The 72,089-nt window shown below is 32.8% G+C and overlaps 3 protein-coding genes across 3 annotated transcripts; 1 reads left to right on the forward strand and 2 right to left on the reverse strand.

Annotated features, from left to right (window-relative positions):
- Positions 1 to 9,592: 9,592 nt before the first annotated feature.
- On the reverse strand, positions 9,593 to 24,599 carry LOC134231480 (nitric oxide synthase-interacting protein-like). The gene is made up of 10 exons (XM_062713443.1): positions 24,593 to 24,599; positions 23,329 to 23,458; positions 20,545 to 20,597; positions 20,337 to 20,448; positions 19,763 to 19,856; positions 18,585 to 18,703; positions 16,771 to 16,887; positions 10,607 to 10,677; positions 10,105 to 10,210; positions 9,593 to 9,811 (listed from the first exon to the last, which is right to left on the reverse strand). Exons 2-10 carry the CDS (start codon positions 23,449 to 23,451, stop codon positions 9,740 to 9,742), a joined length of 867 nt encoding a protein of 288 aa, XP_062569427.1. The 5' UTR covers positions 23,452 to 23,458; positions 24,593 to 24,599; the 3' UTR covers positions 9,593 to 9,739.
- An 8,283-nt stretch (positions 24,600 to 32,882) lies between these two features.
- LOC134231482 (uncharacterized) lies at positions 32,883 to 35,388 on the reverse strand. The gene has a single exon (XM_062713444.1). It carries the CDS (start codon positions 35,321 to 35,323, stop codon positions 34,070 to 34,072), a length of 1,254 nt encoding a protein of 417 aa, XP_062569428.1. The 5' UTR covers positions 35,324 to 35,388; the 3' UTR covers positions 32,883 to 34,069.
- A 2,386-nt stretch (positions 35,389 to 37,774) lies between these two features.
- On the forward strand, positions 37,775 to 49,715 carry LOC134231467 (homeobox protein aristaless-like). The gene is made up of 4 exons (XM_062713427.1): positions 37,775 to 38,024; positions 42,046 to 42,248; positions 46,835 to 46,957; positions 49,454 to 49,715. The coding sequence occupies exons 1-4, from the start codon at positions 37,775 to 37,777 to the stop codon at positions 49,631 to 49,633; spliced, it is 756 nt and encodes a 251-aa protein (XP_062569411.1). The 3' UTR covers positions 49,634 to 49,715.
- The last annotated feature ends 22,374 nt before the right edge of the window (positions 49,716 to 72,089 follow it).

The raw sequence follows: 72,089 nt of genomic DNA on the forward strand, positions 1-72,089 counted from the left end.
ATTAAGTCTAAATTCCATAAAGTATTTCAAAATTTTATAGAGATTACAGGGAATATGGCACCAAAAGGGAGTTGGGGAGCGTTTGGGGAACATCTGTAACGGTCCCCGTTACAATTAGTTTGATAAGGTTTTTCTTTCATTAATTGAAACAGATTTTCCATTTCCTTGCAAAATAATCCATGAAGATATTTGACGAAATCTTTTCTTAATTTGATACATACATATTAACCCGCGATTAGGTCTCTTCACCAGGAAGAAGATATGAAATATGTACGTACATGTATATCTGTAACATATAGATAACATTTTCATACGTGATTTTGTTTCCCGGTCCAAAGAGGTCACAAAGATGGTGCGTTCTACAGTTGCTATTTTATCATTTACGCAGATAATGCTTTTCCATTATAATCGAAGATCGAAGGTATATAGTTTTTGCCCTGCCCGTCTGTCTGTTTGTCTGCTCATCATTTCTGTTTGTCTGCTTTTCCATAAAACATTTTACTTTGCCTGTTACTTTTGATTGGTTGAAGCTACATATGTACGGCCATTGTATTTCAATTCTGTTTTTCTTGTGACAAGACCTTTCTTCGGGTATGAGTATATTTGACTTCTTCACTTTGACCTTATATAATTACAGTTTGACCAGCTACTGCATATAATTTATCCAATTTTAATCCTGGCCATTCATTTTATACTCTTAGTGCTAAAGCTTTAACACTTCAAATGTTTATTTATGGTGACAAGACCTTTTCTTGGGTATAAATATTTTTCTATCTTTTAATTAGTTTTGCTGTTGAACATATTTTATGGACAACATGTCAAAGGGATTGGACACAAGTTCCAAAAACTTAGATAGATTAGTGTAAGACTAACTGTCAAAAACTTTAACCTTGGCCTTAAGGACATACGCAAGGTACCTTACCTACTGATAATTTTTCAAGATATTCTAATTTAAAATTTATAAAACCATTACTAGTACATATCCTTAGACAAAAAATCAGCATGCGTTACCAGGGGTTTTGAAAAGATATCAAATTTTGAAAATTTTTGTATTATTCAAAGGAAAATGTACACAAATTACAAAACATAAATTCCAAAGTGTTCCAGGATTTTCATATTTCACAGGTCTATACCTTGGGTGAGACCTTCGTTGGGATACCAACAGTTTTGACCGTTTGGACCTTGACCTTGACCTTGGTGTTTGACATATCATTTTAAAATTCTTACACTTTGTCATAACTTGTGAGTAGTTAGAGCTTGAACATTTTTATTTTACCCGTATATTTCTGGTGACAAGTTCTTTCCCTTGGAAGCAATGACTTTTTTTTACCCTTTGACCTTGACCATGTACTAGTAGTTTGAACTAGTTTCACTTTGACCCAGATTTTAAAAACTTTAATCTTTGCCATAAAAATTTAACGGTTGGTTCTTGGGCTTTCATATTTCACAGGCATATTTATTGATACAAGTCTTTTGTTAAATACAATTTGATTAATTGACCTTGACTTTTACTTTGATTAAAGAAACTTCAACCTTCCTCAAAAGCTGCAATAGAGGGGCATCAGTGTTTCACAAACACATCTTTGTTGTGAAAGTTATATTTCGGATGGACAATATCTAAGTAGTTTTTTTAGATCTGGTTTTCTTACAACTTGTACTCTCATAAGTACCAACTTCTTAGAAGAAGAAAACACTTGCTGTGACTTCAACTTGACATTAAGATATATCGAAGAACCATTTTCAATAAACATTAATTTATGCGTCGACTCAATACATCCCAGTGCACTTGAAACGAAAGATAGCTCTGCTCCTATTTTGTATTGTTTTATGGACTTGATATTGAAACGTTCCATGGATATCCTTCATGTTAGCTGACTTTATTATTGCTTTTGGGTTTGTAATTATATATGAAAAGAAGAAAACATTTGCTTCGACCTTCAACTGGACATTTAGATATATATATCAATGACTTATTGTTAATTACTGTGGATTATTTATTATATGCTGTGGATGTATTATTATAGCTGTAAAATAATTATATGCTGTGACACAACTGATTCATATATGGATATATGCTGAAAGGTCCATGGCACCTTATTATATGCTGTCAATTTTTCATTCAATTATATACTTTCTGGAAGTTACCATAATCATATATATGGGTGTATTTTTATATATTTACGCGGTTTATTAGAAAAACTAGCTTTTCAAATCCGGACTTCTTGTTTTTGGAGTTTACTTGCTCAAAATGGCGGCAACTGCAACAGGCTTACCGTAATAGGTTGTGAGAGTATTTACCCCGATTTTTTGAGCACATTTTTTGCTTTATTTGTGGTGCCACTTTAAAAATAGTATTTAATAATTGATCATACATTGCTAACTCTCAAGCGCTGCAACTAATTAATCCAAATTCCTTTGAATACAAATGCTGTTTGTGCATTCTGGGAAAATTTTAAAACATTACAAAACTATATACAGACTGTTTCGGATAACAATTTCGTTGTATCATTAAATAAATTTGTTTATTTATTGTGTAGTTTACACTTAAAGATTAACTGCATAATTGTAATACTTCAAATTTTCCCTTTTTTCTGACGGAAAAGCCCTGTCACCTCTCATTGTTTAAACAAAGACAAGGGAGGTTTTTTGCTAGCGATAAAAAGCTTGAAAAAGGGATATCGGGCATTCGATTAAAAACTTCACATTTCTAGCTGTCTGTGAAAACGACCATATTTTGACTGTAAAAATAACAATTTCATTGTGTCATTGACGGGTCTTTTCTTCGCGTGCTAAGTTTGTTTATTTACAGTGTAACTTATACTTTAATGTAAACTACACAAGAAAAAACTTAGGTCATATACGTAATGCAAAGATTCTAGGATACATCTGTTTGCCGTTTACACCTTCTGGATAATGCCGTTAACCTCATAAAAATCTCTTTTTTTCTTTCAAAGTTTATTGAATTGGCAAGACAAGTAAGCGATTTACTTCCACACTAATATAATTTTAATTCTAAAAATACACTTCACAAAAGATTATACCTTAACAATCAAACTATACTGGCATTAAACATTAAAGACTTCGGCAAAATAAATTAGTTAACCAGAACCTTCCTTTCGGAGCTAGCACAGCCTTTCTTTTTTTTTTAAAAATAAACTTTTTTATTACGGTTTCCTGTTGCAGTTACCGCCAATTTTAGCAAGATAACCTCCAAAAAAGAAGTCCTAAATTCGAAAAGCTAGTTTCTAATAAACCGAGAGATTATATGATAATACACCCACAGCATATAATTATGAACCTACAGCATATAATTATGAAACCACAGCATATAATAATGAACCCACAGCATATAATAATAGATCCACAGCATATAATTATGTAATGTTAACCCACAGTTTATTTATGAAACCACACTTAATAATGAAACAGCATTTAATAATGAACCCACAACATATAATAATAGATACACAGCATATAATAATGAACCCACAGCATATAATAACGAAACCACAGCATATAATAATATATCCACAGCATATAATTATAAACCCACAGCATATAATTATAGAACCACAGCATATAATAAAAGACCCACAGCATATAATTACAGATCCACAGCATATAATAATAGACCCACAGCATATAATTATGAACCTACAGCATATAATTATGAAACCACAGCATATAATAATGAACCCACAGCATATAATAATAGATCCACAGCATATAATTATGAACCCACAGCATATAATTATGAAACCACAGCATATAATAATGAAACCACAGCATATAATAATGAACCCACAACATATAATAATAGATACACAGCATATAATATTGAACCCACAGCATATAATAACGAAACCACAGCATATAATAATATATCCACAGCATATAATTAAACAACCACAGCATATAATTATAGACCCACAGCATATAATAATAGATCCACAGCATATAATTATAAACCCACAATAAATAATGGATCCACAGCATATAATTATAGAACCACAGCATATAATAAAAGAGTTTTGCATATAATTATAGACCCACAGCATATAATAATAGACCCACAGCATATAATTATAGAACCACAGCATATAATTATAAACCCACAGCATATAATAATAGACCCACAGCATATAATTATAAACCCACGGCATATAATTATAGAACCACAGCATATAATTTTTTCACAGCATATAATTAGGAAAAACCCACAGCATATAATTACAAACCCACAGCATATAATAAAGTCAGCTAACATAAGGCAGCCATGGCGTTCCATAGACTTCGATATTGAATATTGTTCGTTATCTCCATATCCTTCATACCACACAATCTGAAACAATGTTTCTTATGAAGCAGAATTTGCTCCAAAACTTATATGTGAAAAGAAGAAAGCATTTGCTTCGACCTTCAACTGGACATTTAGATATATATATCAATGACTTATTGTTAATTACTAATGGTTATTTCCATACTTATGTCGACACGATATGTCCCATAGAGCTTAAAATAAAAGATACCACAGAGGTTGACACAACTGATTCATATATTGGATATTTTACTAGAAAGAGACTCCATGGCAGCCTAACAACAAAACTTGACGATAACGTGCTGACTTCGATTTTTCTATCGTCAACTTCATTTACTTTCTGCAGAAATACACCCTTATCACCTTTATATAGGATTTAAATGTTAATCTCTTTACGCAGTGCTCTTCTTACGAAAAATTCCTATGCAAGCTATTCAAACAAGTTGATGAAAAAGGGACATCAACAGTCTCGATTAAAGTCAAAATTTCAGTACTGTGATCCAAACTGTGATTTTGACAGCAAAAACAAGCTAACATTGTAACACTAACTGTCGTTTTTCGCGTTTTAATTGTTTGGCCATAATTTACACACCGAGTTTTTTTTTCTCTCGACTTTTTTCCTTTTATCCGCTCATAACAAGGAGCTTACGGAAGGTACAACCATGTTTGAACGTTTACTCTTCTTTGGCGCCTGGTCCAAAACTTTTATGTCTTGAGAGGTCCGTGTTTGTTCTGCTTCCACTTTATACTAAGTTACATTTACTGTACGTTATCTCCATATTTTATTCTAAATGATACACTGTAGGTGATGATAGTTCATCTTTGATTAAAGTATATGGCTTTAAAATATTTTGGAAGCATATTGTATTAATAGGTTTTCTAAATAAGTGACATTTCGTCTGAAGCAGCTCAGTTTTTAACAAAACTGCACAGAAATTATAACATCCTGCGCGAAAACTGAAATTTTTTTTTAACTTTCCTTCTCAATCAATAATTATATAACAGATATCTTTCCCCCAAAAAAGACGTTCTGTTAATTTCCGCCGTTCTGATTATTACATAATCGATTTTTAAAACAGCATGCAACAAAAACGATAGAGATAAAAAATGATGCTGTCCTTCAAAAAAGTATCAGACTGTTATGTACGAACCAAAAGCATGAAGAAATATAAAAAAAAAACATAAATCAAAAATAGTGATGTAATGTTAAATACGTTTTTTTTTAAGTTAACTTTTATACGAAACTCGTCATTTTTTTTAAGTCTTAATATGCTTTACAGTGCGACTGTTTGGGCGAGCGCAGCATGCTCTATCTAGAGTTGTCGTTCCCGCTTCTCTTCCACATACACCTCTGTCAACGTTTGTTTTACAAGAATCTTGGGAAAATTGTAAATGATTAAAAGTTGTATTAATAATAGTGTTCAATTATATTTCTTATCGGAAAACATTATTTATTTCAATTTGTTACACCTGAGAAGGATTTTTTAATTAAGATTTTAATTTTTACTCCGCAAATAGTTCCCTAAAAACTTTGAAAATAAGTCGTTCTGAGGGATTATAGTTTTTAAATAAATGATGAATTATCATCTTTATCAATAATTACAATAATTATTTATCATTTAAATTTCGAATCTTTGCCGTTTAAAATTTGTACAAGAATCTTGTACAACGAGCGTTGACAGAGGTATCGTGAGCGTAGCGGAAGATATCCGATCCTCAGCCAGGAAGAATAACTCTTTAATTTACAATTTAATTCAAAAATCTCAAAATGAAGCTTGAAATTGAAATCCTTTCATGCAACAATTTTTATTTTATGCCTCTCAATGTGATTCAATGTTCTTTGAAGTTTTTAGAAAAGGCATTAAAAAGTTGATATTTGTACCTCATCAAAGGAAGTAAAAAGACATCTTTAATGACATCTAAGTTATTTGAATCTAACGTCAGTTATCAATGTTTATTAGCATGATATGAAATATGAAGTGATCTATGGTGTTTTATGTGATAGGAAACACTTCATACACTATAAATTATAAAATAATCGAAGTAAACAGGCGAAACTAAAGAATGGAATAAGTATAAAAATCATGCAATTTTCTTCGAAAGCCTGGATACCTATAATTATTTCTAAAATATATTTGTTCATCATTTTTCAACTAGACAATATGCAGAAGGTAGTTTTATTCGCATATTGTGAAAATTTATTTTAGAATTACCAATTTTCCCTATATAATATGATTAACTTTATAGATATAGTTTTGAGAAACACCGTGGGTAAATACACATTATTTTGAGAAATCTAATACATCTTTGTAAGCATTTTCAAAACTCAATGCCTGATTTTCCTAACCTGAAGATTGGACAACCTTAATCCGCCACTTCCTCACATTTAGCCTTTGATATTTTGACGTCAAAATCAGTAGGGATTTCTTTAGATCATAGGCCTTAAGATAAAACAGGAAAAATATTAACATTTAGAACTTTATATCATTCAGAACTAATTCGTACCATTTCAATAATGAACTTCTTATTTTGGCTGGAAAATCGTACGATTTACATTTGGAAATATTTTTTAAACAATACATGAATTTCTGGTTTGCCTTTTTTTACCTCGATTTCAATACGGGTTTTCTTATACCTATGAATTTTAAACATCTACACTGCCAGGAATGTTAGAGAGATCATCAGGCAATTTAAAGTTTTACAGAAAGAGAGAATGACAGACTAACTGAAAGACAGAACAGACCCAAATATCCCCCCCTTTAATCAAAATGGGAGACAACATTGGCAAAAAAACAATATTTAACATCATATGATAAATTTCAACTATTCTTGCATTGAAGTAAAATGGGAAAAAAATTAAATAAGTTGACGTTTTTTTATTGCTGGTGATATTTACAAACATAAAATGAAACAATTTACATGTATACCAAAACTTTGAATCAGACACACATTAAAAGCCATTCTCTGTAATGATTTAAAATTTTATATAGGAGCTGTGGCACGCATAGTCTCAGAAATTCTCCAAACTCTCTATGATAAAAGCCATTGATACCCTAAACTGAAATCAGGCAAAAATTGGTTGCTATGTTTTATAGTTACCATGGCAACATGTCTTAAAATTCGAAAAATGGCATTTTTAACATGTTTAGAGCCCAATAGTTAACATTTGCGGCAAAGCAAACAATTGGCAATGACTGTTTCCAAAAGTTGAAGGTCAGATGTCTCAAATGCATGATAAACATGGTTGGTAAATCAACTTTTGCATACGTTACTATGGTAACAAAGTATTCAAAAGTAAAAAAAAAATATTCATTGAATTTTAAAAAATCATACACGTAAAAATAAAAAGCAATTATAGGATGAAATGTGACCAAATAATAGAAAAAAGAGCCTTGAAACATATACCAAGAACAAAATATGATATTTTATTTTGGTTGGCAATGTTTGCCAAGGTCTTTATACCACAGAGAGCCTTCAAAGTAACACAATGTATGTTTAAATCTGATCCTATCTTTTAAAAAAAGCGCATTTCCTCATAACTAATGATCAATTTTATAAGATGTTGGTGTGGTCCAAGTTTTCGCATTTGAAAAAATTCAGATTAGATTCTTTAAATAGAGCGTTGCTATGGAAATAAGCAGAAAATATATGCTTAAAAACCTGAAAATTATTTTCTTTCCTTGGATACGTAGCCTTAAATGTAGATTCCCAAAACTTTTATGATTGATATTTATTAACAGCTAACTTGACTTTTAAGTTTGACTATCATCCAATCTCTAAGTGGATGCAAGAAGTTGGCACACAGGGTTTAATATTTATATAATGTTCACAAAATCGAACATTTTCCCTTCTTGGTTACCATAGCAGCAGTGTTGTTTTATTCATCAAATTTTATCAATATATGATATTCAACTTCAGTTCTAACAGATAAGTACTATTCAAGCTGAGTCCTTTAATTTGTTTCTTGATTAAATGGCAATGCAATTCTTAATGCAGCAAAAAATAATTCACTTTTAAGCACTGGTACTTTGTTTCCATGGTAACACTACAAAGTAGCAATTATACTGAATTTTTCTTATGGTTTTGGTGTTGCAAGGTCCTAAGGATGCATATTTGCCAGTCTTGAATTTTCATGTTTTTCCTCAAGACGGTAGCATTAACCCAATCTTAGTTACTGGTTTTGCATGGTTACACTGTGTTACCATGGCAACCATAAAAGTTATTTATAGAATAATATTGCTTATATACTTAAGGTCAGACTTTTTCATTGTTTTTCTTAAGTCGTTGATTGAGTTTGAGCATGTAACACCTACCATTAGTGAATATGGAGTGTTTTTCAGCATATTTCAGCATTTTAAATGTATTTCAAATGTACCCTTGGTTACCACTTACTTAGAGATATATTCTAAACAGTTTCTTTACAGTATAAGTGACATCAAGGTGTCATGTTTTTGTGAGAATGGTTTGTTTGCTTTTTCTAGTTTTTATTAAGCCACAATCAAGATTTAAAGTGGCTGAAAACCTCAATTTTTCAAACTTTTCCGGCTGTTGCCATAGCAACCGAGACACATAGCAACGAAATTTTGTTTGATATTTGTTTCTGGTGTCAAGTACTAAGCATGGGTGAAGTTTCATCAAAATCGGTGACCATGCGTGGCAACGAAGTTTAAGTGGTTACAGAGAATGGCTATTAAAACAATGCAACATTAAACACACACTAGAATGAAAATCCCATCTAAGATAGACAATTTTACTTGTGCAAATGAAAGAATTGAATGATTTCACCCTTATGTTTAAATTTATATATTAGCATGTAGTTTCATTTTAAACTAAAGACCCAATGGGAAACAACACTAAGTTAACCTTATTCACATTTCTCCTTCTTTTTGGCCTTGGTCCTACCAACCGGGACCAGCAATTTTCAACTGAATCAATACAAAATAGGGTTCTTGAACATCTGTTTATGTAAAGCTTTCCTGTGGAGTAACTTGAACATATTTCTCTGTTAAAATTGGATATCCTCTATTTTAGTCCCACCCTACTAAATAAAATGAATATTTCTTTTAAAAACATTCTGCATGAAACCAAATATATCAGATCTACATGTATTAAAAAAGTTGTTGCAAATGTAAAACAAATAGTACAATTATGGCATTCAATTCTGAAAATATCACAATTTACAATGAATTAAACTGAAGTGAATAAAAAATGACAGTAATAGAACCATAAAATATATCATGATTTTTACATCTAAATCAAAGAAAAGAAATACTATCAAAGAAAAACATATTACATAAAGTGTAGATGCCTGTGATATGTTTTTAGTCTGAAGATCCAAAATTAATTTGAAACAGTATTATTTCTGAACAGTTTGTTATACAGTTGGTATACTTTATAATGCCATCGCTTCCTCTAACCAAACTAAGCCATAATGGCTGCTCCATCCTTCTTGACCTCCAGCTGATGTCCTGATCCAGAAAATCCAGATGCTCCCTGAAAGAGAAATCCATGTGTGTAATAGGTATAAATCATAAATCTTCTTACTTTCACATGCATGTCTTCTGAAATCAATGTAAACTTTAATATTTTGAATTTCATGGATATTTCAAGTTCCAACCATTTCCTTCTTTTAATTAATTAATGTAGTGTAATCTAAAATATATATTTCAAATTTTCAGATATCTTAAACATTTATCTTGACCACCACCCTATCCAAGGCAATGATATTTGACTGTATCCTATATGCTTAAATGTTTATATGTCTGTAAACATAGCCTGTGCCAGACCTTGAGTGGTATGATGTCGGATTCCTTCATTGATTTGTTGTTGATTGGATCCAGCATATCTTTCTTTAGAAGCTTCTCCACGCAATCAAGGGTGACCACACTTCCCCTGTACAGTGTATAATCACGACTTACATAAAAAAAATGTATGGTGATTCAGTTTACCGTATTGTACTTTGGTAACAAAATAATAGCTCTTTGCATTGATAAAATTTGATTTCACACTAAAATATTTTATTTTCAAAACATTTATTTAGGGGAAAAAAAAACATGAAAAATTTCATAGTAATTTCTGGTAACAATCAGATAACATTAATTTTGTATTATGAATTAATGATGTAAGATAGTTATCTATACTATTAAATATATTAATATATATAATAACAAACAAATGAAGCATTTCTTCCATGCAAGTCAGCAACATGATATTGTGTCATTTTGCAAAAATAAAATGTGCTTTGTTCAAAGCATGCAGCTTTGGTAGTTTGCTGTTTACAAAACTTACGATGTTTTTAACACAGCACATGGCACAGAGTTTCCCAAGACATCGTTGGTAACTGCACAAACATATCTGGCCTAGAATAAATCAAATTAATATTAAAAAGTAATGAGTGTATCAACAAGTTATGGAAACATGATAAATATACCGTACATGTATAAATCTTAAATTTACAGTACTGTATCCATGCTCACTAAGCCACCAAGCCTTCACATTTGTCAGTGAATGTGATCAATATCAAATTGAACACACCTGGCAAAATAATTTAACAGAACTGAAATGTTTTTAACAAACATGGGTGTTTTATGTAATCCTGAAGATTGTCATTATCACTTATCATTAAGAATTTGCATAAAAAAATTATTTAACTCTAAAAACAGATTAAAAATTTTAAATTGTAATTAGAACATCAAATAGTGCATTCCTGTCCCATTAAAGTCAACAGATATTAGGAATTGATCAAATATGGGGATCTTATCACAGCACTTTCCTCTTTTTGTGTTTAAAGAAATATGTCAAACATATACAGTAATAAAAAAAAAAGTAAATTTCAATTCTGAGCTTTATTCATACATGTCTCTTAGAATGAAAAAACCATTAAATTCTTTTAGATTTCATTTAACATTTTTTTAGTATCACAGTGAGTGTTACTTAGTTCATTAAATTTTTAATGATTTATATTCAGAAATAACAATTTATTAAAAAATATTTTTTCATTTAATCCTACAAGACAATCAATAGTTTCGATTATATTTCACATTTATTGAGACAGAAATATTCAATGGGAATTACTTCGATTTTATTTTGTTGTTTTCCCCATCACTGTTTCTATCCTCATGTCATATAATAAAAAATGATGAATGAGTAAGGAAAAATCAATGTCAAATAATATATTCATTTTCTTTTTTTTAAAAAAGCAATCAAATTAAAGCTAGCCAGTAGGTTAGCTTAGAACTTCAATTAACTATTATAAGTTAGCAAACTTAGAGACATTCATTACCCTTTGATTAATCTTTTTCTTAACTTTGATGTTCAAAGTATACATCGTGTCCTTCATATATTAGGTATACATGTTATACAAAAAACCTGCAGTTTGATATTTATTTATTCCTTCCTCCTTCAATTTACTGATTGCAAGCTTAAAATATCCCAGTTTGATTAAAATTAAAATCAATTTAAGTCTTACATAAAAGGTTTTACAGTTACAATGTTCTTGTATTACACATTATATTGAACACCTACATACATGTACAAACAAATAATACTGCATTTCCCTCATTACCTAGCAAGTGCCAATGGCACTAAAATTTTAAATAAAAGCTTCGGGGGTGGAAACACTATACTTTTACAATATATTTTGGGTTATTATTTAAAGAGTTCCATATTTATATACTGTAATCTACATGTATATAGATTGTTCTTAACAAATTTAATGCTTAGGCTGGAATTAAAAATATCTTTGTTTTCCCTAACCCGACCCTAAATTCTCAAGTTGGGTCGGTAGGTAGGTAAACAATTTTATTTTCTGACAGCAGCTTTGAAAATACATTCTAAAATTTAATGGAAAATTACCTTTTATTATAAATAAGAAAAGTACAAAAGAAAGCGATTTGTGAACAAAATGCTAAGTATCGTACATATGCCGTTTAAAAGCAAAATTCATGATTAATTAATTCAGAACTGTTATTTAGTTGAACTTGTGAAAGATCTCAGGCCATTACATTTATATAAATTGAATGAAATAGACAAGATTCTCAACTACGTAAAGACCAGACATACGAGTATATTTTTTCAAACCTTCCATCAGCCTTCAGAGCAATTTTTTTTAGGGTTATGAGATTTGCAGTGGTTCTGGAGCATTTTGCTTTGGAGTTAAGATGTAAGTGGCTAATTTTAAATCGCATGTTCAAATCCCAATGAGTAACATTGAAAACGGTCCTTCAAAGGGGACCATAAAAACTTCTGTCCAGTATGTGTCGCAGAAGATGCTGGCTTAAAAAAGATCCCCCACTGCTTAATGGCAAAAAAGTGCTGAGTACGTCTAAACTTGAGCAATGGGAAAATGTTTAAATGTCGTCCTAACAAATCTCGAAGGGATTAAAAGTGAAGAAACAACCAATCTTCAAGGGCCTAATTAAAGAAAAATACACTGGACGTCACAGGAAGCTGAATCATATTTCAAAACTATTTGGAAAGAGTACTGTAAATGTAATTTATTTGGCATGTAAGATATTTGGCGGAAATTGATTTTTCAACAAGTTAGCGTAGAATCGATTTAGCGCATTTCTTTATGTTCTTTTTCATGCATTTATGTGCAAGTCATTGATAAAAATGCTATATACAATGTCATAGTCATGAAGTTTAACCACCAAATAAAGGCATGAAGAAAGGACATCTGAATTATATTTATCAAGATGAACATGCAGACATATTTACAACAACTCCCACAGTTCCATAATGGCATAAAGTAAACATAGGAACATAGATGAACTGGTTATTAGATCAAAACTCAAATAAAATGCAGTAAAATTGAATGGTGTGTTCACTAGGTGGGTCTACTCATGAGGCGGACCTTACCATGTATCACGTTCCTTAAATTCAAAGACTTTGTTTGTTGTTTAATGTCCCTTGCGAAAATATATTCACTCACATGAAGACGCCAAGACATCTCCGAAACACTCTAAATTAGTCATGGTAATTTTATTATTGAATTGTTTCAAGAGTGAAGAATTCCAATTAGCTAAAAGCATAAGATTGAGACGTCGCCATTGTTTTTTGAAGAGCTAATGCCAGGTGTAATCACATCTGGACGTCATTTTGTTTCCAACAAATGCTTGAAAATCACAGAACAATGTCGGCCGTTCTGATAAACAAGAGGCCCATGGGCCACATCGCTCACCTGAGAATATTTTGTCATATTGTTCTTTACCAGATTTCCCCATTGTAATACATATTGTGGCCCCGCCCAACCCCCTGGGGTCATGATTTGAACAATTTAGAATCTACACTACCCCAGGGTGCTTCCACATCAGTTTCAGCTTTTCTGGCCCTGTGGTTCTTGAGAAGAAGATTTTCAAAGATTTTTCCTATATCTTCCTATGTAAAACATTGATGCCCCATTGTGGCCCCGCCCTACCCCCGGGGGTCATGATTTGAACAATTTAGAATCTACACTACCCCAGGGTGCTTCCACATGAGTTTCAGCTTTTCTGGCCCTGTGGTTCTTGAGAAGAAGATTTTCAAAGATTTTTCTTAAATATTCCTATGTAAAACTTTGATTCACCATTGTGGCCCCGCCCTACCCCCGGGGGTCATGATTTGAACAATTTAAGATCTTCACTACCCCACAATGCTTCCACATGAGTTTCAGCTTTTCTGGCTCAGTGGTCCATGAAAAGAAGATTTTCAAAGATTTTTTCAATATATTTCAATGTAAAACTTTTATTCACCATTGTGGCCCCGCCCAACCCCCGGGGGTCATGATTTGAACAATTTAGAATCTACACTACCCCAGGGTGCTTCCACATCAGTTTCAGAAGATTTTCAAAGAGTTTTCATAAATATTTCTATGTAAAACTTTGGTTCCCCCTTGTGGCCCCGCCCTACCCCAGGGGGTCATGATTTGAACAATTTAGAATCTACACTACCCCAGGGTGCTTCCAATCAGTTTCAGCTTTTCTGGCCCAGTGGTTCTTGAGAAGATTTTCAAAGATTTTTCCAATATATTTCTATGTAAAACTTTGATTCCCCATTGTGGCCCCGCCCTACCTCGGGGGTCATGATTTGAACAATTTAGAATCTACACTACCCCAGGGTGCTTCCACATGAGTTTCAGCTTTTCTGGCCCAGTGGTTCTTGAGAAGAAGATTTTTAAAGATTTTTCCTATATATTTCTATGTAAAACTTTGATTCACCATTGTGGCCCCGCCCAACCCCCGGGGGTCATGATTTGAACAATTTAGAATCTACACTACCCCAGGGTGCTTCCACATGAGTTTCAGCTTTTCTGGCCCAGTGGTTTTTTGAGAAAAAGATTTCCAAAGATTTTTCCTATATATTTCTATGTAAAACTTTGATTCCCCATTGTGGCCCCGCCCTACCCCTGGGGGTTATGATTTGAACAATTTAGAATCTACACTACCCCAGGGTGCTTCCACATGAGTTTCAGCTTTTCTGGCCCAGTGGTTCTTGAGAAGAAGATTTTTAAAGATTTTTCCTATATATTTCTATGTAAAACTTTGATTCACCATTGTGGCCCTGCCCAACCCCCGGGGGTCATGATTTGAACAATTTAGAATCTACACTATCCAAGGGTGCCTCCACATAAGTTTCTGCCTTATTGGCCCAGTGGTTCTTGAGAAGAAGATTTTTTAATGACCCCACCCTATTTTTGTCTTTTCTTGATTATCTCCCCTTGTGAGGGAACTTGGCCCTTCATTTTAACAATTTAAATTCCCCTTCACTCAAGAATGCTTTGTACCAAGTTTGGTCAAAATTGGCCCAGTGGTTCTTGAGAAGAAGTCGAAAATGTGAAAAGTTTACAGACAGACAGACAGACGGACAGACGGATGGACAGACAACGGACAAAATGTGATCAGAAAAGCTCACTTGAGCCTTCGGCTCAGGTGAGCTAAAAACTGATTTTGATGAAATTATATTTTATAAAACTCAATAAAAAAAATATTTGAATCATCTTTTTTGAAAAATCTTTTCAGTCGGTGCGATTTAATTGGGTCGGTCGCGTTAGGGGAAACAAAGGTATTTTTTTTTTTTGGCCTTATTGTTTAATTAAAACACTTCTCAACTTTTCATTCAATCTCTTCACAGGTAATGTGTGATGAGACCCCCTTTCTAACTCAAACAAAATAAAAGATCTAAAGTGAGTTGGCTGTCCTGACCAACTGTTCTTTATGTACATATCTTGAATCTTTAGTTATCTTGAAGTGTTTCTGTGTCCCATCAAAATCATGATAAAGAGGTTTAACTGTATTTTCAACACATAACACATTATATCCAAAAAGTTTCCTTTCCTGTAGAAATGCTTATCTTGCTGTGGTCTAATCGTTTATGAACAGAATAAAATAGCAAATTTTAAATGAAAATTGCAGTGGTGAATTTTTTTATAATTCAAGAAATTCCAAAAAGGCCTAAACAGGCAGTTTCTGAGTATACATGTACCATGCAGAAAATTTCATATTATAAAGAATATTTATACCCCCCACTTGATAAGTGGGAGGGTATATTGTGATTGGTCTGTACATCTGTCCATCTGTTATGCTTTGTTGGTAACCATCTCTTATCTGCAACTCCTCTTATACCACTGGATGAAATTTAATGCGACTTTCACAGATTCTTTTTTAAATAGTGCCATTGTGACCTCCTATTTTACTTTTTGATCAGAAACATATTCCAGGTTTCCCATAGCAAAACAATAACACTTCCATTTTTTCTATAATATTGAAGGGTACCCATCTATTATCCACATCTCCTCCTAAACCACTGAATAAAATCACAGGTGCTTGAGGACAGGACCCCCCCCCCCCCAATATAGACCCCCTACCTGTTAGACTTTTTTCACATAAATTATATATGGATGACACATTTGTGATATAATCTATCCTATCAATTCTGAAAATTTGCTTAAATAAACATTTTATAAAAATTTCTACCCCACTCTCTATATATAAATGTTGATTTTTATATAGAGAATGTAGGGTAGATTTTATAGAACGTTTGTTTTAGGTAATTTTTCGATTTGTTGGTATAGATCTTATCACAAATATGTCAATGAAAGATTATTTATGAGAAAAAAGTCGAAAAAGCCCAGGGGTCTATATCGAAGGGGGGGTCCTGTCCTCAAGCACCTGTGAATAAAATTTAATGATTCTATCACAGAATTTTAAATACATAATGCCATTGTGACCTTCTATTTTACTTTTAGCTCAGACATTTATTTTGGGCCTCACTGAGTAACACATGCCATTATAATCATATGGGAGGGGGTATCATTTAGTGAGCTCACTGCTCACAGTCCCTCTAGTTTTATTACAGATTTTGTTTTATCTTTGCAGCCTTTTTTGAAATCTATCACCTACTGCTGAAAGATATTACATATAAGTAATGGCTATACTTCCTCATAGACAAAGCACTAAATAGAGGGAAACACTGACCTGTTTTGAAATCAAAGCTGTCTTCTCATCCCGATCTTTGATTGGAGTAAAGTGAACTGGGAAAAGGTCTTTTAATTTGATTGGTTTTCCACTCATGGGACATCTCACTTTTTCATCCTGAAATATATCAACAAAATTAATGTTACATAACCTATAAATATTTACATTTGCTGATGTCTTTCCGTATATAACAATGATAATAAAATTGAAATTCAATTTTCAATGACATGCAGTTGGTAACATGATACAATTTTCTTGCATAAGGAAAGCAAACTGAACGAGCCATTTGGAAAGTACAGATTGTGATTTCATATGACGTCGTAGATACGTTATGTTGCATGTCCATAACAAAGTCTAAATAGTGCCTATTTTTCCTTCTCACATGAATGAAAAATTATAATATAAATACTAGAAATAAAATATCATTTTTTAGAGTTTCATTAGGAATGACATGAATTCGTTACGTGATCAAATATACTATAAGGCCCTTCCCCATAACTTTTGAACGTTAGATGAGAGATAGAGACTTCATATCTTGTATGCATACTCCACTAATTAAGCTCTTTCAAATGACACCAAGATCAATGACCATGTGACCATGAATGTGACCTATACTGGTATGCTAAATATAGCTTTTTTGAACTTTCGCCTTTACTTTTGAACCACAGGAGATAGAAACTTCATATTTGGTTTCCATAGTCCACTAAATAAGTTCTTTCGAATGAAACCAAGGTCAATAACCTTGTGACCTTGACTGTGACCTATATGCTAAAAACAACTTTTTCAAACTTTGTTGCAGCCGGGCGCATTGTGTTTCACAACCACATCTTGTTCATATTTTGAACAGTACCACAAAGACACAAACCTTTATCAATCAATTTTTTTAAAGCTAAATTCAATAAATATATTAAATTAACAACAGTCACAAAACTCATGTTAAGCAAGAACATTATTTAATTCCCTAAAACTTATTGCAGGTTCATTTTAAAATTAGAAATACCTCATTAAAGGTACTTGGACACAGATTTGAAGTTAATATTTTCTCATTTTTTCTGTATAATATCACGAATTATATATTTTAATAGCATTTCACACAAAAATTAATTAAAAATCTTATTTCATTTAAAAGTTATTAAAACTTTAAATTTTTTGGCGGGTTTGATTGACACATCCTTGCACTTTTACAAATTTTAACTTTATTCTTAATCCTTACGAAAAGTGGCAATTTTGATGTGTTTTAATGAGAAATATTAAAACTTTTATCAAGAAAAATAATTTTATTCAGAGTAGAAAAGTTAGAAAGCAAAACACCTTCACAAGTATCGTCATTCCGAACTAAGAGATGCGTACAGAGTTTAGCAAATCGAGCACACTCGTGTTATGTACACAGTTTTTGTAAACAGGGCTCGAGTTCTGTTATTGTTTATATTTAGAATTCACCGGGTGCGTTCAATCGTCACAGTCTGCTTACCACAACTGCACGGACTGACAATATATTGTGTGTTTGTTTTGCTTTCGAACGTGTCTACTCTGAATTTTCTGGATTATAGTATTAATATTTTTCATTTATACAAAACGAGATTGCCACTTTTCCTAAGGATTAAGAATAAAATTAAATTTGTGAGAGTGCAAGGATATGTCAATCAAACCCGCCGAAAAATTTGAAATTTCAATATCTTTGAAACGAAATAAGAATTTTAATTAATTTTTGTGTGGAATGCTATTAAAATATATAAGTCGTAATATTATAGAGAAAATTCTAACTTCAAATCTGTGTCCAAGTACCTTTAAAGCTTAAGTACACTTGTACTTACAGGTTTGTCCATCTTTGTGGCATTTGCTGCTGGTGTCATGGAGGGAATCCAGAAACTCGGGAGAACTTTGTTTTTCCCCTCCTGCATATTGCTGACACTTGAAGTTGATGGTTTATCACCTATAAAATACATATCATCAGATAAATGACAATTTATACTGCAGATTCTTTTGGCATAGGTCCTGAGGTCCATGCTCAGCAAAGAATATGTACCCGTTCAGTAAGGTTATACAAGATGCTATTGTGAAAAGTAAGATAGCACACATCGTTCAATACCCACTGGTGATCTCATCTTTACTCATCATACATGGGCAAACCAGCTGAAATATTGCCGTAAAATATGCTAATTTGTTGTTTACAGTCATTCAATCAGAAAGTTGGAACTCTTCAATTTTGAAAAATATGTTTATTAGTTTGCTATTTATGGTAAATATTTTGATGCTCGTTAAAACGTGCGGAGTTTGATTTAGAACGATTAATTTATAAAGTCAATTCGCACAGGTCACTGACATTAATACCAGTCAGATGTTGTATCATGTATAGAGGAGTACCTCTTTCTAACTGCAAAATGCGCCAGTGATTGGATTTATTAGCAATCAGTGTGATAAATATGGAATGAGTTTTTGGCATTGCCAATCATACATACGTAACGTGAACTGTAATTCGTTGTTTGCAATCACGACTCTTTGCAACAGCCAATCAAATGACCCACCCATATTTAATTACATGCGACAATTTTTTGGCGAGTTGGCCAGTGGTGATAAGTTTAAACGAGATCACCCGTGGGTTTCCGACGATGGATAGCACATGCCCTAGAATGTTACATGTATGCATTTCTTGTGACAAGACCTTCCCCTAAGTACCATTAATTATGACATTTAACCTTGGAGTTTAACCTATTTTTTAAAAGAAAAATATCTTTGACTATACTATTTGAACAGTTGGTGCTAGAGCTTTCATATTCATATTCAAGTTCTAGCTTTCCTAGGATTCTTTTGACATCAACCTTTGAAACTGAATTTATTTGAAAAACTTTTACCTTGAAGTTTGCTGTATGCTGCGATACAGGGCATCATGTTCAAAAACACATTTTGTTGATTTAAAATACTCAATTGAAAGGGTAAATAAAGTGTACTAAAATGGGGTCAATTAAGCCCTAACTGCTCAATATTCACTTGCCTGTTTGTTTAGTGATTGGAGCTTGAGAATTTGCTGACATGAATTCCTGCTTTTGTGCTTCACTTTCAGCTTTGGCTAATTCTGCAAGTTCTTCCTGTAATATTCGATTTTTCAAATGAATGCATATATAAAACAAGATAAAATGAACTAGAACTTGATCACAGATGCAACTAGTTAAACCAAAATATTATCTTTAAAATTAATTTGGGAAGGAGTGAGAGATGTGGATCCTTCCCTTTCCTATTATTGCCCATGCATGGTCAATATAAGTTTTGTATACTGAATATTCTAATATCAAAGCCTTGAAATATACATTTCAGGTGCAGACAAATGCATATAATGTTGAAATATGATTACTCATAGTAATGGGTAATAATAGATGCAGAAAAAATTCTATTACTGACATTTTGTGTGTCGCACAAAAGTGTCATTTCAAAGGCTTCCATTAAAAAGATCCAAACTAGATTTATATCAGATTATCTCATTTTGTCGGATGTACCCAACTTTTTTCCAAAGTATTTTTTATTGGTTATGAGTTAAAATATAAATAACCAAGCTAGACAACATCTGATACCTTTTCTCTGTTTTTCTGTTTTTCATATTCTTTCTGTTTCCGAGCAATTTCCTTTTTCTTTTTCAATATGTACTCCAGAATAGATTCCTTGTCATACAAATATCCATCTTGTCTGCAATCAACAGAGAGGGAACAAAAATTAATAGCCTGAAGAACAGTTTTTTTAATTATATTTTTTACACAAAAATGTTATATAATGAAAACTTACGTGACAACTGGGTTTCTGCAGGGCTGTAATGTCAGGTTACAGCAGTCAAAATCCTGTCAAAATTCCATTTTCAATCATATATTGAAATATCACTTATGAAACACACATATCACATATATATAAATTAAATTTTCAATCATATATTAAAACATCAAGATATTGTATAGGGATGGGTATCACCAAAAATTTCATATCGCGATATATCACGATTTTTTTCCCACAATATCAAGATAATATCATGATACTTTTAAAAGCAGTTTTTACACTGATTTTAAAGGAAAAGTCATTATTTTTCTGAAAAATATGCTAGAAAAACAAAATTTTACTTTCTTAAAATTTTTATGCATACTGTAAACCAACTTATATTCGCGTGCGAGAAACGAAGTTCGCGAGAGCCTCGTCGTAAAACCGGTTTTAGTATATTTGTCTATTAAAAACAGATGCAAAAATCGAAAATTAATCGTCGCAAATAGTTTATCCCTGGTAAATCGCGAAATAAAGTCGTCGCGAATAAAAGTTGGTTTACAGTATAAAATCAATTATGTTTGGACGGTAAGATGCCGTTCTTTTCACTTTTTACAACATTTTTTATACTTTCTGTAATTGTAATTTGAAAGATTGAACAAATAAATGAATAATTTCTGGACTTTATAATATGTACCTAAAGACCGGTATTTAGGTCTCCGTATCACGATACGTATCATGCAACAAAAAATTGCGATATACCAGCCTTATACCAATAAAATCGCACATTCCTAATATTGTATATAAAAAAGTACAAATTTGTGAATCAACAATTGTGTAAAAATATAATTTTTTTAACAGCAAAACTATTCCCATTATAATGAAATCTTTATTCAACATTTTCCCATTTATACTGTGAATCAATCACTCAAGTTATTAATCTGTAATCCAGAATTTCACAAAACAAGGCTGCACAGCATTTAATCTTGAAATGTAATTGTTTTGTACATGTATACCGCAAACATTTAACAATAACAGCATTGGCTGCATGTTATTGCCTTTTCTATATTCTTTACATTCCAGATAGATTTATGTTTATTACAAAGACATTGCAAGTAGTTTTCATATATTAATTAATTAGCTTCTAGTCTGGTAGTCTGTTACACTGGTTCTTACCTTTATGAAGTCTTTGCCCGGTTTTGAATTCTTTGACCCTGTTACACTGGTTCTTACCTTAATGGAGTCTTTGCCCAGTCTTGATTTCTTTGACCCTGTTACACTGGTTCTTACCTTAACAGTCCAGTCCAATACGAAAAATCGTAATATTACTAAAATTCGTAATATAAACAATTTCTAACTCTTCTAAGAGTTACTTCCCTTTTTTCTGATACAACCTGCTTGTTATGTTTCATGAGAGATTATACGTCTCTGGTTTCATCAAATCATCGTGGATATGCATGCATTTTCTTTGTTTTGATGCATTTGATCCAAGTGCATGCAGAGTCAGAGCCTAGTGAAAGTTTCAAGTTATATGTAACATCTCCTTGTTGGAGATGACTGATTTTTAGGGTCACCGGGAAAATATAAAAGTCTTTGAACACTATGACAAGTTTTAGGATACATTGAAGTTTTATGGAAAATTGTTCCCATCCCTGAAAATTCTTATATAAGAATAATAATACAAAATTTTCACTCACCCATCACTATTGTTACTTTCTTCTTGCATTTCTTTGACGTCACTGACCAAAATGACCACGTGATACTAGTACCATTGGGGCATAATGGATTTCTGACGTCATACTTTCCTTAACATCATTCAGTTTCTTTCAATGCTTAATTTTGTCTTACACTGAAAACTCGTAATATAGTCTTACAACATGCTATATTACGAGTTTTCGTAATTTAACTATATTACGAAAAATAGTAATATAAGAATAATATTACGATACCCTGTAATACACTGGTTCGTATTTACTGCTTAATGGATTCTTTGCCCAGTCTCGATTTCTTTGACCCTGTTACACTGATTCTTACCTTAATGGAGTCTTTGCCCAGTCTCGATTTCTTTGACCCTGTTACACTGATTCTTACCTTAATGGAGTCTTTGCTTGATTTCTTTGACCCTGTTACACTGGTTCTTACCTTTATGGAGTCTTTGCCCAGTCTCAATTTCTTTGACCCTCTTACACTGGTTCTTACCTTAATGGAGTCTTTGCCCAGTCTTGATTTCTTTGATCCTGTTACAATGGTTCTCACCTTTATAGTCTTTGCCCAGTCTTGATTTCTTTGACCCTGTTATGCTGATTCTCACTTTTATGGACTCTTTGCCCAGTCTTGATTTCTTTGACCCTGTTACGCTGATTCTCACTTTTATGGACTCTTTGCCCAGTCTCGATTTCTTTGACCCAGTTACACGGTTCTTACCTTAATGGAGTCTTTGCCCAGTCTTGATTTCTTTGATCCTGTTACAATGGTTCTCACCTTTATAGAGTCTTTGCCCAGTCTTGATTTCTTTGACCCTGTTACGCTGATTCTCACTTTTATGGACTCTTTGCCCAGTCTCGATTTCTTTGACCCAGTTACACTGGTTCTTACCTTTATGGAGTCTTTGCCCAGTCTGGATTTCTTTGATCCTGTTACAATGGTTCTCACCTTTATAGTCTTTGCCCAGTCTTGATTTCTTTGACCTGTTACGCTGATTCTCACTTTTATGGACCCTTTGCCCAGTCTCGATTTCTTTGACCCTGTTACGCTGATTCTCACTTTTATGAAGTCTTTGCCCAGTCTTGATTTCTTTGATCCTGTTACACTGGTTCTTACCTTTATGGAGTCTTTTCCCAGTCTCGATTTCTTTGACCCGTATCCTGATTGGTTTGTGTCCTTCTGTCGTTCATGATATGAGTAAACTGTTCCAGCCGTGCAATTCCTGGAGTGACGAGTCATTTTCTCTCTTTTGTAAGAGATTAATTTATTAAAAAATCTTATCAGGATCAGAAATAGTTCATTTTTCAATGACATTGTATCAACAAGGGGTAGTTAATGCAAATAAATTTTTGACTTGATTTAAAAATTCTGATATATGTTATGAGATTAAAAGAAAAAAATACAGGGTCCATGTATTTCATTCATACTAGATTACATATTATTTTAAGAATATAAGCATGAGGTTTTGACAATAATTTCAATTTCAGATCTTTAAATCCATGACACAACTTGTGTTTCTTAGAGCTAGTGAGAAAAATCCATTCATACAGCTATTAAAAGCTGGAAACTCAGACTGTCTGCAGAACCTTATTAATTTTTCTAATTGCCAAGTTAAACTACAACATTTGCCATGAATATTAAATAAATGATGCTCTTATGGACAGGCAGAATAGCTAGATAGTGAACATAAATTTTTATAATTTCAAAATTAAATCACATTGTATAAGTTTCTAAACAATGTATGAATAAACAGTAAATTTTATGAATTAATGATAATGTTATTTGTGTTAATATCAATAATAAAGTTTTATCTGGTAAGTTGTTTATTTTTGTTCTATAAAACAGTGAAATGCGCGACTTTTTGTATTTGCAAAAGGTCGTCGCGCGTTTTCTCCCCCAAAAAATTTTGGCCATGTTGACAGGTATGCGACATTTAAAAAAAAAAAAAAAAGCACTGTAGAGGCATAATAACAAATGCATACGGTTACAGATTGTATGATAAGTAATGCATCGAATCCTCAAACAATTAAATTATTAAATTTTTAAAAAGTATTTTCACTCACATCTCTTCACGGGGAAATAGAATTGTCTGCTTTTCATAAAATAGAAACATATTCTAAAATAGCTAAATAAAGCTATTTTATATAGGTAAATAAAGCTATATAGCCTAATATAGGTAAATTTAGCTACATAGCTAAATATAGTGATTTTCCTGGACCTGGTGTACGCAGTTGTGAAGTCAAAAGTGTTGAAAAGCCTGAGTTGTGTTCATCAAAATTTCAAGGAAATTCAAAAGAATTTATTTATTATCGTATTTAATTAAAATAAACGATTTTTGTCCATACTATTTACATGAAATGTGAATGAATATTCAACTTACCTCGACTTAGCTTACTCTGCTTAGTTGATTATTTTGGTAAACACCTCAAATCGGAAACAGTAAGTTCGATACTAAATTTCAAAACATTCACGAATTTTCAGAATCCGAAATGTGTTTTGGTTGACCGATAGGTTATAAACATGATAAATATATTAATACAGAGACAAAAATAACAGTGTTATTTCTGTCGGTGATTATTATCAGCACCCATTCCAGTTATTAAGCTTAATGAATCGTATACTATACATGACCGTAGAGAAGCCGGGGGTAAGGGGGGGGGGGAGGGGGGGGGGCTTGCACCCTTAACTTTTGTTGCTATGCAAAACAGATACTACTTGTATATGCTCGTGTCCTCTCATTTGATTTAGTCTTAGGTCTGCGCCTTATATAACTTAGCAGCCTGCAGGAACGTAGCGTCTTTTTAATGTTGGTGTAGGGGACAGCCACTGAGAGGGGAAAAGGATATTAAGTTCAAAGGCAACAAATTTTGATTTCTGAAAATGAATTGAATTCAACATGGGAGGAAAGGCTTAAATTTCAAGTAACATTCTAAAAGTTAAAATGCTATTTGGAAAGAAAAGCAGGAACACCACACTCTCTCCTCTTTCCGATGCTACATGCCTATTTAGGTGAGGCATAAATTAATGGTGCAAATCTGTAATACAGAACATGTACATTGTGTAGACGGTTCTGCATGTTTGATATTGAAAAGAAACCAGATAATTATATACATATTTCCCTTCTAATAGCTATACTTTTATTACAAAGATTATTAAAAAAAAATGACTACACACAAAATCTGTGAAAATGGACGATTTTTCTTTTTTCTCGTTCAAACTAGATTATAAATAAATATGATTTTAACCAGTCACAGATGTAACAAAGTGAAAATCATATTTTAGAGACTTCAAGTTTAAAAACTGAATTTTCAAGTTGATATGGGATGGGGATAATTTATGCATAGATTATTTAGTTATTCAATACTGAGGAAGAACAAGAAAAATCATCTCCCTTGTCAATTTTAAGTATCGTAAGCGTTGTTTTGGGTTTTTATTTTACAGATCTCTTAATAAATCCTTTCAGATGTTCAGAAAATTACGTTGTTGCCTTGTGATTTCTAACTCTTGCATTGCTTAAAAATATTATGTGCATATTTTCATCGTGATTAAGGGGAATATGATAATCATTTAGTGAAATTATCCATTGATTTCTAATATTGCATTTGAACTGAATTCAACATGGGAGGAAAGGCTTAAATTTCAAGTAACATTCTAAAAGTTAGATTTCACCTTACTGTACTTCAGCATGACTTAATGTAAAGTTTATCCACAGGCACCTGAAGTATGGATAATACCCCCCCCCCTTTTTGTTAATGGAAAAAAAATGTAAGAGTGTATAATATCTCAAAAATATAAAATTTCCCCGTCAAACACATCTATATGTCGTTATATGCAAGCAGATTGTACTTTTTCGCACGTTTAAAGAATGACCCTATTCGGTATAATAAAAATACACGTTTATTATACCGAATAGGGTCATCCTTTAAACGTGAGAAAAAGTACGATCTGCTTGCATATAACGACATATAAATGTGTTTGACGGGGAAATATTATATTTTTGATATATTATACACTCTTACATTTTTTTCATTAACAAAAAGGGGGGGTATTATCCATACTTCAGGTGCCTGTGGTTTATCTTGTTAAAGAACTACTTAATTCATTATCACTGTAAATACAGGCCGATGTGTTAAAATGTCTTTTTTCATAGTTACATATTTTTGGTGTAAGAGAAACACATGGTTAAATTTTATTATTTTTTGAAATTTAATTCATAGCATTTATCAGAACTGTTAAAACGAAAATGTCTTAAACAAAATTCACAAAAACTGACACACATGTAATTATGAGCTTTTTCACTAAATATACAGACTATATGATAAAGAACTATTTACTTCAAGTTTTAGTATTCCAGTGTTCCCTTTAATTCTAAACATTAAATAAAAGGTAAATTAAGTTGCCTTTTGTTATATCACCACGTGGTTCCTATTTACACTGACTGTAAATGGCATCAAAGTGACCACACCCATCTCTTTCATCACCTGCATAGTGATAATCAAATATGTACTTGTTTAGTAAATATATATAGAAGAGAGGCCCATAGGCTATCATGTTTACCTGAGGAACTATGCATGGCCTGCTATTCCCAAGATTTTTTTTTTGGGGGGGGGGATCTTTTTTATTCACATTGCTATGGACTTGCCGAAACCAGTAAGGTGTACAATGGCGAAATTACGGTGTGGGGTGCTCCCCCTGCGTTTCGAGACTGGTCGCTATCGTGGAGAGCCAATTCCAGATAGAATATGTAATCTCTTTGATCTGAACGAAGTAGAGCATGAACTTCATTTTCTTTTAAATCGTAATTTATATAAAATCCGTAGACAAGACTATCTAAGAAATATTGGAATTTTAAATTTACATAATAATGATTCAAATGTTTTCTCGTTAATCTGCAAATTTTATTTATAAAGCCTATAATATAAGACAAAGAAAAATCACACGCATGCAAGTTATATATATGCTAAAAGTGACTTACAGGTCCGATGGGCCGGGTGTTCTACATATAAGATTAATTGTATAATGAATGTTAAAAATTACGTACTGTATACACATGTCACTGTAATAAAATATTTACTTACTTACTAACTTACTGACATAGACAATTTAGATTCCATATATTGTGACTCCACATTAGCCCAAACAAATTATGATTAAACATAATTAAATGAATCCATATGACATGGCTACATGTATACTTGTATGCTTCAATGTTCATATTATTTTCAAAAAGAGTCTTATAAAAAAAAGTATTTCAAAATAACGGATTTATTCCTTTATACAGGCATTATGTAAAATTTGATACCTGGTGTAGCCTCAACCTAATCGAAGCAGCCATGCTTTAGAGTTGGGGTAAGAACGTCAGACAACGGACGAAGTTTGATCAGGAAGGCTCACTATAGTTCAGGTGAGCTAATAAATTATCTAAATCATGTTTTACGCTTGAGAATACTGTTTAATTAGCATTTTATTACTAATTACTCTAAATTGAATTTTTAAGTTCATTAAAATCAATAACTAATTCTCGCGTAAATTTGTTTACGTGCTGTAAAATCTCAGACAATCTAAATAATATTACTATCTTGTTGGTCATGGGTTGAAGAACCTTTACATATAAGAATATATTTATATGGTAACACTGCCGTATTGTCCAGACCAACAGAAATAAAATTAAATTTGGTTGTGAAAGGCAGTTAGAGCCTAACAACCCATCCCACCCCCTTTTCAAGTTTTCTTTGTAAATAAAAGCTTTTCAGCTGAGTTGTCAATTTTTTTTTCTGGTATCCCCTTTAAAATGCTTGAGAAAAAATGTATTGAGAAAGGAGGAGGCATGAAAAGATTCTGATTCACAATCGTAACAGTTGAAAATATATACCAACATCATTTCATCTTTCAAATTCATTTATAATTGCAAATAACTATTGGCTGTGAGTTTCTTTTAAATGTACAAATATATGAAACTCATGGTAGATATACAGAAAAAATGCAATGTTTAACCACAGTATATTTTCTACGAAAGCCCAGAAGGCTCATTCGAGATTCGAAGTTCAAAATACGAAATTCGAGATTCACAAAAGGCGAAATTCCCAACTTTAACCAAAATATATAACATTTGATTACTCCCCTTTATTATGATTTTACTATCAAGAAACCGTTTAATATATTTATAAATGAGTAATTTGATTAAATTACAATGCAAGAAAGAGTATTATATATATTAGAAGGAAATTTAAATAATCATTGGATTTTTGATCAGCAAGATATACTTCAATTTATATTATGGCTTCTTAAATATTAAATAGAATACATATATCAAGAGTATATATATTTTTTGTATTGTCTACTTTGTTTCCGGGGTTGATGACATATAAAGAAAGTTATAAATAAGTATCAAGTGTCTAAAAATTAACTATAACCCCACCCCTACCCACCTCACCTGCCTATTTTTCCAGACACACTGAAAATGTTACTATGTAAAGCTTGAAAGGCGACGTAGTATTGAAAAACAAAAATCGCGTTCGTTTTCCTGATAGAGGAAATACATAAAAAATTAAGTATTAATTACTTATCTTCATCTAAGGCTTTGATTTCTTGAATTAATTAAAAATCATATATACAATACAGATTTGCAATATGAATTAAAATGAATGCGACATTTATTTTATTTTATATCAATAGAAGATGAGTCTAAATTACATGCAGAACTATAGCTCTATGGTTTTAAATTTTAGTCTTTGACCATACCGTTATGACCAAAGACTAAAATATACTCCTGAAACCTTAAGGTAGTCCGATCTTCAGGTTCACAAAATTAACAGTTAAGTAATTGAAAATACTCAAAAATATCCCTGAATCCACAAAGTAATGTAAATTTACCCACAGTTTTTTTTTAAAGTTAAACATTAAAGTTAATCATGTTATATAGGGGAAATTGTCAAATCTCCAATATCTATGTAGAAAAAAGCGAATAGGAATATCACTTATACATTTTCTATTTGCAAATTGATCAACAAATACATTTAAGGTTAAAAAACAATAGGTATCCAGGCATTCAGAGAAATTATCATGATTTTTATACTTATTTGGTATTCTATGTCTTCTATTTCCTTCATGTATTATATAATACATAGTGTAAAATGCTTTTGCTATCATTGCAAGACATCACAAATCACTTCTAATTTCATATCATGCTAATTAGCATTGGTATCTAAGACTCAATTAAAGAAAATCTTATTTCTCTAAAACTGTATTTATTTTTTCCTTTTATATGGTAAAATTGTCAATTTTTCACAAGACCTTTTTTAAGACTTCCAAAAACCTTGAATCATATAAAGATGAATAAAATGAAAATTGTTGCATGAAAAAAATCACTTTCAAGCTTTATAATAATGCTTTTTAAATTAAATATTGATTTTTGGAGTTATCCTTCCTAGCTGAGGATCGGATATCCTTAATACGCTACAGTTCGATTCAGCAGCCAAGTCTCACTGCACAAATGTACCCTTTATAAATGTAATGAAATATATACCCTTGAATTTGTGCAGTATAGAGAGATTCATAATACTAGTATTTCTTATCTAATTATAATCAAATATAATATTCTCCCTCAGCAATGATCTGATTAAAAAAAAAAGTCGATCTACTTGTTCCGCAAGTCAACGATAAGACAATATAATATTCCATATATATGTATTTACTATTTTGTTCCATGAGAAAAATAAAATTATACATGTATTTTTCAAAATGTAATCCAAATTTTATTTTTATTTCGTTTTAATACATAAAACATTTTTTTTCGCTTTATCATTTTAGCAAATGACCCATTTGTTTTAAATATATTCAACGATTTCCTGATAGTAAAAACATAACAAAGGGACGTAATCAAATGTTGAACCCGCTTTTGATTGGTTAGTTTGGATATATTTCGAAACTCGAAAATCTCGTTTTTCAAAACTTGAATCTCGAATGAGCCTTCTGGGCTTTCGTAATATTCTCATCACCCATATTGTAAAAAACAGTTTTCAAAGCAGTAAACAGTGATTACATCTGACAAGTTCGCTCAAGTGCAATGTCCTTAAAATTTACCACAGCTTCTAAAAAAAATTATATGGTAGAAAATGAAAAAGAAGAATCAAATTAAAAGTATTTACTAAAGTAAATAAAAGCACATATGTTTTTCTTTTCCACAATAAAATTCATCAATATAATTTTTAATCATAGATCACAAATCTTCATTTAGATTTTACTTTATAATATAAATCAGACAGTAAACTTGATTATTCAAATAATTATCAATTCACACTAATGGTACTGTGATCACTGAGCTCACTAAATGATGCCCCCACCTCCCATACGGTTATAATGGCAAAGTCTATGTCTTCCTCTGGTAGACCCGAAATAATTGTCAAATCAAAATGGGATATAGGAGGTGCACAAAGGCATTATGTGATAAAGAATCTGTGAAAGTGGTACAGAAGGAGATGCAGATAAGAGATGGGTACCCTTCAATATTACAGAAAAAAGGCAGTATCAATGTTTTGCTATGGGAAACCCGAAATACGTTTCCGATCAAAAAGTAAAATGGAAGGTGCACAATTACACTATGTAACAAAGAATCTGTGAAAGTCTGATTGCATTTCATTCAGTGGTATAGAAGGAGTTACGGATAAGAGATGGGTGCCCTTCAATATTATAGAAACTAGAGGTACTGTGAGCAATTAGCTCACTAAATAATACCCCCGCCTCCCATATGATTATAATGACAAAGTCTCTGTTTTGCCCAAGGAGAACCGAAATAAGTGTCAGATCAAAAAGTAAAATAGGAGGTCATAAAGCCATTAAGTATCATTAAATTTTATTTAGTGGCGTAGGAGGAGTTGCAGATAAGAGATGGGTAACGCTAAATATTATAGAAAAAATGGCAGTGTCAATGCTTTGCTTTGGAAAACGCAAAATATGTTTCCAATCAAAAAGTAAAATAGGAGGTGCACAAAGGCAATATATTGCAAAGATTCTGTGAAAGTCTCATTAAATTTCATTAAGTGGTAAAAGAGGAGTTGCGGATAAGAGATAGGTACCTCAAAGCGTGATAGACGGACGGACGGATGGACGGGCGGACGTACAGACAGACGGACGGACATCCCGATTACTATATATATACCCTCCCGCTTTTCAAGCGGGGGGTATAAAAATGGCCGTGTCCATGTTTTGCTCTGGGAAACCAAAAATATGTGTCGAATCAAAAAGTAAAATAGGAGGTGCATAATGGCACTATATAAAAATGTGTGTCGGATCAAAATGTAAAATAGGAGGTGCACAATGGCAATATGTAATAAAGATTCTGTGAAAGTTTCATTAAATTTCATTCAGTGTTATAAGGGGAGTTGCGGATAAGAGATGGGTACCCCAAAGCGTAAATGATAGAAGGGCGGACAGACAGACGGACGGGCGGACATACCGATTACAGTATACCCTCCCACCTTTCAAGCGGGGGTTGTAATGATTCTGTGAAAGTCTCATTAAATTTCATTCAGTGGTATAAGAGGAGTTGCGAATAAGAGATAGGTACCCCAAAGCGTAACAGACGGAAAGATGGACGGACATCCCGATCACTAAATATCCCCCCCCCTTTTCAATCGGGAGTATAAGCTGGTAATAGTAAGGTATATTCAAGTACTTTTTTATTGGGCTTTGATAGATGTACAGTATTGAGGAAGAGATTGTTCATGTTTCAAAAATATGTCTACAGACGATTTGAAGGATAAAGAAAAGATGACATCTTTTTCTGATAAGAAAAAGACTGGACCTGCTGTAACCAAACAGGAAAACCAAAAAATAGAAGTACTGTGAGCACTTAGCTCACTAAATGATACCCCGCCTCCCATATGGTTATAATGGCAAAGTCTGTATTTTGATCTTGAAAACCTAAAATAAGTGTCAGATTAAAAAGTAAAATAGGAGGTCACATGTAATCTAGCATTCTGCAATAAAGAATCTATGAAAGTACTAGTATCATTTAAAAATTTAAAATTTTATTCAGTGGTATAGGTGGAGTTGCGGATAAGAGATGGGTACCCTTCAATAATGGGGGGAAAAACTAGCCTAAGAGGTACTTGAGCAATGAGCTCAGTACATGTAAACGATACCCTCGCCTCCCATATGAATATAATGGCCGTGTCCATGTTTTGCTATGGGAAACCCAAAATATGTGTCGGATCAAAAAGTAAAATAGGAGGTACACCATGGCAATATGTTTAATAAAGATTCTTTGAAAGTCTCATCAAATTTAATTCAGTGATACATGTATGAGAGGTGTTTTGGGCAAGAGAAGTTCACCTTAAAGCGTAACTGACGGAAGGACGGACATCCCTATTACTATATATATCCTCCTGCTTTTCAAGCGGGGGGGGGGGTAAAAAAAATGACCGTGCTTATGTTTGATTTGTTCTGGGGACCCAAAATATTTGTCCGATCAAAAAATAAATTTATAGTATTTGCCTCTATTTCTAGTATCATATGGGAGGCGGTGTATCATTTTGTGAGCTCAGTGATCACAGTATTTCTAGTTTTACAATTCAATTTTTTATACGACAAATTTTTACATTAAAAACGTTTTATATATTTATTGCATTTTTTACAAAAAAACATGACAAATAAGATGTTTAAGTATTGCGTTTTAAATTTTATTCGTGATAAATGATTTCATTACAAATTGTTCTTGTAACCTTAATCATTGTAGCTGACATAATCATCAATTTTCTACAAGTAGCTGCCTAATAAATTGTTTCAACATTAATGTCACTCATAAGTATACTAATTCCGACTGTACAGCCTATTAAAACAATTTAAAGTATTTATTATCTCTTGAAATTTTAGTAAACTATGCACTCATATACTAGTAAACATTTGCAAAAATTTAAAGGTATATCCTTCCTCACAATTTTATGGGTTCAAAGTAGAAAAAATGCATTTATTTTCATTGAATATTGTTTGAATTAACTAATAATGGCAAAAATGTATTAGGTTGCCATTTTTTTAAGTAGTAAGACAATATTAAACAGAAGTGTATGTCAGCATTATAGACTGTTCATTTTTAGTAAACAGTATTATAAAAGTAAGGTAAAGACTGGTTAAAATATATTCTGAAGCTTAAAGTTCCAAAGTATTTGCTACGTACTTTATAAGATACTAGAATTGTGAATATCAGGGAAAGCAAGTGATATAATATGTACAATAAAGAAAATGCCTGAATACATGAAGAGTTATTGCCCTTGGCAACATTTTTAATGATTGAATTTTAATATTAAATTAAATAAAGAAAATATTAATTTTTATAATTCTTTTACTTAACATTTAGTTGTATTACACTTACATTATGTATTGAAAAGAATTCATCCAAAAATACTTCTTTGATGAGTAGGAATTTAGATTAATGACATTATTTGACATCACAGGAAGGTGGAAATGACTTAAATCTCCTTAGAGTTTTAACAAAACTACATGTAAACGTAATAATGCTGGTTACAGTATGGTCCGATGGGGTCCCTTCAAATATCGTGAATGTTATAAAGGACGAATGCTTTGTTTAAATTTTAACTATTTTCCTTCAGTTGTCATGACTCTGACAGGACCAAGCTCTAATCTGTTAGCTAGTCAACTTCGTTATTCAAAACCATGGTAACAACCATGCCATGTAGTCTACCGATTTTGGAAGCTCTTAATAGATTCAATCTGGATAAATAGATTTCATCCTTTACGTAAGTGTTTTTGACGATCAAGCAAATCAAACATCAGTACATGTAGTTTCTATATAGGAAGTATTAAAAATAGGATAAAGAAGCATCTTTATACATGTGCACATTTATCCAAAAAGATGAAGAGTCATATTTGAATCATTTCTTCCCACAATAACAGTTCGCTTTCCAAAGCCCACGTGATGTCCCTGGTACCCGTATTTCAAACACCCCGATGACGCATACCAATCACAGTTTCCGGTGATCGATTCCGGAAGTGAATAGTAGTAACCTTCAGCAGTGGCACTTGCTGGAAGATTCATCAAAATATCCAGACCCTCTTTCTCCTCAAGAAATGGTTTGTTCTCATCGACACTGGCTACCACAATGTTCCTCCCATGAAATCTAAATTTAGTAAAACCTCCACAAGTGCTCATCCAGTGTTTATCAGAACCATCTATTGGGTCATACACAACAGTGAACCAATGTCGCCATGGATACTTATTTTGTAAATGGTTATACAACATGTTGGCAAAGGAATAATGATCTAAATCATCTTTGGTATCAGCCATCTGAATCACATCAATTTCTGCTTGTTCCCGCCACCTTGACCTTACTATCTGGTCAATTTTTGTCATTTGCTGCGTAACCTCTCTAATTTTTTTGCCCCAATCACGTTTCATATATTTATAACTCTCGGAGTAATTTTTCACGATCAGATACGACATTTCAACGTTGACTCCTTGCAGCAACAACTTTAGCATATTCATCATAAAAAGTTGCATCAGTTCTGCATTGTATGAAGTTAAAGGAATGGCGATGTTAAAAATGCTCCTGTGGAACAAGTTATTTTCGTTCATTATGGAATACAGTAATTTTTTAGCACTGTTCTGAAAGTCAGATTCATAATTAAGGATAAATAACTGCACCTGCTCTGAGAATGCCTCTGGAGGTACGCTGTGTAAAATTTCGAGTTCCTGGGCGGCTACCCGAATCTTCTGCTCCGTTTGTCCAAGTTGTATCTGAATACGTTGTTCCTCTAATTTCTGCATCATGCCGTTGAAGTCCCTGGACATACCTTTAAACTGACGATCTACTTCGATTAGGAGGTGCTTTAACAAGCTAGAATCCGTTGACAGAGGATGAGTTGATGTCTCTTCTTTAAGATGTTTCAAAGCAGGAGCGATCATTTCTGTGAATGTTTCAGCCATAGCACCAACACTTTTTATTTTTTCTACAAAAGATCCACTTATATCATCCAGAGATTTGGCAGTTTCTAGAACATCTGTAACATTTTGTAGCAGTACGCTTTCGTGTTTAGTTTTCCCTGCCAACATAAATGTCCATAAAATCCCAATGAAAAGCTTAACACTCTGCTCCATTACGTTAAGCTTCTAACAATGAAATGAGTGTTTTAATAACTACAAGAATACAGAGTGCTAATTGAAACAAATAAATCACGCTAAACATGACTCTACATTTTTAAGAAGAAATTTGCAAAACATCTACATCAAATATTAAATTAACATAGGAAAATGATGTTACTAATGTGTTGTCATCCACAAAATTAAGCCTATATAACAAACATTAATACGAGGTCAAAGGTAAAAGAAAATATTAAAATAATTGCTTAACAAATGGTTTAGAATTTTTAATGAGGTTCCAGGTTTGTATATATTATTTAAGGTTGTACCTAAAGATATTTTTAAATAAACGCCTTAATTTTTTAATTTTTTTAAAACAAGAAATGAATATTCACAAAAGTATGAAAATTGATTGTCGATTTTTCGGAAACCGAATTTCGTTGACTTTATTATCGGTTTTTGCAACATTTTAGATGCTAAAGTTACAAATCATACTGTCATATAAGGAAGATTCGTTTCTGCATTTCTATATTTTTATGTAATTAGTGCACAATAAAACGAAAATAGTCTGACTTCCTCGCTGTGATTAATGCACTCTTTTCTAAAATAAAACCCATATGGTTCATGCGTTTTGTAAGTTTACTTCGACTTGTATATCTTTGTGTACAGATGTGCAAGAAGAGTGGAGGCATGGAATTTAGTTTATAATTTCATATACATGCATTATTTAAATTCGAAAAATTTTTATCCACATTCTGAAAACATTATTTTGGAATTTTTTTTTGTAATTCAAGGCAAAACAAAACGTTTTTTTTTTTTTTTTTGGTTTAAAAACGTGAATAATATTTTACTTCGGACAAGTTTATTTATCATCTACTTACTATTTTGAGAAACGTATCGGAGCATAAAAACTTAATAATTTATATATCTTTCAAACGTTGTGCATTATTCTTTCACATTATGAACATTTCTTAAAGATAACGGTTTCTTTTTAAACGTTTTTTACCAAAAAAAATACAATGTACGTTTTCAACGTCTTTTTAATAATTTAGAGACCTTAAATACTCTAACATATGTTTCCTTCATTTTGCAAGATGATGAGTTGATGTGTAGTCTGTGGTATGTCATTATTAAACTAATGACACATAACAGCCAAAGGCCTTTGTCAGGGACTTTGGGGAGAGGGGTTGCGGTTTTATTGGATAGTGTGCGGCTGCGATAATATTTTATCAGTGCATCTCTTCGCTTTTGGGGAACATCTAAATATATGTTTATACATGTTAATTACAAAAGTGTATATTTAATATAATCCTGGTAATGTATTAAAAATAGTTTTTTCTTTTCCTTTTTTTCCCCTTTTTTTTTCTTTTTTTTTTTCTTTTGGCATTTGACTTTTTCAATAAATTTAAAAGCAAAAATAAAATGAACCCTGACCACGATAGACAGAAGACAAGTTAGTACATGTACATTGTATACTAGTATTAGGTACACGTGATATCTTATATGTGCATGATTGTGTCAACGATTCACAGCTTAACAAAGAACCGAAAATTTTTATTTAAATATATTTTATTGAAACACAATCAAAGGGATTGGAAACAAAATATTACAACTTTGATTGTCCTCTCCATCGCAAACAAAATGACAAAACTTAACAGATACATGTACAGGTGATGTACAACCAACAAAGAAGGAAAGAAAATGGATTGTAAAAGATGCAGAATGCAATACAAAAAATCTTTCATTCTTAACATAAGCAACAAAAAATAATTTCAGAAAATTTGCATTGCATTTCTTTTTTATTGCAATAAATCAAAAAAAGTGTTTAAATGATTATTAATCGCACATACTGTGATTTAAAAGAGACCATTCCATTTCTCTTGATTTCTTAACTTCACTTTCGATCAGAAAGATCGAGCTTTATCTCAAGGACTAAAAGATTAAATTGGAATTTAAATTCATAAATAATTCATACCCAAATCAAAGCTTTTTCGGAGTAAATCAGAGAAGCCCCACCATGAATCGACGCCGATTTCATTACAATCTCTGTATGCTCCATGCTGTCATCTCAAGTCTCGGGCCGCGCGCGAAAACGCCAGCCTCCATATCAAGTAGAAAATGGAGGTTTTCATTTCCTCGATAGAGGCACTCCCTTGTCGTAATAATACAGAGGGAAGCCCAATGTGTACAATTTTTTGAAAGAATTGAATAAAAATTCTGCAAATTAGTTCCCAGTTTAACAGTAATTTCCTCCCTTTGATGAGAGAATTGACAGTGAATATGTTTAATTAAACGGACGGTTATTCATCAGCGAGTAGTTTTAATATTGGCCATCGAGTACATTGCAACCTTACAAGTATCTTTTGTCTCCCTTATCAAGAAATAACACACAAATCAAGATAATTAATTCTTCTAGAAATTGGTTATAAAAGATGAGACGCAAAATAACGATAATATACAACATTTGTCATGGAGGGATTACAAAGTGTGGAAAGTGGAAAAGAAGTTGATGTTGAAAACGAGGCTACGGAATATAGCGATTCTGATGACGTTTTGACTGTAGATTCAGACACAATAGTTCCTACATGTATGACTTCCGCTACAGAAGAAAAAAGAAACGAGGTACAACCAACTAATAGTTCCATTCTAAAGTTCTCAATCAGCAATATTCTGAGACTTCCAGACGGAGAATGTATCCCAAAAACGACCAACATAACAGGTTAGTCATGGTAGTACACATGAACCTGAAGGAGATGTTAAATAAATCTAAACAGTTTTGCCTCTGAGAATTCAATGTGATTTCTTCTTTGGTTTTGAATCTGTGAGAGATCTTACTTCAAAGTTCAAGACTGAGATGAAACTTTTGTACCTGTAATAAAAGAGATAAGAATTATAATGCACTTTTGGATATGAAAAAAAATTAGAGAATAATGCATATCCATTTAGAAATCACTAGTAATTTCCAAGTTACTTTCTGTTGAGAAACAGTTTATGGGAGGACTTTTTCAAATATTTTTTACCTTTGTTTTATTTCGCATATTTCGTCGATTTTTTTTTCTACCAACTCCTTTAATTTATTTTTTTTATCTTAATCATATATTTCATAAATGCTTAATTGATGCTAAAGCTAAAGGTACATGCAAATCTGATAGGGCTGTAATTCGTCCAGTTTTTTCCCTCGTGTTTTTTCCTTTTTTGTTTGATTTTCTTCTTTTGTTTTTAGATCTTTTTTTGCCTGTTTGTTAACTTTTTCAATACGTATATATATCTTTTTTTATTTCTGCTTTGGGTACACCTCGGAATGGTTTCTATTTCTTTGATACTGACAACAATATTATAAAAATAATCTTCTGAAAAGTGATTTGAATTTACTTTTTCTTGGATCTTAAAAGAAAAAGAGAGAAAGGTTAAATCAAAATTAATCGATAGAAGCACACTGTTCAATAATGAAAATTAGACTATATTCAGATTTGTAACATATTGCGTGTGTGTGTGTTGTCAGAGCACGTGCATATCATATCGTTTACAAAGCATTTGATGTTTCTTGTCATGTAGGAAACTGCGAGATTAACGAAACAAGTCTTGTTGTGCGGAAATAAACACAATTTTTTTTGGTAAAAATTTCTAATACAGGGCTGGGCGTGTATTTATAAGTAATAATTTTTATATAATTATTCAAATTAAGATATCGATAATTAAAACATTGCTGTGATGTCATTCCTTTGTTCTCGCAGTCTAAAATTTTACCTGTGGCAGTCCGATATTAGTGAGCAGTCTGATATTAATCGTAATATCAGACTGTCTCAGTACTGATATCCTTCAAAATTGGACTGCTACTGAACAAAAGAAATAAAAAGTGTGATAATTTAACATAAGCAATTTAAATTTCTCACATAGAATGATGATTTTGAAACATTGATCTTTCAGAATTTCAAAATTTGAAAAAAAAAATTAAAACTTCCAATAACACCGAATGTATTGAAGAAGAACATGCGACAGACCAGATAATATAAATAACAAGCTAATTCGGAGAATTTGAGTCCCCCGCTTAGGGAAAAAGTGAACCATGCGCAGTTCGATGGGGGGGGGGGGGGGGGGAGTCGGATGCCCCTGACTGAATTTGTAGAATTATTAAATGTATACATGTATACTGAAACAAATAAAATATGCCAATATGGATATAAAGGTCTGATTGCTTATTCTTTATTATGTGTAGAGAAGATTCTTGTTGTACGGAATATTTATTATCACACTGTAATGAGGATTTTATGAGTTTGTACAAGCCAGACCTCATAAATTTTTCATTTCACATGCTGAATACTATCATTTAGTAAAAAAAAAATATTTCGGAAAGAAAAAGAATTTGGAACGTCCGAGATTCAAACCCGGGACCTCTCTCACGAGAAGCGAGAGACATACCACAAGACCACGGAACCGCTTACATTTCTCGAAAATTATATATGCAAACATACAGTCACATACATGTATATATTCACGATATATATTCGATATTGTCAAAATTTTACACAATGCATGGTGTCTAATTTAGCCTTTATTAAACAGTTCTAATAGATATAATAAGAATATAATGTCCGCGGAGAACCTGTTTTATACGTTATAACTCTCCTAATGCCCCTGTGCTAAAAATAGCGACACGTAATACAATAAATACTAATAAAACAAACGGGGCGGGACACTTTGAGAGTGGTGAGAGAGGTCCAAGGGAGTTTTGGTATTAAATTACATTGCAAAAGCTCAAAATCTTCTTGAAATATCGCCCGAAAACGATAGTGTTACACAAAGGACAGAATGTATAAATTTACGACCTTGAACTTTAACCTTTTGACCTCAAAATCAATAGGGGTCTTCCTTAGGCCACAGGGAGTTGCTATGTAAAATTTCATTGCAAAAGCTCAATAGGGTTCTTCTTTAGTCCTTCTTTAGAAGAACCCTATTGATTTTGAGGTCAAAAGGTCAAGGTAATAAATTCACAAAATCTGTCTGTTATAACACTTTTGTTTCCGCGCGATATCTCGAGAACTCTTTGAGCTTTTGCAATGAAATTGACTGTATGTTTGCATATAATTTTCGAGAAATGTAAGCGGTTCCGTGGTCTTGTGGTATGTCTCTCGCTTCTCGTGAGAGAGGTCCCGGGTTTGAATCTCGGACGTTCCAAATTCTTTTTCTTTCCGAAATATTTTTTTTTTACTAAATGATAGTATTCAGCATGTGAAATGAAAAATTTATGAGGTCTGACTTGTACAAACTCATAAAATCATCATTACAGTGTGATAATAAATATTCCGTACAACAAGAATCTTCTCTACACATAATAAAGAATAAGCAATCAGACCTTTATATCCATATTGGCATATTTTATTTGTTTCAGTATACATGTATAAATTTAATAATTCTACAAATTCAGTCAGGGGCATCCGACTCCCCCCCCCCCCCCCCCCCCCCCCCCATCGAACTGCGCATGGTTCACTTTTTCCCTAAGCGGGGGACACAAATTCTCCGAATTAGCTTGTTATTTATATTATCTGGTCTGTCGCATGTTCTTCTTCAATACATTCGGTGTTATTGGAAGTTTTATTTTTTTTTTTCAAATTTTGAAATTCTGAAAGATCAATGTTTCAAAATCATCATTCTATGTGAGAAATTTAAATTGCTTATGTTAAATTATCAACTTTTTATTTCTTTTGTTCAGTAGCAGTCCAATTTTGAAGGATATCAGTACTGAGACAGTCTGATATTACGATTAATATCAGACTGCTCACTAATATCGGACTGCCACAGGTAAAATTTTAGACTGCGAGAACAAAGGAATGACATCACAGCAATATATCCAATACATATCGTACATTATTTAAGTGCATTTGTTAAAGGTTTAGCTTTCCTCTGACCAACGTATATATATACTTGCTTACATTTTCGTATTGTCCATATGTCGGGACATACAATAAGCACTATTAATTGTCCTGACATCTGAACAATACGAAAATGTCAGCAAGTATATACGTTGGTCAGAGGAAACCTAAACCTTTAAGCAAATGCACTTAAATAAATATACGATATTTATCGATATATCATCATTAATATTAACATCATTTATAATACTTATGATCAGGGAGGTTGTAAAGGAAATGCCACTGAAACACAAACATGCTGAAAAAAAAACGAGCTTTAGGTACTACTACAAGTATTGTAACTATGCTTTACATGAGTAAGATTTATCTTTCTTTCCATATTCTTTACATGTATTAAATTTTGTGTGCATTTTGAAATTCCCGTCTATCAATTTTGTCATAAAATTTAAAATTGATAAGAGAGATGTATGTAACTTTCCAAGATATAATCCCAATCTGTGAGGTGATTCATCTTTAGATACCTTTTTTATCTACAAAATTTGAAAGTACATTACATGCATTACCATAAAAGTTTTTTTTTTGTTGCAACGTTCTCGAAACAACCTAAATGATTACCTATCTAAGATCATCTTTCAAAATCTTGGCTATGGGCATTTTTCTTCTACATATGTATTTTCGAATTTCAGATTGAATGCCTAGCAAATTTTATTTCTATCATAACTAGATACACATGATAAATATAGTGAAACGTCTATACGTCTAGCAAATGTAAGCCCCGATGGATGAATTGACAACCAAAGGTCATTTATCCAACGTGATTTTATTTTTTGAACTTATCTACTGTAATTATTTTCATTATTCCTATTTCAGATCTTTGTTCCACTAATCTCTCTCTTTGCGACCAGAAGTCCAATGACCTCACAAGTAGTATCAAAAGTAAAAGGAACCGAACGACCTTTTCCACCAAGCAGCTGCAAGAACTAGAGAAGGCCTTCCGCAAAACACACTACCCAGACGTGTTTTTACGAGAGAAATTGGCGTCTAAAATTAAACTTCCAGAATCAAGGATTCAGGTAACTTCATGATGACTGTGAAATAATTACCCTTATAAATATACATGTTGGACAGTTTATTGCTTGACCGATTCTGCCAGGTTCTTGGATTTTGAGGTATTTCCCGTCTTTTTGCCATAGGTCATACTTACATGGTCTATACCCGTATACCCAAAGCCAACTCAAAGTAATGTACGTGCATCAATAAACATGAAAACATCAATTGATTTATTGTTTGTTTTAGTTGTTGAACGCCCCTCTCGAGAATTTTTTACTCATATACTGGTGAATGGTGACGCTACACATTTTGATAGCCAAAACCTTATGAATTTTTAGAATTTTACTTTAAAAATTTCAAAGCCCGATTTGAATTTTGAATATCAGTTCAACATTTTAATTATCATCTTGTGTAGGCTTATTTGTTTTGTTTGATATACATGTATTTTCTAAATTCAAAGCAAGATTGGAATTCATTTTTTGGATATTTGAAGTTAAATTCTATGGACCAAAAATGTAAATGTGTTTGGTTATTTAAAATTTGAGTGTTTGAATAAGTGTTCTAATTTCAAAAAAATTAAAATGTTTCGAAAGTTGAAATTAAGAAGTTAAAAGTTAATTTTAAAATATCGATATACGAAAAATGGTACTGAAGTTTAGAGTGTTAAACGTACACAAGCAATAGATTAAAACAACAAAAGTTAAAAACACCAAAATCATTTTTTGAATTTAGAATATTAAAAGTAAAATCGAAAACTTCTAAGTTTTAAACTTGTTTGGGAAAGTTTAGGATTTTGAACTAAAATACATGTATTAATAATTTAGTTCAAAATCCTAAACTTTCCCAAATTTCATTTCAGTATGTACAACGGCTGTGCAGAAAATGAACGAAAACTTGGTAGACCGACAGACAGACAGCTGCAAAGCAATATGCTCTCCCTTCTTCAAATTAAAGGGGGCATAAATATTTTAATAAATATATACTGATAAGATATGAAAATGTGAGGTTTGTTACAACGCACTTTGAATAATTACCCACTTTGATTTTTTTTTTCAAAGTGTTGGACCAAATTGAATTGTCAATCACCATATTACACGACCATATACATGACGAAATATAAAAAAAATACAAAGGATCACAAATGTATAACGGTTATTTATATTACAAGATAGAAGTCTTTATCTGTTAAATTTTACACACACACCTGTATTTTATTTTAATCATAATCCGATGTCTGAAAAATTAAACACCTGTGTGTCTTTAATATTTATTTAGCCAATAGGAACATGTTGTTACACTGTAAGTGACTCTCTTAGCATTTTTAGGTGTGAAACTATCGTCTTAGTTGTAGACGATTGTATAAAATTCCATATATTTCTACAATCCTTTCACAACTTTCATCATAATTTTTGCCGCCTTTTGCAATTGAACAAAAAAATCCAACAGAAAACCGATCGCATTGCCACTGTTTGTATATTACGATGGAGGTGTGTTTAATGCAAGATCAGTTACTTTCTGTAATGCTATGTTTTTGTTGTCCCCCGCTTTCTCGAAAGCGAGGGGACATAAAATCTCATTCGTCTGTCCGTCTGTCAGTCTGTCCGTCACAAAAACTGTAACCTTGCCCATAACTTTTGATTTAGTGGAGATACATGACTTTCATACTATACATGTGTATTCCTTGTGACAAGATCTCTCTTTGGATACCACCAAATTTGACTTTGACCTTGGAGTTTGACCCACTTTAACACAAAAATTCCAAACTTTTACTTTGGCCATAACTTTTTAATGGTACATGTAAGTACTCAGACTTTCATAATTCACATATGTATTCTTTGTAGCAAGATTTTTCATTGGATACCTACAACTTTGACATTGACCTTGGAGATTTCCATACTTATGAAAAAAAATTTAACCTTGACCATAACTTTTAAATGGTAAGGGATAGGGCTTTCATACTTAACATACATAATCCTTGTGGGAAGACCTTTCATTGGATACCAAGAACTTTGACCCTTTGACCTTGACCTTGGAATTTGACCTATTTTTTAAAAACTTTGATCTTGGCCAGAACTTTAAAAAGTAGATACCAGGAATTTCATATTTCACATGTGTATTCTTTGTGGCAAGATCTTTCGTTTGATATCAACAACCTTGACCTTTTGACCTTGACGGTTTTTTGTACTTACGAAAAAAACTTTAACCTTGACCATAACTTTTGTATGGTAAGGGCTAGGGCTTTCATACTTCACATATGTAATCCTTGTTAGAAGACTTTTCATTGGATACCAAGAACTTTGACCCTTTGACCTTGACCTTGGAATTCAGTGATCATTTCTAAATAAATGACATATGATAGGGTGTTTATATTACACACAATATGTCATAAAAATGACATCTCACCTACAAAGACACCGAAAGCGGTGGACCACAATTCCTTAATTCAATTTGCTTGTTTAATTTGCATTTAAGAAAAGTTTAATCTTCGTTATGTTGCCATACGGGGTCATCAGTGTTTCACAAACACATCTTGTTCCTAATATATTGAGAAGAGATAGGACTTTCATATTTGACATGTGCATTACCTGTGACAAGATAATTCCGAGTATGCTATGATTTGTTACCCCTTGACCTTGACCTTCACGATTTATCTTACTTTTCAAAAAATCAATTTCAATGATAATTTCTAAATAACTGACATATGATAGGGTGTTCATATTAGACACAATATGTCATAACAAGCAAATTCAAAAAATTGTGGTCCCCCGCTTTCGGTGTCTTTGTGAATGGGATGTTATTTTTTATGACATATTGTGTCTAATATGAACACCCTATCATATGTCATTTATTTAGAAATAATCATTGAAGTTGATTTTTTAAAGGGGTAAGAAATCATAGCATGCTCGGAATAATCTTGTCACAGGTAATGCACATGTCATATATGAAACCCTATCTCTTCTCAATACATGTAGAAGGAATAAGATGTGTTTGTTAAACATTGATGACCCCAAATGGCAACATAACGAAGATTAAAATTTTCTTAAATGCAAATTAAATATATTATTACCCAAAGTAGGGTTTTTCTCACAAGAAATACGATTCTGAAATACAAAATCCCTAGCACCACCTGTTCAAAGTTATAGTCGAGGATAAATATTTGAAAGGTAGGTCAAACTCCAAGGTGAAAGGGTCTGAGTTGTTGGTTTCTTAAGAAAGGTCTTGTCACAAGTAATAAATATGTGAAGATTGAAACCCCTAACCCTAACCGTTCAAAAGTTATGGCCAAGGTTAAAGTTTTTAAAAAGTAGGTCAACTCCAAAGTCAAGGTCAAAGGGTTAAAGTTCTCGATAGTCAATGAAAGGTCTTCTCACAAGGATTACATATTTGAAGTATAAAAGCCCTAGCCCTTACCATTCAAAAGTAATGGTCAAGGTTAAAGATTTTTTATAAGTACGTAAATCGCCAAGGTCAAGGTCAAAAGGTCAAAGTTGTTGGTTACCCATGAAAGGTCTTGCCACAAAGAATACACATGTGAAGTATGAAAGTCCTAGTATCTACCCTTCAAAAGTTGTGACCAAGGTTAAAGGTTTTAAAAAGTTGAAAAAAAACTCCAAGGTCAAAGGGTCAAAGTTCTTGGTATCCAATGAAAGGTCTTCTAACAAGGATTATATATGTGAAGTACGAAAACCCTAGTCCTTACCGTTCAAGAGTTATGGTCAAGGTTAAAGTTTTTTCATAAGTACGTAAATCGCTAAGGTCAAGGTCAGAAGGTCAAAGTTGTTGGTATCCAATGAAAGGTCATGATACAAAGAATATATATGTGAAATATGAAAGTCCTAGTACCTACCACTCAAAAGTTATGACCAAAGTAAAAGTTTGGAATTTTTGTGTAAAAGTGGGTCAAACTCCAAGGTCAAGGTCAAAAAGTCAAATTTGGTGGTACCCAAAGAAAGTTCTTGTCACATGGAATACACATATGAAATATGAAAGTCATAGCTCCACTAAATCAAAAGTTATGGGCAAGGTTAAAGTTTTTGTGACGGACGGACAGACTGACAGACTGACGGACAGACGAATGAGATTTAATGTCCCCTCGCTTTCGCGAAAGCGGGGGACAAAAACATAACATCTCTACAGTATCTACAAAGACAACGAAAGCGGGGGACCACAATTCTTTGATTTTGCTTGTTTTTTTTATTGTAATATAATTCATATCTCAACTAGTCAATTGTTTTGAAAATGTTTTATTGTTAAATGAATGGGATTTTTAACTTAGTTATTATTTCTCCCTTCTTACTATAACATATTTGCCATGCAAAATAATAAAGAAAGGAAAAGACTAGTGCAAGTATTTTCCTTTTTTAAATGAGCACCTTGTGCGCCTCATGCGATTTGACAATGTGACAAGTTTATGTGTGATTTACACACATACAGCTCCTATAAAACTACATGTAAAGAGTATAACCATTAAAGTAACATATACCAATATAAAAACTTGAGGATTTGACAACACGTACTAAGTATAAGTATGTCGATTGATTCTTATTCAAAAATTAAATTTATACTACAAGTTCTTCTCGGTATAAATAAAATTGATGTTTTTCTTCAGGTATGGTTTCAGAATAGGCGAGCAAAATGGCGGAAGAGAGAGAAAATGGCGCTAGGTGCAGGCTTTGTGGCATATGGTTTACCATTTTCATTGTCTTGGGCAGCTCACCACTCGTCTTTAATGGTAGTTAAGATTTATTTTAACACAACAGCAAGCTTAATTCTATGCTATGTTGATAAATATCCTGTTCAAGTGATGCAATCAATGCATTAATCAAGATGTATGACAATGTGCTCAGTTTGATAAGCTATCTATTAAATATAAATATTAAATTAATATAGTCGTGTACATTAAGTGTATTTAAAAAAAGTTTTCTGTACATGAATTCTATACTGTGTATTCCATGCAAGTTCCCACTATCGTTGATGTCCCTGGCTTACTACACTAACTAGACAGTGATTCTTTATATCTCCATTTCATTGTGAAATAAAATTGTAGATTTAGATTTTAAAAATTTAGACAAATAGATTTTAATTACTCCCATGTCAATTTAAATGGTCCTTGATTTACCTAATTTGCATTCCTGTAGAACTATCAAGAAATCAACTCAACTAATTTTCAAATAGTTATCACAGAGAAAACATGGAAATGGAAATATTACTGTGTACATGCTTTCATCGATAGTACATCTTGATATGCTTGCTTTCATCGATATACATGTATCCCAGGTTGTCGACATATCCGATGTCGAGATACAGAAGTTTACCTGAACATATACATGTACTTTAAAAGAGAGTCTTGACATTAAATTTACTGTAAATTATATAATTAAAGGAAGATATCAAATTTAAATCATCACATATGCAAACACATTTTAGTTTTTTCCCCAATATTTTGAAGAAATTTACACATCATTAGTGTTTGCTGTAATATTGAAAAAATGCCACAGGCTTTACGAAGTATCTGTTTAAAATCACGTCCCACTCATAAAAATCTGTCAGTGTTATTTTTAGTACGAGATTTGTAAGTTTATACAACGAGATCAATGAGTACTGTATGACTGGGTAATGAAACTATCAATGCACGAATCCGATATGTGACAGTGTTTACAATTTAAATAATCAAAGGATGTGTCATTTTAGAGGGCAATTAAAACCTGTCCCAGACTAATGGACGAGATACAAAGGGGAGTCATTAATAAATGATAGAGTGGAATAAACTGTGAATAATTAATCCTGAAATTAACTTCCTGGATGACTGGAGAAATCATAGTTCCAGACAGTTCAATCTGTGGGATCGGAATACCTTTAGAATCTACCGAATATTTTATCGAACTAAAAGGTTTAACAACTTTGTGTATGCTATTTGGAAAGGTCGTAAAATTTTTATTGTTTAGTTTGTGGAAAACAATTAGTTTTGTCTGTGAGAAAATACATTCTATAGGATATAAAATTGCAGTGTAAAAAACTACTAAATCAGTTTTAGATCATTTTCTACGTTTATCAGCATCCGTGCTTGCAATCACCAGCATTTTTTAATTTGATAGAAAATGCTTATTTTCCATGTATCTTTTTCAATTAATCTTGTTTTTTTCATCGGCGATGCTTTTTTTCCTTCGTTAAAAGAAAGTTCAAAATGTACAAAGATCCTTACAGATAACAATTATAGGCATATATGGGCGTGTTAAAGTAATACACGATTTCAAAATATCAATTTTATAATTTTTAAAATGAAAATGAACACAAATTAATTCTATCAAAATTGTCTACTTGAAGAAAGCAACAGTTGCACATACATGTTGTAGAGAAGTCCAGAATGTATCCTATTCTGCAGATGTACGAAATAGATATTCTTAATTCTGCAGATGTACGAAAGAGATATTCTTAATTTATTATGATACCTGAATAACAATTAACCTATTGCTATCTTTTCCGTTGTCGTTGACTTATGTCAGTCGTAAACATTTGAACATCGTCAGGCTTTTCCAGCTTCCCTCAACCAATTTTGACATTTAGCAGTGATGGACGAAGGGACACAAAATTATGAGTATCAATGTCCTGCTCCGTTAGACTTTATGAGTGGAACTAAAACTATCATAAACTATCTCTGAAAATCTTAACTCTAAGACATAAAGCAGTACGACTGCTTACATCAAACACTTAAACTGCTTAGTACTGATCTTTCTACCAAAATTGTGGAATTATTTAATTAGGCCCAAGGTTAGAGATTCTGCAACATTAAAAAGCGTATTGTATATTTTTTTTAATCTCTTTCCCCGTATAAAGGAGGTGATAAACTTGTATGGTTATGATGATTAAGTCGCCTCACTGCCTCTTTCAAAATTACAGGTATATTAAAACGTGTCTTTTGCGAATCCCATAAACATGGCCATCTTTATTGTAAAGTAGTACCCAGTCTGTATCTACATGTACGTTTTGTAACCTGCGACTGCGTAAATATTTTTTGTTGTTAAAAAGTGGCGTAAGACAGAATTGACTCTTTTCGATAAACATGGTCATTACATGTAAATGTTTCTAGGCGTCAATAATCCTATACGCAATTCTCACAAAACAACAAACGTGTATCGATTGATATTTTGCATGCAGAGACAAACACGTGTATACATGTGAACCTAAGTACAAGATATACTTAATGAGATTTAATTTTATACATTTTTAGTCCCACAGTGCGCTGATGTCTTCAGTAATGGACATGACAAACCCACGTCAGCACCTGTCTACAGACACTCTTCGATATAAAACTTCCAGCGAGCAATCAGATCTCATGAGCGTCAGACAACCAAACCTTGCCTCTAAACACAGATCAAACATCTGCATGGCACTCTCCAACCAAAGGTGAAGGTGATAGCAAAGACTGACCCCCTACATGTAGCAAGGGAACGTCAATTGTTACAGTTGTAACGTATTTTCAATATTAAAGGCATATTACATTTTCAATATTAAAGGCATCAAAATTCGTAAACTTTTCACATTTTCATCTTCTTTAATTTTTTTTTGGTGTTTTTTTTACACTCCCTTTTCCAGGGAGATAATCATGAATTTATTAAAAATTAATGGCATTTTTAAAAAATCTTCTTCTGCGCATATAAAAAATCATTAGTTTGAGTTGCAAGTTTTACATGGGAATATAAAAAAATCTTTAAAAATCTTCTTCTCAAGAACCACTGGGCCAGGAAAGATGAAACTCATGTGGAAGCATCCTCAGGTAGTGTAGATTCAAGTTTGTTATATACAAGATGTCATAGGAATATATAGGAAAAATCTTTAAAAATCTTCTTTCAGGAAAGATGAAACTCATGTGGAATCATCCTCAGGTAGTGTAGATTCATTACATGGGAATATATAGGAAAAATCTTTATCTTCTTCTCAAAACCACTGGGACGAAACTCATGTCAAATACATCAAATATATACAGTTTGTTCAAATCATACAAGGATAGGAATATATAGGACAAATCTTCTTCCAATCAAATAACCTTGATTGTGACATGACCCCTCCATCAAGTTTAACGTAGGAATATATAAGAAAAATCTTTAAAAATTTTCCAGAACCACTCTGATTTAATTGTGTGTCAGCAAAATGCAAAGTTATAGGAATATATGCATCTTCTTCTCCAGTGAGCCATGAATGATGAAACTCAGTGGAATCATAGGTTGGAAATTATTGACCCCTTTGAAAAAATGGCCAACCCGAGTTTTACATAGGAATATATAGTTAAGATTGTTACTAGATTTAAGTTTGTATGGTCAACCCTAGTTTTACATAGGAATAAAATAGAAAAATCTTTAAAATTCTTCTTCTTATTTATTATTCTTTGTTGAATATATAGGAAATATCTTTAAGCAAACTACTTAATTTTAAGACCCCCGGGGCAAGGGTGGGGCCAAAATCGACCCAAGTTTTATAGGGATATATAGGATCAGTTTGTAGTAGTATATTTATATGGAATCATCCTCAGGTAGTGTAGATTCTAGTTTGTTAAATGTGAACTTATGAAACGGTTTATGCATATAACACATAAAAAAAAATAAAAAAAAAAAAGATTTATTATACATAACTTTCACATTTAAAGGGATTCTTATTCAAATACATCAAATATATACATACATCAATCAAAAATTAGACAAATTTAATTGTGTGTCAGCTGCAAAGTGTGTTGGAAATTAAAAGATTATTTTATTAACATATTAAATAATCTCATTTAATTGACGAAAAAAGTCTAGTGCGATTTGATTGTAGTTTATACTAAGTACAAGTTAATTGGTTGCAACATTCCAAATAATATCACACAATTTCCGTTTCCGCTGTTTGGAAAAATCACATAATGCACAACAAAATTTTTTTTGTAAATTTGAGAAGTATCGGATCCGAGGTACTCAGGAAAATATGCCACCTGTACGAACTAGCACGGATACGAGAGGGAGAAAGGATCGGAGCTTCATAACGCCTTGACAGGACCACATGGCGATCAACGCAACATCCAAATTCCCAAAGCGGGGGTGTCAATGTGGCCAGTCAGAGTCAGCTCATGGAGACGAATTGGTCGGGAAAAATCAGGAAATTGGTGATTCTAATGCCACCCACTGAAAAGAAATTTCATTTCAAGAATATCAACCAATTTTGAACACTTGCGCCTTTGACCCGATCATTGCAATATCAAAACACACAAAAAATCCGCAAGGGAACTGGTCGACCACGAAAATACACAAGGTCAGATTCAAATACGCAACGGCACTATGTGCCTTGTCAAGCAAAAATCAAACACTTTCCTATCTATTGAAGAATGGACATCTGCATTCATTATATTTACAAGTATTATGCTGGAAAAGTATAGAACAAGGTCCCAGGAACTATTAAAATACATCAAAACAGCATACAGGTTGGTTCAAGTAATGAACAATATCTAGTTTTCTGGGGCCAATAAACAGCGAATTGTGGCTATTGTATATCAAAAGTCTATATGATAGGGTTAACCCTCAAGGCAAAGTCAATCACACAAATAACATAATTTCAGCCCAACAAAACCATTCATCATCTAGTGCTAATGCTACCCAATATTGTCATTACTATAATGCTGGTAAATCATGCAGGTTTTACCCAAAAGGTTCAACCATGCATGCAACTTGTGTGATGGGAGACATGCAGCATCCATTTGCTAGAGCACTAAACAATTCTAGCCTTGTATCATCAACTTGTACACTGGGGAAAACTCCTATTAATGTTAACATATTGTCTCACTACACTACCTACATTAATCGCTTATATTGGCATGGTGCACCATTAAAAAGTGGTGGCCACAAGATTGATAAAAACACAGGAAAATAAACAAAGTCAACAAGTTCATTACTGAATGGGGGGGGGGGGGGTTTATTACATGATATCATATCAATCAACAACATAGGTCTATTTTGGGACACACCTCTCTGATGAGGGCAATCAAGTGATGTTAAATAACCTTATGTCGGGTGTGCTTATAATAAAATAATTAATGAATAAAACATGGGTGGTTTTGGTGCATAATGTTAAAAAGCAGATTTTTACATATGTATGTATGTGTTTTGGAAAAGTGTGTCAAAGATTGGGGTCACCTCTTGGTGCCCACTCCACCTCTTCACACAGGAAACTGGAGTACATGGTAAAGTACTAACAACCAGGTGTGGGAAACGGGGTAAACGGATATTTTGAAAAAATAATGGGTGGTATTTTCATAGTTTGGGATTTTTGGTACTGGCGCTAGGCCACCAGTTTGCCCGTTATACCTTCTAGGTTGGTATACTGGATATCCCCTCGGACCCTGGGTTAACACAATGTGGCCAATGTCAAATTGTAAATTGATATAGTATGATATTTTGTCTAATTGATTCAATAAATTTGGAAAAAGAAACATGTGTTTGTGACTGTCTCATCAGAACAGTACAAACTTACTTATATGAAATACAAGAGTCTGAGGTTACAAAGGCGTTTATTTTGAATGTTCAATTAAGACAGATTATTTTATTAACATATTAAATAATCTCATTTAATTGACGAAAAAAGTCTAGTGCGATTTGATTGTAGTTTATACTAAGTACAAGTTAATTGGTTGCAACATTCCTTGGTACGACCTATCTAATATCACACAATTTCCGTTTCCGCTGTTTGGAAAAATCACAGTAACCTGCACAACAAAATTTTTTCCCTCCCACCCATCCCAATAATATATATATATATATATATATAGATATATGTAATCGATATAATTTTAAAAAATGTCCTTAAATTCAATAATCTGCCGTAAGAATTTTATCTTTCAGACCCAACAGACTTTCACCTTCAATAGGAGCAGTCCAAAAAAGCCTTGTGTGATTCAATGGATCGTGGGTGCCTTTTCCAAGCAGATGAATTATGGAGACATAGACATGACTTTTGCTGTGAACTATATACTTTGGAACTTTTTTATTCAAGTTATCGCCTTAATCTCTTCATTTGTCGCATTGTGTTCGGGGGGTCGGGTCTGGGGGGATATAAGTGGGAAGTTTTCAAAAAGGGTTTCCCCCCATCTGTCATCTAAGACAGATAAAAAGCAAATTTTTACATATGTATGTATGTGTTTTGGAAAAGTGTGTCAAAGATTGGGGTTCAATGACAGTCTTGGTTTCACACAGGAGGGGAGGCTTATGGAGTACATAAAGTACTAACAACCAGGTGCAATCACTGGGAAACGGGGTAAACGGATATTTTGAAAACTCTTCCAATATATTTTCATAGTTTGGGATTTATGGTATAACGCCAGGCCACCAGTTTGCCCGTTATACCTTCTAGGTTGGTATACTGGATATCCCCTCGGACCCTGGGTTAACACAATGTGGCCATACTTCCATTGTCCCCCTTTTTTTGTCAAATTGTAAATTGATATAGTAGATATTTTGTCTAATTGATTCAATTTTGGAAAAAGAAACATGTGCTTGTGACTGTCAGAACAGTTAAGAGATTAATTGAAATAGTCTGAGGTTACAAAGGCGTTTATTTTGAAAAGATTGCTACTATCACGTGTACCTCACTTATTTATTATTCTTTGTTATGTCTTTAAGCAAACTACTTAATTTTAAGTCAGTATCTTCAAGGATCAGTTTGTAGTTATGAAGTTAAATGTGAACTTATGAAACGGTTTATGAACACATAAAAAATAAAGATTTTTATACATCCTCTTTTCATACATACATCTCAAAATAAGACAAAAACACGTGTATTGAAAAAAAGTTTATTAATCAAAGTATGATGATTTTCTGATCAAACCAAATAATAAACTCATATAAACTTTGTAAAATACAGATTCAGTATAACAAAATGGATTTCACAATGTAATATCCAAATTAAAAGTGAAGTTACAATATTGAAAAAAGAATTTGTCAATGTAAAGAAACATTTGTAATCAGCTTAAATATCACACATAAAATACCAGTGGAACAAAACTGAAATTACAGGAAAAAGATATATATGCTTCATATCATCAAAACAGCATCACATAATGAATATCTACAATGAAAGCATCAAAAGCTATATGATAATGTATTTACAAAAAAAATCCACTAGCGGCTTTAAAGGGTAAAGAGCCCACCAGTTGAGAAGATTTATAAAATCATCGCAACTACCCCCACTAAAAAAAAAAGAATGAAGATTTCAATTTTTCGTCTATATCATGAATTAATGGTAGATTTAATACATTTGATAATGTTGCTTTGTTGATTTTTTTCTACTGAACTGTTGTGTTATTTAAATAATGTAGATATAAGAGACTAGCATTTTTCGGTTTAAGATAGTTTACTAAAATAGTCGCGTCAATTATGTTGTAAGGCGGAAATCAGGTTAAATATGTTGATCTAGTCCCTATAAAGACAAGGATGATCCATATACAGCATGTCTGTTGAATCAGCAGCCGTAAATGGTTACCGATAATTCTAATGACTCAAATTTGTCTAGAATATTTCTACTAAATTAATGATCGTCTATCCAGAATGAGATAAAAAAAAAAGATCGATATTTATGTTTATGGTAATTTTACATAGATTGCTGGGTCACAATATTTTCTTTTGTTAAATAGGGGATGGAAAATCTGATTTAGAAAATATCCACTTTTGCAAACAGTGTGACATTTTAGAGTGAACATTGATTATACAAGAAATATTGATTGACGTACTTACAAAATTTCAAACACCATGAGACTTTTTTGTTCAGGGTGATATCTTTCTCTTCCAATGTTGACCTACTTTTACGTCAAGACTGAACTTAAAAATATTTCTCCACTAAAGGTTTTACACAGTATTAATTACCCATTCCTATTACCTTGGCTTTAAAAATATTTCTCCACAAAAAAGTTATCAAACAAAGGTTTTCTATATCGATTCCTATAACCTTGACCTAAAACATAAGGTATGAAACATATGGAGACAACGAACAGTATTCAGTCAAAAGAAAACAGTTGCTGTGGCCTTCAATTCGACATTTAGATATATCGACGACGTATTGTCAATTAACAATCATGGTGATTTCAATTCTCACGTCGATCCTGGTGAGCTTGAGATGAAAGATACGACAAAGTCTGACATATCTGTTTCATACTTGGATATTTTACTTGAAAAAGACGTTAATGGTAATCTAACAACCAAACTATATGATAAATGTGATGACTTTAACTTTTATATCGTCAACTTCCCTTACTTATGCAGCAATATACCTTCGTCACCTGCATACGGAGTGTATATATCTCAGTTGATTCGATACGCAAGAGCTTGCTCTACGTATGAACAATTTCTAAAATGAGGTAAATCATTGACAAGCAAGTTGATGAAACAAGAATATCAGCTGTCTCGTTTAAAGCCATTATTTCGTAAGTTCTATGGTCGATACAATGACCTTGTCGGCAAATACAATTTATCACTGAGTAAAATGCTGACTGACGTTTTTCATACGTATTGTTAGTCCATTATTTGTACACTGAATTGACGACCGATTTTTCCGTTATTTCCTGATCATGACAAGGAGCACGCACCGGTCAGGAGGGGATGCTTACTCCTCCATGGCACCTGATCCCACCTCTGATGTTTCAAAGTATATAAATAATGGACTAACAATTAGTATGAAAAACCTCAGTCAGCATTTGACTCAATGATAAATTGTATTTCCTGACAAGGTCATTGTATCGACCATAGAGCGAAATGCTGACTTTAAACGAGACTGCTGATATTCTTCGTTTTTAGAAATTGTTCGTACGTAGAGCATGCTCTTGCATATCGAATCAACTGAGGTATATAAACTCCGTATGCATGCAGGTGTTGAAGGTATAATGATTGTTGATTACTAGTTACGAACTAGTCCAGAATATTATAATTGTCTTTCGATTACTAGTTACGAACTAGTCCAGAATATCATAATTGTCTTTCATAAGAAAGTATAATTGTCCGACAAAACAGAGAACATCGTCAATGAAACATACGAAGTCATCATGCTATATTCACTTGTTCTGAAAGTTGGGGATATATATTAATCTGTCCATTCGTTGTTCCTTCTGTCTTTGTGTAGCACTTAAAGATACGTTAAAGAGCCTTTCAACTTTTTCAAGGAAATTGTTAGATTTTTCAAATCATTTTGGACCGAGTAAGACCCGTATTGATTTTGAGAACTAAAAGTCAAGGGTCAAGTCTACAAATTCTTGCCTTGCAAATAAGTTTTCAGATGATGATTTTAGTTTTCTTTGAGATTTTGTCGATAAAAATTAAATTCAATCCGGCATATGGCCCAAAAAGAGAACCACTATTGATTTAAAGACCTTGTATTGATTTTTAAGTTAAAAAATAATATGTCAGGGTCAGAAGCTCCTGTTGTCAGATTTGTTGTTAGGGCCCGCTCGGCGGGCGCCCTATAGTGATCAGTCTGTCCGTCCGTCCGTCCGTCTAGCTGTCCGTTCGAGATCTCTTGTCCGGAGCATATCTTCTTTCTCCTTGGCTCAATTTGGCTCATACTTCACCCAAAGGGTGACTTTGGGTAACCGGTGTGCAGTGACCTTAAACTATGTTTCTAGGTCAAATGTCAAGGTCATAGCAGAATTATATGAAAAACCCTTGTCCGGATCATATCTTCTCTCTCCTTGGCCCAATCTGGCTCATACTTCACCCAAAGTGCCTTTGGGTAACTGGTGTGCAGTAATCTTGAACCATTTTTCTAGGTCAAAGGTCAAGATCATAGCTGAATTATATAAAAATCCTTGTTCGGATCATATCTTCTCTCTCTCCTCGGCCCAATGTGGCTCATACCTCACCAACAGAGTGCCTTTGGGTAACCGGTGTGCAGTGACTTTGAATCTTGATTCTAGGTCAAATGTCAAGGTCATAGAAGAATTATATGAAAAATCCTTGTCCGGATCATATCTTCTCTCTCCCCAATTGGCTCATACTTCACACACACAAGTGCCTTTGCGTGTATGCAGTAACCTTACTCAAAGGTCACACACACAGCTCATACTTCACCCACAGATTGCCTTTTGGGTAAAGGGTTGCAATGACCTTTAGCAAAGTTTCAAGGTCAAGTATCAAGGTCAAAAATAGCCTTTCTGTTTAAATTCTTGTCCGGAGCATATTTTCACTTTCCTTGGCCTAATCTGGCCCATACTTCACAAACATAGTTCCTTTGCGTAACCGGTGTGCAGTGACATTGAGCCATCTTTCTAGGTCAAAGGTTAAGGTAATAGCAAAATTATATGAAAAATCTTTTTTTTGGAGTATATCTTCTCTCCCCTTGGTCCAATTATTCTCATACTTTACTCACAGAGTGTCTTTGGACAGTGAATGTGCAGTGATCTTAAACAAAGTTTCTAGGTCAAGGGTCAAGGTAAAAAATAGCCTCTCTTTTTAAGGTCTTTGTTCGCTGCACAATTTCTTTCCCTTAAATTCACTCAGCCTCAAACAAATTGACTGGATATGGAACATTTTTGATTTTCCTTCCATATTATCATAGAGGATACGCAACAATTTTCCTAGAGGATACATTTCTAAAAGTTTTTTTAATTGTATTATTTTTCAGGGAGTAATACTTTTGTCCCCTTTTGTTTCAAACACCTTCAAAATAAACCCTTTTAGCTACGTTACATTTTCATGTTCATTGCTAAAAGTGGGGCCCTTTGAGATGGCCACCATCTCAATGATATCTAGTTATTTTAATTATTATTTTTTTGCTTGAAACTCTTAATGACTGACAGAAGACCCTTTTTGTTTCGACAAAAACTCGGTGAAAAATTCTATCGGTTGAAATTCCTATGTGTACCATCTTCGCCCCGTTGTTAGCATACCTATTTTCGTATTCATGTGAATCAGAATTTATTTAATAGTTAAACATATGTAAAAAGAATACAACATTCTCTGGCTTCAACTCGATATTTAGAAATACCGACGCTGATTTTCAAATAACAATAAATACATGTACTTCCATTTATATGTTGACTCAATATATCTCAGTGAGCCTGAAAAAGAAATACCACAGAATCTGACACATGTTTCGTATGACAGAGTTATATTACTAGAAAAGGACAGACGTTAATGGTAACCAAACAACAAAGCTTAATATAAACGTGATTCACTTTAATTTTTCAATCGTTATCTCCCCTTACTTATGTACTGTAGTAACATACCTTTGTCACATGCATTTGGGGTTTATGTCTCTGAGTTGATTCGATACGAAAGGACATGATCTACGTTTCTAAAAAGTTTCCCAAGTTTGACAAACAAGTTGATGAAACAAGAATATCAACAGTCCTGTTTAAAATTAAAATTTTGCAGGTGTATTTGGTCGATACATTGACCTTGTCAGCAAATGCAACCTATCATTGAGTCAAATTATGAGTGATGTATTTCATTTTAAGTGCAAGTCTATTATTTACACACTAAATTGTCTACGGGTTTTTTTTCGGGGGGGGGGGGTCGATCATGACACGCAGCACAGGGCAGGTGTGACCGGTCGGCAGGGGATACTTACTCGTCCATGGCACCCAATCCCACCTGCGATGTTCTGGAGGTACGTGTTTGCTTTGCTCCTGATTTTCTATTGTTTTATGGATTTTTGCGATTAAATATCTTCGTTATCTCTACACACTCGTATTTTTTTTTTAGAAAGTTAGTTCCCTGTCAAAAAGTCAAAGACAAAAGTCAGAAATTTATCATTTTCACATGATAACTTCATTATAGTTCTCTGTAAATCTTCGTAAACATTTGAAATAAAAGAGTCATGAATTACATAAAGATAAAGAGATCAAAATTGATTTTAAGGAAAGAAACTAAAAGGTTATGGTTATGTTCTTCCCTAATTTCATATTTCTTAAATTACTTTAATTTTTTACCAAAGTTTTAGATGAAGCATGGTTTTAGGGACAATATAAAGCATACAATCATATACGAACAGGAACATGATATTGGTAAATTAATATTTTATTTCCTATGCAAAATCATATAATTACAACATAATTAACGAAAACTACTTATTTACACTACGAACCGTTTGCTAGAGCTTCATACATTTTTCTAAAAATTACAACTCTTTATTAAAATAGAATTGTTTGTAATAATTGATTTCTGAGACGCTTTTCTGACACTTTAATCAAGTTATATTCTATTATCATGACCAACTTTACACATGTACGACAATATATGTCCTTTGGACTTCCCCCATGATATGCTGTTATCATTAATCCACAATGATCTCAAACCAAAGATCTAGATGATGTAGAGCTACCTATGTAATAGAGTGATTTGAAAATACCAGATACACAGCTGGTTAAGGTTTAATATATTCCTTGAATTAAAAAATATATGTTATAGAAATCATATTAAGGATAAAACTGGTTCAGTCTAAAGATAGACGGACTAACAGTAAATATGTCAGAACGGTTCGCAGGGTACAAAAAACGTTCTGTCGAAATCAAGCTTTTGAAAATAAAGGAAAAAGTAAATTCATTCAGTCGCACGAGTTCGCGAGTATATGGAAATAATACGTGGTAAACTTCCTCATTATACGCTTTTGATGTAACTCAGTAATTCATCAAAATTCGTTGTGAAGTCGCGTGTAAGAAATTCAATAACAGGTTGGCACATAGAGTTCCTCTAAAGTTTCGGTGTACCTTCCCATCGCCATTATTGTTTAGACCTCATTCAAAAGACAAAGGATCACCCCGATAGAGTTACAGGATCCGATGTGCAGAGATATGCATCAAAACAAAATAAAATCAAAAGGGGAAATCCCATTTTTAAGGGGACAGGCTGGAAGTGGTTTTATGTTGTATTACACTGTGGCTGAGTAAATTATCGATAAAACTAAACACTTATTAAATATACCTGTACTCGATGACGTCATTAAAGTAATATAAAGAAATTACTGCGCTTACCAATACTATATTGGTAAGGAATACTGAAAGAAACATTGTAAGTTGAACACAAGGGTAAACACGTCTTGTGAATTCCTTAGTAGGGGCAGACCAAGGTAAGAGGTTTGATTTCTCAACCCATTTTTAATTCAATTACTATTTTAATTACTGAACTTATTTGTTCATGTAAAGGCATTATTAAAAAAAATTATACGAAAAGCATTAAATATTTCTTTTGAACAGATCTATTTAATTTCTAAATGATTAAACTGGTCCTTTTATTTTATAATGTATATTGTGAACTTTAAGGTGAGCACATGTACAGAACAACTTTTGTAACCTATAATAGATAAATGAATAAATACATCTTTTGTTTGATGTATTAGTATATCGATTACTTTTAATTTGCTTAATCTTTACTCTAAGATGTTTACCATGAAAAGTTTATATCATACAAAAAATTCATTATCCTAATGAAGATTGGCAAATACATGTGTATATATCAGTCGTAAAATTCAGGTACTAGCTACAACAAAAGCATCCCAAACTCCTCACTTTCTACTTTGTGGCGATATGTAGATCATTTTTTTAGATGCGTCTAAGAGTTCCTACATTTTAAATAAAAATTTAGTTACATAAGTTCAATCATCAGTGTTTTTAAAATGATGAAAAGGTCATGTAAATGGCAAATACTACGTCTTAAAAGGTAAACATGGAGTTACCTAATATTACTTCAAATTTATAATTATCAGTCGGTAGATATGTTCCTTGAATTGTATTTTGTTATGTAAAATTTTACTAGACACATTTAGGAACTAAAAATTTTCTTAAATTAATGGATTCTTTCTTTTTATGCTTAATTTTTAAGTGTGTCTTTGAAGAGATATTATACACTTGCTAAGCGCTGTGTTGTATCAGTCAAAAATCTCATATCAATTTTGGTTAGATCCTTATGGTCTCTAAATGAAAAGCAATAACTAAGATGTATTTCGTAGGGCTGGGTACTTATTGGCCAGAAATTTCGTATTGTGATATATGTATTGCGATATTTTAATGAAAATTAAAATGGCGTTCATTTTTCTTGTTACATGTATATTTGATTTTAATCACATGCAGAATGTATATACATGTAATTTTGATGATCGAGTAACTAAAAGGAGGAAAATCTTGTTGATTAAATTACGATTATACACTGAAACACATTTATGAAACAGCTTCTTCTTACTGTTTGGCTAAATCAGAAATCTTGCTGTTAACAACCTTTTTAAAATTTGACGATTGAATTCCTGAGTCCGAGCATTTTGCTGGTTAAACGGTATTACAACATGATGTATATGGGCTATAACGCTCTCCTGAGTAATTTTGGCCATGCTGTTCTTCATCAGATTTTCCCACTTGTTTTAACTATTGTGGCTCCACCCTAGGCCCGGAGGGTCAGGATTTGGACAATTTAGAATCTAAACTTCTACAAGATGTGTCCACATACGTTTCAACTTTTTGGCCTAGTGGTTCCTAGTGGAAATTTTTTAATTCCCCCCCCCCCATATATTTCAATGTAAAAATTTGATTCCCTGTTGTGACCCCACCCTACCCCCAGGGGTCATGAATTAAAAAAATTAGAATCTACATTACCCCTGGATGCTTCCACATAATTTTCAGCTTTTCTGCCCAGGTTATTCTTGAGATTTTTTCATTAACGCACCCTATTTTAGTCTTTTCTTAATTATCTCCGCTTGTAAGGGGGCTTAGCCTTTCATTTTAACAATTGAAAAAAAAATAATATTTAAAATTTACAGACAGATGGACGGACAGAAAGACGGCTAGACTGACGTACGACGGACAATGGGTTATCTGAAAAGTTCACTTGAGCTAGCTTTCAGCTCAGGTAAGCCAAAAACGCATTGCAATACAATATATTTTGTCATTTTTTGTAATATATCGTTATATCGATATTTCTGTCAAGGCATACATGTATTACATGATATATTTAATTGTAATTAAAAGAAAATTAAACTATTATTATCTTAAATTTCCCACAAAAAACTAATATTTGCATTGAATGGCGTGAATATCTATCTGTCGTCAAACTTATTGTGCAATCATAACCATATATTTGCGTCATACTGTATCAGGAGGCAGTTTGAGGTCAAGGCTCCACACTTCCCTATGGAATTCTCCCCTTCATTAATTTAAAAATACAACTTAAGGCCACATTTACAGAAGAATTGTATATACATGACTGTATGTATCTTTCATCTCAAGTTTCCTTGACTTGAAACCTAGAGGTTTTCCTCCACTCTCATCTAGCTAATTAAAATCAGACGTTGAAGTATCGACATCTATGGCGAGGGTGTTTGATCTACATACAGACATGGAAATGCCACCCATAAAGAAGATTTTCAAATGTCACAAAAACAAGGGATTGTAGGTGATAATTTAAATGGAAGGTTTCCTTCCTCCACACTTCTAGTTCCTTCTTCTCGACTCGAATCTAATGGGCAGCAGCATAAATTCTTGAATGCCCAAAGACTTTTCAAGGTTTGATTTTACAAAATCCTGGAAAAGGACAATGTAATATTTGCAACGCTCAAAATTTGTATCTTTTACTAATTAACACAAAACCATGTGCCCCCGAAGTGATTATCATTGAATGTAATAAGACATGCAATATTATAGTTTCATCCATGCAGCCCGGTACGAAACAAACATAATTTTTAGACGGTGGCTATTTATAGCCACAGGCTATAGCTGCTGGTCAGTGTAAACACACGGGGACCCTAGCGGCGATTTTTGCAAAGTTAAAATAATGAAAGTAGACTGGTTTCAATGTTTGAAAATAATATGTACATAGGTAACAAATACATTGAAGTTATTTTAAAGACATTTCGTTGATTGATACAAAGCCTAACTCCTGATCATTGCCGTTATCAGTATTTCTCGCCTCATGAATATTCATTACACTGAACTAAACTAACTCGCACACCAACCGACTCGTATATTCGTGTGCAAACTACACATGTCAATTCGTACACAATTTCTCGTTTTTTCTCACATGTTCGAAAAATCATTTTCTATGCACGTTGTGTTTCTTTAAATTACCGAATATTTGTTGAAAAATATAACTCTGAAATCAAATGCTAATAATAAATAATTGCTAAACAAAAAGATCACTACATCTTAATAAGTTCGTAGTGACGGTTGTTGGAGGTATATGATGCCATAAAATTTGCTAAGTTTATCATCATTCTAGTTTTTGAAAATAAGACTTTGTTTGATTATCTCGGACACATAAACGACTTAACATATAATTTGTCACATAAACGACTTAACATATAATTTGTCAAATTTATATTACTAGTAACAAAGACTATGACGGACACAATTTACCCATATATTTCATTCCTATTTATTAGACACTCTAGCGTGCCTCTAATAAATTTAACCGAAAATATACGAAAAAGGAAATCAAATGCATGTGCATGAATTAATATTAGTATTAGGATTTTTATGTGATTTTAGCTGAATCACATAAAAAGGAATGTGGCTTTGGGCTGAATTTCAGTCAGTCTTCTAGTATGTTCATCAAGCAGTAAATATGCACTGGGACTCGCAGGGACGTTGCATTTTAGAATATTACGTATGAGAAATAACATAATCGCAAACCACGGCGAAAATGTATAAGATATTCAATTCTGGGGAAAGCTCCATACGTATATATACAGACTCTGATCGTGACTTGAGACGACGGAAAATAGAGACAGAAAAATATTTTGTTATTCTGTTTTATTTCCTCTTTTTTTCGAGCAGTATACGAGGGTTGTCGTGTACAAAGCGTTTTTTCTCGTAAAATAGTGGGCACTGCGATATGAAATCTTTAACAAGTATTTATCATATTTTTATGTATCTGAATTCTTGTTATACTCTTTAGACAAAAAAAAAATACTTTATCAACATGCTTTAATGTTACACACGATAAAAACCCCGGTTATGAAAATAATACGAGTATTGTTTCGAAATAAAAGTCTTCAATAGATTTTGGTCTGGGAAGCAGTTTAGTTTTTTTCCTCTTTAGTGTAATAGAGAAACGGGAGTTTTCTAAGATAATCGTTTTAATCAAATCCAAGGGTAGAACAAACAGCTACAGAAATAGCGAAAGGCGCTGACAATGTTGATACCCAATATATGTATAAGATTATTTAGTTGAATGATAGGGAAAATATTTATCCATAACTTTAGTACTAATAAATCTTCACAAGGCCCCTTTTGTGCGCGATATTGGTTTCTGACTGTTATTTGAAGAATAAAGGGAAACTCAAATATATATGTGCATCAATGATATTCTTTGATTTAAATGGGAATTATCTAACGTGTTTTTATCAAAGAGGAAACTTGACGCTGCTTTAGACACTTTGACATTATCATCCGTAACGCATTAAATGAAATCTTATAATTTGCAATTGTTTATTTATAAATGCACATACCTATTTGAAGTTTGCTGTGTTTTTTTATGACAAAAGTACTTAAGATAGTGCGTAAACATTCTAGATCACAGTGAGAATTCATCACAATTTTCTTTTTAGTACAAAAATATAAATTTATATATTAAAATACAGGAAGATATATTGTTAAAAATCGGAATAAAATTTTAAATAATTCCCAATTCATTTTACAAAAACTTTAAACGTTTTATCTTATTTACTGCAAGTCGCCATCTGACGTTACGGTAGCGGGTTTGCTTTGGACTCACGGACTTGTACATGTTAGAATAATGTAACTGTGTATCGGGACAAGCCGTTAAACCGGGTCCGTAGGACATTAATCATTTTAAATATAGATCATTCTATCTAACGGACTTGAAAAATCTTTACGTAGCGGATTCGACTCCCACTGCGTGACATGGATATTGGCCTTTAATTCAGATATCCCGTGTCGCAGTAATTGCTAGCCAGAAAAATTAACAAAATCATTCATGCCACCGTCTTTCAGTACTCACAGTACTTTGATTTGTGCGTGGTTTTCATTCTGGGAGTTAAGGGGGCCTTCTATAGTTTTATTGTGTGAAAACTACAATAGCCAAACTCTTCATTTTTATACCATATATAACTTACATTAACTTCAGTATACATGCAAAGTTTGGGGGAAATCTACCGTCCAGGTATTTTTGAGGGACCGTCTCAAAATACAGGTACATTTACTATAGGATTATATAGGAAAATGCCAATTTTTAGTACTTTAAAGCAAATTATACAAATACCACAATAGACATTTTGTTCAAACTATAATATTTGATGAGTAATACTATATTATATGTAAGAAACACAAAATTCTACCGTCTTGTTACCAGAGGGGGCATCTCAAAATGCAAAAAATTAGCAAATTTTACTATTTTTATAGAGTATTACAAAATATGACGTACAGAATGGATTCACATGAAACATAATAAAAAATTGGAGATATTTTCAAATTTTTTTAAATTTCAAAAATGTTTAATACTTTTTCTTTAACAATATTTTATTACCCCTTTCTCTAAGAGCTACAGATTATCATAACGCCAAAAACACACTGCAAAGACGTCAACCTACCTATCAATTGCAAAATCGGTTAAAAAATCAAATATATCAAATTGTAATTACATTTTTATGCCTATTATTTCTTAATTTTGTTTAATTTTAATAATTAAGCGAAAAAAATTGCATTAAAACAGTAAATACGCTTCATTTTACTATGATGCGCGAAATATTGCGCAATGGAAACTATACTCGGCCCCCTTAAAAGTATTTGTGAATTATACTTCTTTACCTTTTTTTATTGTGTAATTGTTTCAGTGTCACATTTGCCACTGCTTACAAAGCACGTAGTGACCTGTTTGTAGGTGGCAAAATGAAGGATGATAATTAATTATGGTATACTATATCAGATTTCTTACCGAATGTTGAAATGGACGACATAGAATTAGTACATTTACTGAGAACTGCACGACGGACGATGGTCGAAGTTTAGTCGGCGGACTATTCATCGACTAACTCAATTTAAAGAATCGATTACCGATGCAGAAAAATATCTCACTTGGCCGAACTGAAACAAAATAGGTAACAAAAGTATTCTTTACGTTATGTTTGCCATTTAACCCCATATTTATATTGCACATTCTTGGACTTTTTCACATGTATGAAAATTTGATCAAAGAAAAATATTAATAATGTGTTCAAATTTTTAAATTGAAAAAACAAACATACACATGCAGTTAATGACTTTGCGATAGATTTACTTCATTCGTTGTTGTGCTCATATCAAAGTCAATTACATATACATCATCGTGTATTTTCTCAAGAACGTTTGACAACAACCTTGGATTTTCTACGGAATTGCAATCTTTATCATGTTTATCAAAAACAGTATTATTATAACCAAATCTGCGAGATAAGCGTTTTGATTTCTTTCAGTGTTCTTCATAATTTATCTATCTGATGTACTCAGCTGCAGATACTTACCACCTCCACACTAATTACATATACTTAAATGAAATTAGTATTTAAAATGGAGCGTTATCAGTTTTTATTTTAAAACCATATCATTATGCTTGAAATTGGCGTATGCTGATTATACAGCATGTTTACGAATATATGAGAACATTTTAATTAATAGAATTTTATTTTAAAGGCATTTTATGTATACAAGAGGCCCATTATTGTTCACCTGAGCATCATGCATCTTTAAAAATAAACCAGAAACTCGCAAAAAGAGGCGCCAATGGTCATCATAACTATACACTTAGCATGCTTAGTTTGTTTACTTAAATCCCATAGGGATAGTAAGGGAACAGACAATGGATTTCATCTAATCAGCAATAATCAGTAGTCCCCCCCCCCTACAGAACCAATGACCCTGGAGCCACACATTTTACTTTGGAAAAGGCACCCCCGCTAGTCATAAATGTTTGATTAATACCAAGGAGCAGATTTTAAAGTAATAAATAAATTCATTTTCAGTATAATAAATATATAATAATTACAACCCAACCCTAGCACCAGTAATATCTACTGTACCTCTGGACCAGGAGCCTTGAATTTCAGGAATTCTTTTAAAGTAAGCACACACAGTACATGCCCAAAAATTTGGAAAATGCAAAAAGGCCAGAAACTTTTATAAACCATTATAATCAAATGACTATACCGTTATCTCCATTTATTTTATGTGCTATTAATACTACTAGTAAGACTGAATTAGTTGTGATCTACAAGGCTTTAGCTTTTGACTAAATACGTCCGAGTGAAGTTAGTAGGTTCAGATATGATGGGATATTAGGATGAAGATTTTCGATCTTTTCAAAGGACATATAATTTGTTTTATGTACAGAACAAAGGTTTTACAACAAATAGATGGTTTTCCAATAATTTATGTCCATGTTACATAAAGTGTAAAACGTGAAATAATCAATATATAAAATCACATTACACTGAGTAATTAAATGGGTAAAAATTAAATTACTCCTTTAGTTTGTCTTTTAAAATCCACCAAAATAAGGGCTTAGATAACACCTCTGGTATAAAAAAAAAGGTAGACAGGTCTGTAATTTTTTAAAGTAAGATATCCGGACATCAGATTCTGGATGCTTCAGTACACTTTTCATCGGAACAGAATTTTTTAATTTATTTTGTCTTGTTTATCTGGTAATTCAGATATCCGGACGCTTCACATATCCGGACAAATTGACTTGGAACCAAAGCGTCTGGATAAATGAGGCTCCACTGTAGTTAGTCTGTTTGATACCTAGGAGCAGAAAAGATTTTTTTTTACAGAATTAATGCATATTCACTGTGTAATCAATCGTACCCCACTCTAACACCAGAATCTCTGACCTTGGGGCCATGAAATTCACAATGTTAAAGGAGGCACCCTGTCTTACCATACATGTAACTATATAGTTTGTTTAAAACCCAGGAGCAGAGAAAAGACTTTCAAACAACTGATGCATTTTCACACATACATGTATATATTCAAAAGAGCCCAATCCTAACACCAGAACCCTGACCCTGGTCCATGAAATTCATAATTCTTAAGAAAAAAACTTCCTTAACAAAACTATACATTAGTTTTTTTTTATTTAATATCTTCAAGCAGTCAAAATTTTGACATAAGTAATGCAACTGTGTATTCTATATAGTCCTCTAGCCTAGATTGACCCTGGGGCCATGGAATTCACAAATCTTAGAAGTCAATGTTTTTACTTTTGGGCATCAAGCAGTCAAACTATTGTAAGTAAAACATAAAGACAGGGACCATGAAATTCACCATTTTTGTTCCCCTTTACCAATAGAATTTGCTTTGTGTCAAAATTGATTGAAATTGTTTCAGCGGTTGCAGAGAAGAAGCTGAAAATGTTAAAATGTTAACACAAGACGCGCACTGCACGATGGCAAACGAAAATGGATAGCAATAGGTCGACTGAGGTCGACAATTAATACATGTATATATAAGGAATAAAAATTGATTTAAAATTCATTTTCTAATTGCATTTCTTATCTGAATGGCTTTCAAATACATTTGCTTTTCCTCTATATATGTACACGTGATTGATTCAACATCCGAGGGCATTTTCTAGTTCCAAATTGGTCATTTACACATAATTGGTAAAAAAAATTATGTGCTTATGTTGTCGGTCCTAACCATTGTATTTATGGCTCTCAGAAAGTAAAAGGTAAATAACTTGACCCTGATAATAATTGTTTTGCCTTCCATAGGTACAGCCTAAATGATTTCATTTAGCACATTATTAAGTCATGGATGTAAGCTATCATTGCATGAAGGTCAGATGATAATCACCAGTTCTCTGATTCGCAATCGTCGAAAACAACGACCTTAAAGCTGAACACTACTCGTAAAAAGGCATAGTCCGCCATACTTCCCGTTCTTCAACCCTCTCCCTACTTACAATATCTAATCGCATTTTCATGGTATACCAGTCGGAAGAGCGCGCAATCCATGATAGAAAGGTCGTACAGTTCTAATCAAGCAAGTCGCCCGCGTGGCGCAGTAGTATGAGCGTCTGCTCCAGAGTCGCGAAGTAAGGAGTTCCTTACGTCGCAGGTTCGAATCCCACTGTGGGACGTGGAAACCGGTCCTTCGGGTGAGAACGAATAAACCGAGATCCCATGTCGCAGTAGGTGCTGGCACGAAAAAGATCCGTCCCTTGTCAATGGCCCTGAGTGCCGAGTATAGGACAAAATTTGCAGCTCTCCACTGGCAAATGGTGGCGTCTCCATATGGGTGAAAAATTCTCGTTTAACAATCAATCGTATCAAGTATGTTTTCGTCACAGTTCAACCTTTTTAAATAAAATAAAACTGGAAACGACACGAGGAAAATTTAAAGCATCCATTTTTAGCAGGACGAAGGCTTTTAATTTAAAGACGTAATGTACATAAATGTGTTTTACTCGGTTTCTTATTATTATTATTATTATTATTATTCTTTTTTTTTCTTCTTTGTTCTCCGGTACTTTTTTTGTCCGCGAGTGTTAATAAACAGAAACTGTTCACCCAACTGAGCTAAAACCTTTTTAGGGTTAATAGGTGTGTAAGGTGTGCAAAAGGTTATTTTGCGCGCATACGCATGCACGTGCGGGCGCGTGAAATGAGTGAAATGACGGATATACTTTATATAGCCATAACTTTAACATTTTTTGATAAAATATTTTAAAACTCATTTAATAAGGATATATTAATAGGGTAGATAATGTGACACTGTCAAATTAGCACGAACTCACGCGCATGCACGTGCGCTTCGCTCTGATTGGCTGCAACAAAAATCTCAGTATCGTTTTTGTTTTTTGACGAAATGCTATGAAATTTAAAATATAGGCATACTTTAGGATGTACTACAACATGATATATAACAATTGTCATGTAAACACGCGCATGTACGTGCGCTGCAATCTGATTGGCTTAAACTTTGAATGGCTATAACTCCCTTGTTTTTCAACGAAACAGTATGGGATTTAGAACATAGACAAACATAATGGACTCCCACAAGGATATGGTCGTCATGCACATGCATGCATGTGCATGCACGTGTGCTTTGCTGTGATTCGCTGAAACAAAAATCGCAATATCTTTTTTTTAATTTTTGACGAAATGCTTTAAAATTTTAAACATAATCATGCATTAGGATGTCCTACAATAATATATAACAGTTGTCGTGAAAACATGCGCATACACGTGCGCTGCAATCTGATTGGCTAAAACTTAAAATGGCTATAGCTTCCTCGTTTTTCAACCAAACAGGATGGGATTTAGAGCATAGACAAACATAACAGGCTCCTACAAGAAGATACAGTCGACATGCACATGCATGCACATGCGTGCAGGTGAAATGAGCAAAATTACAAATACACTAGATTAAAACGTATTTTTTAATACTTTTGGATAAAACGCTGTAATTTCTTGTATATAAATAGTGTAGACAAGATGATATGGTAATTACGCACATGCATTCAAATGCGCATGCGTGCAATGCATAAATTTGATTATACTGAATATACTTCTGGGAAAACATTGTTATAGTCTAAAAGGCATAGAGTTCGTCTTATTTAATGAAGCTTACAGGGAATAAGGCACCAAAAGGGAGTTGGGGAGCGTTTGGGGAACATCTGTAACGGTTCCCGTTACAATTAGCCCTAGTTTAAAGATGTAATGTACATAAATATGTTCGCTTTAAAATAACAACATTAACAAAGTGTATTCATACGTTAGTAAACCTACAGTTTAATAAACAGAACGGCGTACATGTAACAACGTTTCGAGGAAAAGGTGAAAATTGTTTGACGACCACGCTCGTATGTACATGTAATAGTTCACAGTCACGTTTCTTTCACTTGAAGATTTTTTTTTTAAATGATGTTTTTCTCAAATGTTTTGTTTTGCTTACATACATTTATACTGAGCACACGACTGGGGTGGACAAAATGTTGTAAAACTACATTTTGAGTTCTCTCCTTTACATTCTTTACATAATACATGTATCGGACAATCACAGTAACCGTCAGAGAAAGAGCGATTTTTGTGTAAAGTTACATTTGGAAAACAAGTTACCTTACGTAAATAATGATTAACTGGATAACAAATTAAATAAAATTATAATTTTAGCCACAAAATAATAGAATAAATTCAATTTGCATATTGAGGCTCACGGTCAAATTTCTAAATTGCTAGTTGTTTTACTTTTTACAGTTAGATTGTTTAACATTTGTTGTCTGAGGTACTGATTACAACAAATTTAATCTTCGTTCTACATGACTACGGTTGCATTTGATAACACATCAAACCAGCTGTTTCTATTGAAGACATTTAAGAAATACATACATGTATATATATTATACAATTATTTAATGCCTGAGCAGTCAATAGACCAGAATATTTTTCCCGAGGTGCAAGGAACAGCTCAGTGTGTTCTATTGGCCGAGGCCAGCGGCCGAGGGCAATAGAACACACTGAGCTGTTCCCTGCACCGAGGGAAAAATTTTCTGGTCTATTGACTGTTCAGGCATTAAATAATTGTTTTATTACCTAATTTTATTTTCCGTATTAAGTGTTCACAATTGTATAATCAGTACAGAAGGTTCCCGTACAGTGTACCATATTGTACAAATTTATACCTAGATATGGTGCATCTTTAATATTAATTAAAGATTGATTGTATAGACTGTTGTTTACATTTCTCTCGAAAATTTTTCACTTATATGGAGACGCCACCACTTGCCGGTGGAGAGGGACCTTTTTCATGCCAGCAGTGCACCTACTGCGACATGGGACCTCGGTTGATAGGTCTCACCCGAAGGAATGGTCTCCAGTCCCCAGTGTATTAATTAAAAGTAACTCTCATTAAATAAAATATCCGACCATTGAAATCACAT

Source organism: Saccostrea cucullata, unplaced genomic scaffold (genome assembly GCF_032062105.1).
Source record: "Saccostrea cucullata isolate Sc308-1 unplaced genomic scaffold, CSIRO_AGI_Scuc_v1 ctg779, whole genome shotgun sequence".
Lineage (NCBI taxonomy): Eukaryota > Metazoa > Mollusca > Bivalvia > Ostreida > Ostreidae > Saccostrea > Saccostrea cuccullata.

Bases quoted from the DNA above. Each gene is read 5' to 3' on its own strand.
- LOC134231467 (XM_062713427.1), top strand. From the start codon at position 37,775: ATGGAGGGATTACAAAGTGTGGAAAGTGGAAAAGAAGTTGATGTTGAA. The intron at 38,025-42,045 runs GTTAGTCATGGT...TTCCTATTTCAG, and splicing joins AAAAACGACCAACATAACAG to ATCTTTGTTCCACTAATCTC. The intron at 46,958-49,453 runs GTAGTTAAGATT...ATACATTTTTAG, and splicing joins CTCACCACTCGTCTTTAATG to TCCCACAGTGCGCTGATGTC.
- LOC134231482 (XM_062713444.1), bottom strand. From the start codon at position 35,323: ATGGAGCAGAGTGTTAAGCTTTTCATTGGGATTTTATGGACATTTATG.
- LOC134231480 (XM_062713443.1), bottom strand. From the start codon at position 23,451: ATGACTCGTCACTCCAGGAATTGCACGGCTGGAACAGTTTACTCATAT. The intron at 18,704-19,762 runs GCAAGTGAATAT...TGTATTTTATAG, and splicing joins TCCAATCACTAAACAAACAG to GTGATAAACCATCAACTTCA. The intron at 10,211-10,606 runs GTAAGTTTTGTA...TACACTGTACAG, and splicing joins TGTGCTGTGTTAAAAACATC to GGGAAGTGTGGTCACCCTTG.